This window comes from Martes martes (assembly GCF_963455335.1).
Source record: "Martes martes genome assembly, chromosome: 17".
Taxonomy (NCBI): Eukaryota; Metazoa; Chordata; class Mammalia; order Carnivora; family Mustelidae; genus Martes; species Martes martes.
Genome location: NC_137905.1, coordinates 55,996,059 through 56,065,370, shown reverse-complemented (window position 1 = coordinate 56,065,370; position 69,312 = coordinate 55,996,059). Strand labels below are relative to the sequence as shown.

General features: G+C 54.6%; 3 protein-coding genes and 1 long non-coding RNA gene across 5 annotated transcripts; 1 reads left to right on the top strand and 3 right to left on the bottom strand.

The window, feature by feature from the left end:
* Positions 1–12,317: 12,317 nt before the first annotated feature.
* CACNG7 (calcium voltage-gated channel auxiliary subunit gamma 7) lies at positions 12,318–27,613 on the bottom strand (the record flags this gene model as incomplete). Its single annotated transcript, XM_080828109.1, has 5 exons — positions 12,318–12,575; positions 13,014–13,159; positions 26,226–26,366; positions 26,728–26,814; positions 27,418–27,613. The coding sequence occupies 5 exons, from the start codon at positions 27,611–27,613 to the stop codon at positions 12,318–12,320; spliced, it is 828 nt and encodes a 275-aa protein (XP_080684235.1).
* A 4,454-nt stretch (positions 27,614–32,067) lies between these two features.
* Positions 32,068–49,457, bottom strand: PRKCG (protein kinase C gamma; the record flags this gene model as incomplete). 2 transcript variants are annotated; one of them, XM_080827817.1, is made up of 18 exons in its annotated part: positions 32,068–33,060; positions 33,310–33,450; positions 34,691–34,798; positions 36,365–36,445; positions 37,439–37,577; positions 37,830–37,892; positions 37,976–38,067; positions 38,807–38,995; positions 39,297–39,449; positions 41,058–41,087; positions 41,360–41,447; positions 41,736–41,870; positions 42,576–42,732; positions 43,664–43,795; positions 43,945–44,056; positions 47,414–47,496; positions 48,467–48,498; positions 49,288–49,457. In XM_080827817.1, the coding sequence occupies 18 exons, from the start codon at positions 49,455–49,457 to the stop codon at positions 32,872–32,874; spliced, it is 2,094 nt and encodes a 697-aa protein (XP_080683943.1). In that variant the 3' UTR covers positions 32,068–32,871. The 2 variants fall into 2 exon arrangements, with proteins under 2 accessions (XP_080683943.1, XP_080683944.1); XM_080827818.1 differs by lacking the exon at positions 39,297–39,449.
* A 3,292-nt stretch (positions 49,458–52,749) lies between these two features.
* On the bottom strand, positions 52,750–56,670 carry MYADM (myeloid associated differentiation marker). The gene is made up of 2 exons (XM_080828465.1): positions 56,531–56,670; positions 52,750–55,090 (listed from the first exon to the last, which is right to left on the bottom strand). The coding sequence occupies exon 2, from the start codon at positions 55,086–55,088 to the stop codon at positions 54,120–54,122; it is 969 nt and encodes a 322-aa protein (XP_080684591.1). The 5' UTR covers positions 55,089–55,090; positions 56,531–56,670; the 3' UTR covers positions 52,750–54,119.
* Positions 56,671–57,007: 337 nt separating this feature from the next.
* On the top strand, positions 57,008–66,594 carry LOC308358299. Its single transcript, XR_013968314.1, has 3 exons — positions 57,008–57,199; positions 57,343–57,638; positions 66,412–66,594. It is a non-coding gene; the product is annotated as an uncharacterized lncRNA (long non-coding RNA).
* Positions 66,595–69,312: the final 2,718 nt, after the last annotated feature.

Below are 69,312 nucleotides of genomic sequence, written 5' to 3'. Positions count from 1 at the left end.
CACCCATCCGTACCCCTCACCACCAGCACCAACGCCTCCACTGTCCTAGCAAATCTCTGCTTCCGCCCCGGGGTGAGCCCATGACCCCGAGGTGTACCCCTCCCCCTGCTGGACCCCTCACAATCCAAGATAAGCAGGGGATGGAAACAGGGTGAGCGAGGGAAATTCTCCATCATAAAAAGATTTGAAGATCTTTTCATTTTGTCGATTTGAGGGGCAATCTGTTTGGTTTTAGGGACTCTTCCTTTAGTCCATCTGTCAGCGGTAGCAAAAGAGGAGGGAGCAGGGGACCCCCAATTCTAAAGCTTCCGGATATGAGAGGGGTCGCCAGCCCTTCTCCCTCTGAAGGGGCTGGCTCTTTCCTCCAGAATTAGGGGGGTCACAGAACCTTCCTTCTACACCCGCCCACCTCCGATTAATAAAAAGATCTGTCTCACCTCTGTTAACGATAGGTCAACTCTCCGATGCAGTGGGGAGGGGACGATGAGCCCCCCTGTCTGCACCCCCCCAGAAAAACCCTTGTGGCTCCCACTTCTCACTGCTCCCCTCCCCCAGCAGCGAGGGACCCAGGCGTCCGACCTGGTTGGGGGGTGGAGATGAGGAGGCGTATGGGGATTGAGGGTGTTGAGGTGGGAGGGGAAGCTGAGGGGCAGCTCTGAGCTCGGGCCCCAAGGGAGTGGGGGTCGGGATGAAAAAAAAAAAGGTGAGGAGACAATTTGGTTCTCGTGTCGCTGGGTAAAGTGCGGAGCTGGAGGACGAGAGAGGGAGGGAGGAGGGAGGGGGGAGGGGAGCCGCTGAGGATGGGGGAGCCACAGAGAGGAGGTGGGGGGAGGGAAAGGATTGGGGGGCAGGGTCTGGGTGGCAGAAGGAAGCTGAGGAAAAGGAGAGAGAGAGACCCAGAGAGGGAGGGAGAGAGACAGAGAGAGACAAGGAGAAGCGGAAAGAGAGAAACCCAGAGACTGTGAAACAGAAATGGGGGAGGGAGAAATTTGGGGGAGGCAGCGGCTGGTAGCAGAAGGAAGTTGGAGAGAGACACACACACAGAGAAATATCCAGAGACAGAAGGGGACAGAGACAGAGACACAAAGAGAGAAGCCAAGAGACTGGGGGACAGATGGGGGATGGGGTAAGGGAGAGGATGGGGGGTCAGAATGGGATAACAGAAGGAGAGAAGAGACAGGGACAGAGTCATCCAGAGAGGGGGAGGAGAGACAGATGGGGAGAGACAGACAGAGACTGAGGGTGGGGGGCAGAGAGAAAGGGAGAAAGGGAGAGAGAAATGGGGGGTGGGCGCAAGGTCTTAATAGAGAGAAGGATGCTTTAGACAGAGAAAAAATGGAGAGAGAGAGAGAGAACGGACAAGAGAGTAAATAATATGAGAGATTTAGGGGAGAAGCTCTGAGTGGCAGAGGGTGGCCGAACACGGAAAGGCAGGTGCGGAAGGAAAAAGAGAGACCCACAGAGAGAGAGGAGGAGAGCGTCTGATGGGAGAGACCCCGGGAACAAGACGCAGAGAGACACTGAGGAGGCATCAGAAGGAAGCTGGAGGAAAACAGGAGAGGGGCCAGGCTCCGATGGATGAAGGAGGTCAGAGATCCAGGACACCCGCGCCCCCTCCCCTACCACCTCCCTCGCCCCTGATCCCTACCCCCATCCCCATTTCAAAGCCACCACCCCACCCCCACTAGCCTCCATCTCTCCACAGCATCGCCTGCCGCCGCCACCGCCTCTTCCCGTCGTCATAGCAACAGGATCCAGGCGCCTGGCCAAGGCTGGCAGCAGCGCCGGAAATGAGGGGAGGGCCTTTCCAAAAGGACCCCAGGAGCTGTCCCCTTTCCCCAAATCCAAGGGACAGCTCCACCTCCCCGGGCCTTCCCACCCCCAACAACTGCCAAGGGCAAAGAGCCCCTGAGAACGAAAATCTCTTCTGTTCAAGTTAGGAGGGTAGCAAGCCCTTAGTTCCACTGACATTTCCTTCCCACCCCCCACCCTACCCGCCCCTTGCTCCAGGAGTGAGAGGCCCCCCAAGACAGGAACAGGACTGAGGGGGCAACAGGAGGTGCGAAACTCGGGTGGGAATCAGTCTTAAAGAAATCTGCCTGGGGCTGGACGGGACGGCTCTACAAGTTTGAAGAATAATGATTGTTGGAGTTCCAGAACTAGCCAGTGGGCAAGGGGGTGGGACAACTCGAAGCAGAAAATCTGAGATGAGAGTCAGAAAGTTCGGTCTTGGGTTCAAGTGTCAGAGATGCCTGTAGCCAGTGGGTGACCTTGGGCAAAACATTTCCTCCTTTCTAGACTCAGCGATAACAGGAACAAATGGAGAACGGGGATAGTTGCACACTGCTCTAGACAGACAAATATTTCAAAGACAGCGTCCTCCTGTAAATGCTATTCAAACCCAAAAGCTAGCCGTGACCATACTCTCGGGCTGGGGAGTTTGCATGCTTCGGTGTCTTGTGGAATTCTTACAGAATCCTTGCGATGGGGCACTGAGAGTCCCATATTACAGATGAGCAAACTGAGGCTTGGAGATGTATGGCGAGCTGCCCAAATCGCTCAGGGAATAAGAGGCAGACTTGGAGATGAAGTAGCCTCTTTGTGGGGCTTGACAGGGGCGGACAGCCAGAGGGGAACCTCAGAGCCATTTAACCTGCCAATTTGGGGCCCTCGCCTCCCTTTTGGAGACTGGCAGAAACAGAGAAAACCTATATTCCCCACACATCCAGTCCCCTTCCCCTGGAGGAGCCCTACCCTGTACCCAGCATCTCTCATTTCCACTGGAGTTTCTAGAGGTCAGTTTACTTAATTCTCACCATGGCCCATGGGGGAGAGGAGTTTAGAGAAGCATTCTGACACCCCTTGTTTGGAAGCAAAAAAACACCAGCCTCAAGGGAAGGGGCCTGGAATTCATTCATTTGAGAACTATTTGTTCCGCCTCTGCTCTTTTGCCAGGGAGAGGGACGCAGCTGCGAACAGGCTCGGCCACGGACATAAACTGAGCTCCCGATATTACAGACTCAAAGTCATTTGCAGCCACTGACTCGGTCTCCTGGCTTCTGTCATCAGCCCCCATTTCAAAGACGGGGAGACTGAGACCAAGAGAGGTAAGCACATCACCAAGGTGGCAAGTAGCTACAATCACAACCGAGGTTTCAGATCCCAGAGCCTGTGCTCTTTTCTCGGCTAAAAATAAGCAACAAAAACAGAAACTTTATTATGAAGCTAATAAAACAAGCCAGGGTTTCCAAGCCTCAGAACTAGTGATACTCGTGGGGTAATTCTCAGTCAAGGGGGGCATTCTGCACCAGATGCCAGGAGCAAGGGGTTATTATAAAAAGAAGTCAGTCTGTCCCACCTCAAATCCTGTTCCTTTTTGGAAAAGCCTCTTAAAGTTTTTAGCTGTTTCTTCTCTGACTTGCCTTACCATCCCTAAATAATAATACTCTCCTGGATGTGTCAGCCTTATAAATCATAGATTCTTTTTCTCTGATAGAGATAAGGATTTAACTCATTTTTCCCCTCCCTTCCTCCCCATACACATATTTTTAGTTCTTCTATTGGGTAATTTTGTGGCAATAAGTGACAGACTTTACATTGTGATCGCTTGTTTCAGAGGGCATATATCTGGTTTCTTTCTCTTTTTTTTTAAGATTTTATTTATTTATTTGACACAGAGAGAGAGATCACAAGTAGGCAGAGAGGTAGGCGGTGGGGGGGGAAGCAGGCTCCCCACCGAGCAGAGAACCCCACATGGGGCTTGATCCCAGGACCCTGAGATCATGACCTGAGCCAAAGGCAGAGGCTTAACCCACTGAGCCACCCAGGCACCCCATGTTTGGGGTTTTTTAAAGGATTTTATTTTTATTTTTTTAAAGCATTTTTAAAAGATTTTTATTTAGGGGCAGCTGGGTGGCTCAGTCATTAAGCATCTGCCTTTGGCTTAGGTCGGGATCCTAGAGTACTGGGATGGAGTCCCACATCAGGCTCCCTGCTCAGCAGGAAGCCTGCTTCTCCCTCTCTCACTCCCCTTGCTTGTGTTCCCTCTCTCGCTGTCTCTCTCTCCCAGTGTCAAATAAATAAATAAAATCTTTTATTTTTTTTAAAGATTTTATTTATTTATTTGACAGGCAGAGATCACAAGTAGGCAGAGAGGCAGGCAGAGAGAGAGAGAGAGAGAGAGAGAGGGAGGAGGAAGCAGGCTCCCTGCTGAGCAGAGAACCCGATGCAGGGCTCGATCCCAGGACCCTGGGACCATGACCTGAGCCGAAGATAGACACTTAATCAAATGAGCCACCCAGTGCCACCAAAGATTTTATTTTTTAAAAGTAATCTTTACACCCAATGTGGGGCTCAAACTTGCAACCCTGAGAATAAGAGTCACATGCTCCCCGAAACTGAGACAGCTGGGTGCCCAGGACACATGTTTTCGCATCTCTTGGGCATATACCTAGGAGTGGCATTTCTGGATCCTGTTTACCCTTTTGGGAAATGAGGTAGCATCCCTGGACTTCGCGTTGTAGGATGGATCCATTGGACCCACGGATCAGCCCTTCAGTTCATGGAAGGGCCCTCCAGAAGGAGTGGCACGGGAGGTACGGGCCGGGGCCCCGTCCAGATCTCATTCCTGTATTTGCTGATGAATTCATGTCACATTACCCAGGGTCTCCCATGGGCTGGACCTAGAGATCTAGAGACTGTAGAATCAGAGACAAGTCTGCTAAGCCCCCAGGCTCGAGAAGGTCCTCTACCCTTAACTTCCCCTGTGGTCGGCAGAACTCTAAAATAACCCCCAATGTTCCCCCTGCTCCCAGGCATATACACCCTTTAGAACTGCCTCCCCTTGGGGCGCCTGGGTGGCTCAGTCGTTAAGCGTCTGCCTTCAGCTCAGGTCATGATCTCAGGGTCCCAGGATGGAGCCCCGCATCAGGCTCCCTGCTCAGCGGGAAGCTTGGTTCTCCCTCTCCCACTCCCCCTGCTTGTGTTCCCTCTCTCGCTGTGTCTCTCTCTGTCAAATAAATAAAATCTTTAAAAAAAAGGCCTCCCCTTGAGTATGGGCAAGCTTGTGAATAGAGTGAGGTGTCATTCCCACGAGTAGATTACCTTACCTGGCAAGGTGAGGGGAGGCACATGTAATTAAAGTCCCTAATCACCTGACTCGTAGTTAATCCAAAGGGAGGGTATCCAGGGTGGGCCTAACCTAATCAGGCGATCTCTTTGAAACCGGTCAAGAAACGGCAGAGACTCTGGGCAAGAGTCTCCTGCCCTGCCGTTAGGGAGAGCCACACGCTGCACACCTGAGGATGGCGTCTGCCGGATCCGCCAGCAAGAACACAGGAACAGCGTCCGCCATCCCAGGGCAATGATCTCTATCTCTATCCGAGGGAGCGTGAGAGAGGACCTCTCCCTAACGGAACTTCCCGGGGAGGATGGCGCCCGCCGGCTTCTGGACTGCAGCCTTGGGAAACCGCGAGCAGAGACCCCGTGCGCTGTGCTGGCATCCGGAGCCACGGAAAGTGTGAGCTAACAAACACGTGCTGCCTTAGGCCACGGCGTCTGCGGGCATTTGTTACAGCGGCCAGTAACTGATAGACTCTGGAAATGACATCGCCCGGTGAAGGTCACACAGGGGCTGCTCAGCCAAGGGTGCATCCGTGTCTGCTCTCCATGCCTCCCTCGATTCACCTTTGGCCCCTAAACACTCCCTAACACTCAGAGTGGACCCTTTCCCTCCTCTGTTCAAAATTCTCCTATGGCTCCCTGTTGCCCTCAGGAGAGAATACAAGCTCTTCACCTGTGTCCTTTGCCAGGAGCGCCAGTCTTGTCTTATGCCATCTCCACGGCTGCCTCCTGGAGCCGGAGTGGTTTCCCCGACTCTGCCCAGCTCCTTCACACTCCTGAAGGGCCCTAGTGCGGCCCGAGTGCGGCCCGAGTGCGGCCCCTCACCTGGACCCCTCACCTGGACCCCTTTCCGTCTCTTCCATCTCCTGGGATCTTCTTCCGTCTCCCACATGAAGACTCAACTGCTTCCTCCTCTGGGAAGCCTTCCCTGACCTCCGAAGGCGGCATCCGAGGAAACAGCAGCACTTCCCCCATGCCCTGTGGTGCCCCCATTAGAGCAGGCTGACTACCCGGCATTGTGACCGGCATGTCAGTCTGTCCCCCCAGCACAGTGGGGGCTGGTGCCCCTCACTCTCCTCCAGTGCCTGGTTTTGGTAAAAGGGAAAGCTCATTCTGCAGGTGCTGCACGGACGGACGGACAGATGGACGCAGGAAGGAGTGAAAGACTCGGGGAACAAGGGGATACATATTCTAGGGCCCTCTGGCAGCCAATTACAACCGCCCATCCCTGTCCAACCCCTCTCCCGCCTCATATCCTGAGTGTGCGTTCTCCCAGGTGTTTGAGTGTATCTTGTCAACAACAGCTGGGGCCTTTGTGTTTTCTCAAGAGGAACAGAGTGGTGGTGGCGTGTTTTCCCGCTGTACCAGGAAGAGAAGATCAGCGTTTCTAAAATGTCCTCATTCAGGGTGAAGTGGAAATATTCCAGTGCTGAGGAATCAGGTGGCCTGAGTTCTAATCCTTGCTTTTCCTTGCCTCCCCAAGGGACCCCAGAACCAAATCCCTGTGCTCTGGGCACTTTGTGCTCTTGTCCGTAAAGGGGATGGGGAGGGGGGGGATCTCGCTCCAGATGGGATGTCCTGGGATGATGACTCAAAGTCACACATCCAAGGAATTCTGGCAGGGTTTTGGGGTGTCTGTGAAGCTCTGAACATTGCCTCTGAAATTTTGTAAATGTGGGTACTCTTCTCTGGGGGCTCATAGCTTTCATCCAGTTCCTGCAGGGACCCCTAATCTCCTACAAGTTCAGATTCACTGTCTATTGACAGATTGAATAAAATCTCATTCGTGTCAGTAAAAATAAAAATTTTTTTAAAAAGCAAGGGAGAGTACATGACTGCAAAGTTACTGTCTAACGCAGGTTTCCTCAGCCTGAGCACTAGTCACATGTCGGACCAGATCATTCTTTGTGGTGGCATCAGAGAGCATCCGGTCGGTACCAGTCCCTGGCTGCTACCCACCAAAGGCCGACAGTACCCCCGCAACTGTGACACACCCAAACCTGCCCTCCTGGGGGTGGGGGGTTGGGATCAGTGAGAAGATGAAGGCACTTTTTTCTTTTGGTCCTTCTGCGGCTTAAATTTGAAATTCACGACTAAGCATTTAACGTATAATAAAAATGAGTTTGGGGGCGCTTGGGTGGCTCAGTGGGTTAAGTGACTGCCTTCGGCTCAGGTCATGATCCTGGAGTCCTGGGATGAGTCTGGCATCCAGCTCCCTGCTCAGCGGGGTGCCTGCTTCTCCTTCTGATCTTTCCCCTCTCATGCTTTCTCTCCCTCTCTCTCTTTGAAATAAATAAATAAAATAAAACTAAATTTAAAAAATGAGTTATGACTAAAATAAGTTACCTCCATTCAAGGGACACACACAGCTGTTTAAAAAAATGGGGAGAATCTCTACATTTGAAAAACAGCAGAGATGCTTAACATGTTTGCTCTCAGGACCCCTCTATGGGCTTAAAAATGCCAAGGTGGGGGGCGCCTGGGTGGCTCAGTGGGTTGAGGCCTCTGCCTTCTGCTCAGGTCATGATCTTGGGGTCCTGGGATCGAGCCCCGCGTAGGGCTCTCTGCTCAGCGGGGAGCCTGCTTCCTCCTCTCTCTCTGCCTGCTGCTCTGCCTACTTGTGATCTCCGTCTGTCAAATAAATAAATAAAATCTTTAAAAGAAAATGCCAAGGGACCTCCAAAAGCATTTGTTTCTGCGTGTTATGTCTATGGACACATAACATATTCAAAATTCAAACGGGGGAGACTTAACAACCTGTATTAATTTCAGTAAAATAATAAAATCATTGAATGTTTACCTAGACAACTTATTTTAGTGAAAAATAATCGTATTTTCCCAAGTGCACACAAAAATACAGTGGTATTGGCTTATATTTTTGAGAATCTATACAGTGTTTGGTCTGCCAGAAGAAAGTGGGGTTCGCATATCTCCTTCTGCATTCAATTTATTCTGATAGCACCCGTTGTGTAGATACAAAAAGCCCCCGGACCCTATACACGCATGAGAGACTGAAAGTGACAAAGACAGACCGTACCTCAGTATTCTTGTAAAAGTGGTTTTGACCTCATGGACCCCTCCATCAGGTCTCAGGGAGGCCCCAGGGTCCCTGTGCCACACTTTGAGAACTACTAACATGTGTGGTATTATTCTGTAAATTAACTGAGTGGGTAACATGGTGTAAGAATGGTGATAGTTGGGGCACCTGGCTGGTTCCGTCAGTAGATCGTGTGACTCTCAACCACAGGGTTTGGAGTTCAGGCTGAAGCTGCCTTTTTTTTTTTCCCCAAGATTTTTAAAATTTATTTGACAAACAGAGATCACAAGTAGGCAGAGAGGCAGACGGGGGGGGGGGGGGGCGGGGGGGAGCAGGCTCCCTGCTGAGCAGAGAGCTCCATGCAGGGCTGGATTCCAGGACCCTGGGATTATGACCTGAGCCGGAGGCAGAGGCTTAACCCACTGAGCCACCCAGGCGTCCCAAGCTGGAGCCTTCTTAAAACAAATAAAATGATGATAGGTAAACAGATGGAACCACGTGGCTCAACATACGCAGGGTATACAGCTTAGTGGTTAAATGTGATCAGTTCAGGAAACCCCCACGTTTCAAATCTTAGCTTGACTGTTTATAAGCTGTGGGACCAGGAAAAGGTTACTTCACCTCTCTGCACCTCCAGGATCTCATTTTATAAAAATGGGATGAAAAGAAAAGCACCAGCTTCCCTGGGTTATTGGATGCAAAGTGGCTGGCACATAGGAAGCAGTCAATAAATTATGCAATTAATTTATGCAAACTGTCGTTATTAAGTGTCCTTGAAAAACAATAAGGTAGCATTATATAACTGATACTGAATACTCTTCGTAATACACGGCCGTGTGAAACTGGGAGGGGCAGAACACAACGATAAATGCCATGTCAAAATGACCATGTATGCACTACGTATTCAGGTGTGTGTGGATTTAAACACGCGTGCCTGGGGGCTCCTGGGTGGCTCAGTGGGTTAAGCCTCTGCCTTGGGCTCGGGTCATGATCTCAGGGTCGGATGGAGCCCGGGGGCTCCCTTCTCAGCAGGGAGTCTGCTTGTCCCTCTGCTCCTCCCCCCACTTGTTCCTTCTCATTCTCTGTCTCTCTCTCTCAAATAAATAAATTAATTTACAAATGAATAAAGATAAAGAAATCTTTAATCTTTAAGATCCCATTCCATTTTCAAAAATGTAAAAACAAAGCAACCAAACCAAACAAAAACAAAAACCTTGGTCAGTTATTTTTTTTAAAAAAGAACTTAAACTTTAGGACATTAGGTTAAGTTTTGGACAAAATGAGCAAATATCCAGCAAACATCCAGCACTTGATCCAAAACCGCCCTTTCTGCAGGCAAGACAGACAGCACCAGTCGACCGGGATGGCAGACAGCACCCATCAACCCAACCAATGGGGACATCCCTTCCCAGCGAGCAGACAGATATTCAAAATCCTTCTCCACACCATGCTCCAGGCAGCCAGTAGGAATCGATTCCTCTTGACAAAGGAGGTGAAACCTCTTTGCCAACCCAGATCTCAAGCATGACCTCCAGAAATTCCTGAAACCATTGGAAATGACTCAGAATATTTCCCTCAGGGAATTTGATCCTGCTGAATTGTCTTCTTCCCTGCTAACCCGCCCCCCCCCTCCACTCTCCCTGTTCCAGAGGGATTTGGAGTCCTTCTAGCCCTTCCCCCCTCCTTTTTACAGAAAAAGAAACTGAAGCCCCAGAGATTAAGACTTCTCAAGGTCACAGGATGAGTTTGCATCGAAGTCATGGCGGTGAAATAGAGTGGCTTGAGAGAGGCGGTTCTGGGATCAGACAGGCCTGGGAGAAATTTCTCCCTGGCATCCGACCAGCTGGGTGATCTTATCTCCGGTGTGCGGGTTTCTTCCTCCACAAAATGGGGCTGTTTGCAATGTCTAGTTCCAAGAGGTTTGGGAGAATCCCACGAGCGTGGTCTTGATTGTGGGAGCTCTCCTGACCGCCCCCAAGAGCCTACCTAAGTCCCAACAAGGCAAAGAGCCGAAGGGCTAGGGCTGTTTCCTTTCCAACACACTTCAAGGAGAAGCTTGTTAAACATCCAGGGTGTTTTCAGCCCCTCCGTGGAGCAGGTGAGATCACAGATCTCAGGGCCCACTCGGAAGCCTCAGACAGGGGCTGCGGGGAACATCTCCTGGGATCACGTCGGGGAGGAACGCGTGCATCCCACACTAGGGGCGCAACACATGCAGCCATGGTTTCCCAACAGAACATCGGGAGAGCCCGCTGCTCCCCGTGGGAGCGCGGGGAAGCGGAGGCTTGGGCACCAGATGAACCTGCTTTGAGCTGACCTCCGCCACTTTGAAGCTAGGCGACCCGGGTGGGTCATCTCCCCTCCAGGGCCCTATCTGCAAAATGACTTGAGGGACTTCAACATGGGGGCTTGGGGAGAAAACCCGATGAAGCAATAAATGTAGAAGGCAGGCGGGCAAGGGTAACAGTACCCTAAGCGGTCATGGTGACACCAAGAGTTCATTTTCATTGATCCTGATGGGTGTCGTTTGCTGTCCTACACGCTTTACACGGAGTGAATTATAAAGCGCTGCTGTTAGTAATGAGGATGGTTAAGCAACTTAACAAAGACCAACCTAACCTTGTTCTGCGGGACTCAGAGGCCCCCACCCTGGGGGCAGAGACCAGGACCCAGACCCTGTATCCGATCCCCTCCCCCTCGGCAGGCGGAGACGTGTTTGAAATAAAGTTTATTGAAGTTTCTGTCGGTATTTACATATGATACACGGCAAATAACAGAGCCAGGCCCCCCCATCCCACCCCTTCCCCACCCCCAAGCCCCCCTCCCCCCAGCCTCGTTAAAAATCGCTGCGTAAAGACAGGTTAACTGCTGCGGTCCCCCCTCCCCCCTCCCACCTAAGATGCAAACTAAAAGCCCCCGTCCCTCCCCTGCCCCCCTCCCCCCACCCCGGGGGCCTTTCTGGTTCCGTGTACAACGCTGTGCTACCTCGCCCCCGCCCCCCTAACGGGGGGAAGGGCGAGTGTCTGGTGACCTTCCCCCCAAATCTGTCCAAGGGGGCGGGCGGACCCTTGAAAGAGGCCAGAGTTGGGGGTCTGAGATGGGAAGGGGGACTTCAATGAGGGGGAGCGCCAGAAAATGGAAGACTTCGAGGTTTGGGGGGTTTCGACCCCCGCTACTGCCTCTCCCTCCCCCGACGGGGCCTCGAGGGGGAAGAGGCCGGCACAGGTGTGGAAATGGCACGGAGGAATTCCCTCCACCCTAGGGTCTCCAGCCCTGTCGTGTGGCGTGCGGGGCTAGATGCACCTAGGGGCTTTGGGTGAGCGGAAGGAAGGAGGAAGGGAGACGGAGCTCGAGGAAGAGGAAGAGAAAGAAAAAGAAGCCAAGGGCAGCTGAGAAAGCAAGGAGGTCCTTCCGACGGCGCCCCCCGAAAGGCAGGTGACCTTCAGGAGGCCGAGAAGAGCCCAGCCGGTGAGGAAGAATGGGACCTCCCAGGGGAGCAGAGAACTGAGCCGGCGGGACACCGGGTTGAGCACGCCCCGGCCTCCAGCCTCCCACCCCACCCCGCAGCGGCCGGCGCAGCAAGACGACCGCCCGCTGCACCCGCGGGCCCAGAAGATCCGGAGATGAGATTGGGCGGGGAAACAGAGAAGTCGGGGCCGAGGCGAGAAGAGGCTGGTTGGCGTTCCAGGCGGCTGCCCAACCTACTCTCCAGCCCAGCGCCCCTGCGGCGAGGCGGCAGGCTGCGGGGCTCAGGGTGGGTGGGCACCTGCGCCGCTGCCCGCCCCCCCCCCGCCCGCCCCGCGCCGCGTGCAGTGTGCGGGGCGGGGAAACCCGCCGCCGGGAACTGGAGGGGAGGGGAGGGCCAGAGGGAGGGGGCGGGACCAGGGAGAAAGGGGGGGCCGTCTGCGAGTGGCTGGGACCGAGGAGGTCGAGAGACCCCGAAGGGGGGAGGAGCCCTTGGAACGTAGAAGGGACAAGCACGGCGGCGCGGGGCCACCGAGAAGAGAGCGGGGCTAAAGCGTGCGCAGCATCCTCGGGAGGGGCGGGGTCGTGAAGTCCCGAGGGAGGGAGCGGAGCCCTGGGGCCCGGAGACCCCCAAGGGGGAGGTGGAGGAGGAGGAGGAGGTGGGGAAGGAGGAGGGAGAGCCGAGGGGCGGGCCTCAGCAGGGCGAGGTGGAGATGTGCAGGTGGTCCGGGTACTTGATGGCGGGAGGGTAGTTCTGCGTCATCTGGATGGAGACGTCGCTGGAGAGGTCGGAGGGGCTGCGGCCGCGGCGCCACGCCTCGGGCTGCAGAAACTGGCCCGAGTAGTCGGAGCAGTCGCTGAGGCGCGGGCGGTAGAAGGCCGGGTGCGGGCGGTACATCTCCTCCTCCGCATAGCGCTTGGTGAACAAGTACACGGACATCACGCCGGCCCCCTGTGGCAACGCAGGGTCAGGGTCCCAGAGGCTGGCCCCGAGCTCCCAAGGACCCCAAGACTCCAGACCCACCCCCCAGGCCCTCCTCCCTCAGACCCAGACCCAGGGTCCGGACTCCCAGCCCCCTCCTCCCTCATTCCCTGGAGTCCAAACCCCCAACTCCCTCCTCCCTCAGACCAAGAGTCCAGACCCTCAGACCCTCCTCCCTCAGACCCAGGAGTGAGCCCAGGCCCCCAGCCCCTCCCCCACACCAGGACCCCAGAAGTTGGGAGCTGCCAGACCCCTCCTCCAGGACCCAGGGGTTAGGTCCTCAGTCACCACCTCCCTTTTAAATCCAGAGTCTATACCTCCAGTTTCTTCTTCCTCCTGAACCCAGGAATGAGCCTCCCCCCCCCCCCAGACCCCTCTCCATTCCCGTCTGGGCCCCACAGACATCACCTCTTTGAGTAGGAAGGAGGAAGCAGCGAAGGCAAAAGACCACCCGTAGCGATAGTGGAAATACTGCTCAGAGCTGCTGGGCCTGTTCATGACCTCGTCGTTGATGCTGGAAATGTAGAGAACCAAGCCCACCACCAAGGAGAGGCCTGGGGAGCAGAGGGTGCCCTTGGTATCTTAGCGGAAGGTCCCTCTCTGCAGCCCCAGCCCCTCCCCCATCTCACCACCATCCTCTCCCCTTTCCTCTCTGCTCAGTCCCGAACTAAATCCATTTTTTGAAACCTTTTGTGTGCTGGGCCTTGGCCGGCTGCAGGGATTCCAGAGATGAATGAACTTTCTCTTCCCCTCCCCTAACCTACAGTCCAGGGGTTCACAGTGCCATCGGGGAAGGCAAACATGGACACGGGTGGGTAGTCACGGAAGTGGTGACACGCGCAGTAAGGGGAGTAGTAGCGCAGAGTCCTGTGGGTCCAGGAGAGACACCAACCCACCTAGGGGACGGGCAGGGATGGGGGGGGGGGTGCAGGGGAAGTCAAGGAAAGCTTCCTGGAAGAAGGGCCTTTGCCCAAGTCCTAAAGGATGAGGCCTGGGGAGAAGAGTACACAGTTATACCACTCTAGGCAGAGGAACAGCGCGGCCAAAGGGTTGGAGAGGGAGCACCGAACTGATCCATTCATGTAGCCAAAACACCAGCCCCAGCCGCAAAATATGAAGCCAGACAAAGGGGCAGAGACACGGCCATGGTGGGCCTCAAATGCCAAGCTGCGGAGCTTGGCCTCGATGCCAAGGGCACTAGGGAGCCATGGAAGGTCTGGAGCAGAGGGAGGGCGGGTTCAGATCAGAGTGTTAGAAGAACCCTTGCGGGATGGTTGGTTCTGGGAAGAGACTGGAGAGAGAGACTAGTTGTGACATGCCAGGGGGACGAGGATGAGGCCCGAGTTGAAACTGTGTGGATAATAATAGCCACAACATCAGTAATAATATGAATAAAACAATAGCAACTGCTCATGTAGGTCTTGCCCTGTACCAGGCACTGTTCTCAGTGCTGTGGACGTATCAACGTCTTCAAACCTCCCAGCCGCCCCTCCACGTGGGTATCATTTTTATCAACACTGACAGCCGAGGGAACAGAGGCACACGGAGAAGGTACGGAGGAGATGTCTGCTTCGAGAAATCGTAAGAGGCAACTACCACTTCTCCAAGCCGAACCTCTTTTAAACCGCAGCCATACCAAGTGTGGCTTAAGGAGGTGATCAGGTGTCCTACCCTAAATCAATCCAAGTCGTCCCCAGCGGCATCGTCCCCCAGAATCCGACCAATAAACACTTGTGTGCCCCTCGCAATCTGTATTCCTTCCACTGCCTACAAGAAGGGTCAGCCAACGACCGCCCATGGGCTCCATCCAGCCCACCCCCTGCCTTTGTATGGTCTGCGAGCTAAGAATGGCTTTTCTGTGATTAAACTGTCGGAAAAAAATCAAAAGAAGAGTGGTATTTTGTGGCATGTAGAAAGTGTATGAGTTTCACTTGGCAGTTCCTCCAAGAGTTAAAGATAGAATTACCACATGACCTAGCGATTCCCCTGCTAGGTATCTCCACCCGAGAGAATAGGAAACATATGTTCGCACAAAAACTTTGCATGAATGTTTGTAGCAGCATTCTTCATAATAGCCAAAAAGTGGAAACAACCCAAGTGTCTATCAACTAAATGGATAAACAAAATGTGGGATAGCCGTATAAAGGAATATTATTCAGCCAAAAAAAGGAATGCAATACTGATTTATACTGCCACATGGATGAACTCGGAAAATAAGCTCAAAGAAAGGAGGCAGATACATAGCGTACGATTCCATTTATATGCCATGTCGAAAATAGGCGAATCCGTAGAGAGAGAGAGTGGAATAGTGGTTGCCAAGGAGCGGGGTGGAGGGGAGATTCCCACTGGCTGTCGCTAAAGGGTATGAGGTTTCTTGCTGGGGTGACGAAAATTTTGTGAAGTCAGGCCACGGGGGTGGTCCTACAACCTGGCAAATAGACCACAACCACCAAATTCTGTGAACTTCATGCTTTGTCCATTGTAGTACCTCGGTTTGCAAAGTGTATGGATTCCTCATGTCAGGGTGTGTAAATAAAATGTTACTGGGGGCCCCTGGGGGGCTCAGTCATTAGGCGTCTGTCTTCCTGCCTTTGGCTCAGGTCATGATTTCAGGGTCCTGGGAGGGAGCCCCAAGGTGGGCTCCCTGCTCGGCGGGGAGCCTGCTTCTCCCTCTCTGCCTGCTGCTCCTCCTGCTTGTGCTCACTCACTCTCTCTCCGACAAAAAAAAAAAAAAAAAAAAAAAAGTTTCACAGCATATTCTTTTGATGAGGCCGGGGAATTGGGGAAACAAGCTCTTATGCGTTGCTGGTGGAAATGCAAAATGGCCCAGCCCCAGCGGAAGGGCATCTGGCCACGCCGGCCAAAACCGCACAGGGGTCTGCCCTTCGACTCCGCCATCTAACCCATAGTAATTACCCTGGAGCTATCTGTCCATCCACGCAAAAGGACACAGACGCATGCTAATTCACATCATTACCCGGAACTACAAAACCCTGGGAATGACCTACAAGAACTTACAGAGAGGATTAGTGGGATAGACTGGGAAACATCACGGAGCAGAGGACTGTGTCACTGTGAAATGAGAATGAGCAAGGTCCCTGGGAACTGGAGTGGACTTCAATGATAGTTCCAGACGCTATCACTCAGTTTTTTTTTTAAAAAGTAACGCTCAAAAGAGTATACAGGATGCCAGCTTTTAAGCAAATAAGTAAGTAAAATAAAATACAAATGGGCATCTGCTTATTTTTGCAAAAAGAGACACAGTAAGAAAGCAAACGAATGAGGCTGGTCACCTACAGGAGCTGGAAGGGAAGGAAGGGAGCGGTGCTCCTCCGAGTACATATTTTTGCGTGATTTGGATCCTTGGAAGAATGCTCATCGTTTATACATTTGAAAGCTAAGATCAACAAGGATGGGGACAGAAAGCCTAAGGTTGGATACAAACAAAAATAAATGTAGCTAACTTTATATCAAATGATGATACAACCCCAGGAAGGGGTAAAAGTATTCTAGTAACTCTTGGATACAGTACTTTGATTACATTTCACTCTAAAGACAAAAGATCCACAAAGAAACCTTGAACCTTACTTCTTTCTGGGGGAGCAGCTTAGAGGCAGCAGCCCTTAAGCAGTTGTAGGGCTGAGCACAGTTGCAAATATACTGATATTTAGGGAGCTGGATTCTGGTGCCAAAAAAGGGAAGACACAGATCAGAGTGGCGCAAGATGAAGAAAACCCTGGGTGTCAGTAGCAATGAGCATACTTAGCGCCCGACTTTTGGTCTCTAACAGCATTCCCCACTAAATAAGAAGCAAGGGCTTCCAGAAGAAATCGCTCATTTGAAGCCTGGGGGAGAGGCAGTAAAATTGTACTTGGGCCACAAAGGAAGGAAAAACTCAAAAAATGAGAGGGACAACACGTCAGAAGAGGATGCAGGGACTGGTTTGAAAGGGGATCCCTGATCCAACTAGGAACACGTGGAAGAACAAAAAGAATAATGGAAGTAAGGCCTGTCCTGGGGCACCTGCGTGACTCGATTTTGGCTCAGGTCATGATCCCAGGGTTGTGGAATTGAGCCCCCCCGGGACGGGCCCCAAGCTCAGCGGGGAGTCTGCTTTTCTCCCTCCCTCTGCCCGTCCCACTCAATGTGGATGCTCACGTATGCACCACACTGTCTCCAAAATAAATCAGTAATGGCTCAGTCGGCTAAGTGGCTGCCTCTGGCTCAGGTCATGAGCCCAGAGTCCCGGGGTCAAGCCCCACATTGGGCTCTGTACTCAGCAGGGAGCCTTCTTCTCCCTCTGCCTGTTGCTCCCCCGCTTCTGTGCGTGCTCTCCCTCTCTCTGGCAAATAAATAAATAAAATCTTAGAAAAAGAAAAGAAACGGCATAGAACATGCTGAATTTTTTAAAAATGTGAACCCATACTGACATACTTTTTAAAAATAAATAATAAAACAAAAGAGAAAATTCTTCTCGTTGGTGGTGTACATATAGAAGGAACAGCAGATTCACAAAACACCATTTCACAACCCGACAAGTAATCTTAGGATCCCAGCCAGCATGGTCAGTGGCATTAAATCACGTTAAATCTGTACGCCCGACAGAACCTTCCCCTGGAATATCTATTAATTATAAAGAGTTTTTTTTTAAACTCCCTTTATCATAAAGGAGCCTAACATCCCATCTCAGGCAAGCGACTAAAACTACCGCCACCAGAAGCGGGGCAGACGGACACTGTTCACTCCCGACGCGAGCCTGCCATGACTCCATTTACGTAGGATTCCTGCTGAAAATGTGTAACCCGAATCCATTCCTAAGAAAACCACGGGCATGCTACTAGACGACTGGCTGCTCTCTTAAAAAAAAAAAAAAAAAAAAGCCAACATCAAAGATATTTCTTTTTTAAAAAGGCGCAGGCGCTCCATAAAAGATAAAAGGCCACAAAAGAGACAGGACAAAGACATACAAAGCATGATCCTAGATCGGATACTGAATGAGGGGAAAATGACTCTAAGAGACAAGACTGGGACAATTGGAGAAATTTGAGTATGGACTGTGCTTTAGCTGTAAGATTGGACAAATGTCAAACTTCCTGAATTTGATTATTACACCGTGGCGAGAAGAGGGAATACACTTGTTTTTAGGAGATACTTGCTGAAGTAATTAGGAGTGAGGTGTTTGCAACTTACGTTCCAGTGGTTCATAAACTGATGTCTGTAAATATCTCAGATACGATATATACACTTACAGATATATATATATAGAGAGAGAAAGCAAATATGGCAATATATTAAAATTTGGTCCAGATGAAAGGTATATGAGGGTTCACTGTTTTATTTTTGCAACTTTTCTGTAGGTTTAAAATTTTCCCCCCAAGGCGCCTGGGTGGCTCAGATGGTTGAGCGTCGTCTTCTGCTCGGGTCGTGATCCCAGGGTCCTGGGATCGAGTCCCACATCGGGCTCCCTGTTCAGCGGGGAGTCTGCTTCTCCCTCTCCCTCTACCTCTCCCCCTGCTTGTGCTCTTTCACTCTCTCTCTCTCTCAAATAAATAAATAAAATCTTAAAAAAAAATGTTCCCCCCAAATATCAGTAGAATGGGGGAGGGTTTTACCTTCCCAAGATACCAAAGCATTACCTGGCAAACCACATATTAACTGGAAAGAGGAAAATGTGCCTTATCAATGAACAGCCCCGACGGTCACCACTTTCATCAAGGGTTCCAATTTGATCATGTTTCCATCTGACAGTCTTTGTCACCTGAAGGGCTGGGATAGAAGGGACAGGCACCAGCTCTGCCTCTGTTTGTTTGCCAAACCTGTTTAACCCAAATCTAATAAAGCCTCTAGTCTAGACAGAACTTCCAGGTTACAGAGAACACAAGGAAACAGGAGGAAATCAAATGATGCCTTGGGAAAACAGTCAAACCAACCTACGATGTGAGGCATTCTACATGATGCCCTGGCCTCCAGTCTTCAAAAGGACAGTAACGGGCGCCAAGCTGGTGACACCTGACCGGTGATCATCCTTAACATCTCAGGAAGAGAGCCAACCGGGCATTCTTATGTGTCTGCATGCAGTGCGGTAGGATGTAAACAGCACCCCCTATCTATGAAGTATTTTTGGCCTCCAAAAAAGCACCCCAAAACAGAAACAAAACCCCACAAATCTGGATTGGATCAACAACAGTTTTATAAGAAAACAGAGGGATGATTGAGTACATTACAACACGACCGGAGAGAGAGAGAGAGTACAGTGAGAAAACTCAGGGGTGTGGGCATTCTACAAGACAAACGACCAGATTTCTTCAACAAATAAATGGCAAGGAACCAATAGGGGAGAGACTATTATAGATTAAAAGAGGCTTCTGAGATCTATCAGCTAAATGCACAAGTGGAATTTGAAACCTGATTTGCAACAAACTAACTGTAAAAAAGCATTTATTTATGAGACAAGGAGGGGAAGTTGAGCACTGACTAGGTATTAAATGATATTAAGTAGCTACTCTTAATTGTTTGGGCATAATGGCTATGTTAAATAACAAAGTACTTATTTCTCAGGGATATACTGGAATATTTGTGCATAAAATGATTTAATGGTTGAGTCTGCCTTAAAATAATGTACTGAAGTACAGAAGGGAGATACGGCAGTATGACTAAAAAAAGATTCACCATATGTTGATAACTACTGAAACTGAGGGAAGGATACATGGGATTTCATTTATTTATACTATTCCTTCTATATTTTTGTAATGCAATTCATTTTAGAAGTCAGTGTTGTAAAAAAGAAAATAGTGGGGGAACTAGTCTAGAGTAAAGGAGACATGAACTAAATGCTGTGTGTGAACCAAGACTGAATCCCAGTGGGGGGGGGGGAGCTATAAAAGGCATTCTTTAAACAATGGGACAGTCTGAAAATGGGATAAATTATACTATGGAACTATGGCAAAATTTCTTGGTATGATAATGGCGTTGTAGGAGAAGAATGTCCTTCCTCTTCAGAGATGCATACTACAGTGTTTCTAAATGAACTGTCATGACGCCTGTGACTTATTTTGAAATTACAGTAAAGACCCAATAAAGTATGTGTGGAGAGAAAGAGAGAAAGAGGGAGGGGTGCCTGGGTGGCTCAGTGGGTTAAAGCCTCTGCCTTTGGCTCAGGTCATGATCTCAGGGTCCTGGGATCGAGACCCACATTGGGCTCTCTGCTCAGCGGGGAGCCTGCTTCCTCCTCTCTCTGCCTGCCTCTCTGCCTACTTATGCTCTCTGTCAAATAAATAAATAAAATCTTTTTTAAAAAAGAGAGAGAGAAGGCGGGAGAATATGGCAAAAACATCAGCAAAATGCAGGATTTAGGTGGAGGAAGGTAGGCTAGTGCTCATTGCACTATTCTATCAATTTCAAAATTTTTATTAAAACACTGGAGTGATTGAGATAAAATAATGCCCCCCATCACTCTCTCCACCAGGACACTTGGAACTAGCCTATTATTTCCTCTTGCACCCCTACCCTCTAGCACAAGATCCAACACGTACTAAACACCAGTTGAATGGATAAGTGTACCTGCCAAGCAAGTGGGGCTTCTAGAAAAGATCATTAATTGTTCCCCCTTTTTGAACCCATGCCAAATCCCACCATTCCTTCATTTCCTCTTAGAATTAACCTTTCCTTGCTCTGAACTTCCATAGCACTTTCAATTTCTAGTATTCCATGATTTTGATATTCAAGAAGAGAGGGCCCACAAAGTGTTGCATGGTGGAAAAGCATCTGAGATAGGTCTAGAAAGATGAGCAGGTTTAAAGAAAAGCGATAGCAAAGGAATCCCACAGTCCACACTCACTCAGGTACCCTAGTCCAATGCAGGGGAGTCATCCTGATTTTACTCTCTCTCTCATCCAGCAGAGATGTTCAGTCATCAGGTCAAGTCCATTTTACTTCCTCTATCTCATAAATCAACACCCTTCTTGCAACCACAAGTCTTCTGAACCAGTTAAAACTTACTGTCTATGCTTTTACCGTTACCCCTAAATCCTTGTCCCCCTTCTTTAGATCCTGGTTCTTTCTAAAACTCACACAAACTCAATCCTTCTCTTATCAAAATTCTTCTTTGGGGGGTGCCTGGTGGACTCAGTCAGTTAAGCATCTGCCTTTGGCTTAGGTCATGATCCCAGGATCCTGGAATCCAGCCCCACGTCAGGCTCCCTGCTCAGCTGGGAGACTGCTTCTCCCTCTTCCTCTCCCACTGCCCCTGCTTGTGCCCTCTTGCTCTCTCTGTCAAATAAATAAATAAAACCTTAAAAAAAATTCTTCCTTGACTCCTTATTGACCACAGGAGAAAGGTTTTCATTCTCCTGCCTGACATTCTAGACTCTGTGATCTGATTCCTGCTAACCACCCAAACACACACCTGAAGTTCCATGTTTCACATTATAGTTCTAAGTCACAACCAAGGCGAGTCAGGAGCCAGGGTCGATAAGGAAACAAATATTTCCAAAGAGAAAGAACATTTGCTGTTCTTTGTTGCTTTTGTTTTTGTTTTTAGTAATTGAAAATCACATGAAAACAATTGCAAAAGGTAAGTTTTTCTTGCCATTCTTTCTACTTCTTGAACATTTTATAGTGGCTCTGGTTCTCCAAAAATAATCTTCTTTCCCCCTTTTTCTCCTTTTCTCTTTTCTTCCCTCTTTTCCCCACTCCTTTCTCTGTAATCCAACTCCCACTCCCTCTTCCCCCTCACCCCACCTCTGTCTCAGGACTGCGCAGTAGGCAAGAGTCACCTACATTCCAGGCTGAATAGAAACAGCCCAGCCTTAGAACAATAGGGTTTCAGCACCATGGAGAGCTGCACACTCGTCTACCTGTGTCCCATGCTCTCTGGGGCATTAACAGATGCTGGGACTCCCATCTCCATACAAGGCACTATTCTTTCCTCACTTGAAAAATTCTCCCTCACCCTTTCAGCTTCATCTACTCAGACGTCACCTCCTCTTGGAAGCCCTTCTAAGTCATTCCCCCTGCCCACCACCCGACTGTGCCAAGTGAATGCATCCTCCCCTTTTCCAGAATGCCCTAAGTTGTCCTTATCATACCTCTCTCCTACAAATACTTCAATGTGTACTTTGTAACACCAATTCACCTAGACTCTGCAGACACAAATGAGAGCATGCTTGTAAAGGTCCATATTTTTCAGAGTTTACATTCTAGCAGGAGACGGAAAACATGTAAGATAACGATACTATGAATCAAATACAAAGTGTGCAAAGTGATGGTGTAATGGGGGCAAGGCAACATTACATACTGCGGTCACAGAAAGAAACCCTGAAGAAAGAAATTTTGAGCCCTTTGAGTATCAGGAGGAAGACACTTCCAAGCACAGAGGGCTGATGAGCGTAAAGTCCTCATGTGGGGCTGAGATGAGCGTTTTCAAGGAATAGAAGGAGGCCAGTGTGGCTGAGGTTGTAAGCAATGGAGAGAGTGTTAGTGGGTTAGGAAATGAGGTCAGAGATCTGAGCATTAACTAAATCCTAGAAAACCTTGTAAGCTAGCATGGAGAGTTTTCACACGTGCAGTGGGAACCTAATGAGCATGGAAGGGATTGAAGCAGGTGTGTTGTTTTGATGGACAGGTGGCTGGGGCTGTTCTGTCATCGACTGGATGTGAGCGTTCACCTAGGATTCAGCCACATAGTCAGTGCTCAGTGCAGGGCCACACAATGTAGGATGTCTGTGTGAATGCTTGAGGAGCAAATGAAAGTGTACATGCATAGGACGTGTTGAGGGGCAGAGGTTAGGACAGGCTTTGCATGGGAAACATGCTTCTTCTGACCTGGAAAAAGAGAGTCAATGTCATTCCGGCCTCCTCCCTGCTTCTCTCACCAACCATATCCAGCCAGTCATCTGGTTCCATTGATTCTTCTGTCAATATCCTTTTCTGTCAAAGCCATCCACTTGCTTTTATCTTTCCAGCCCCAGCCCCAGCTACTCTTACCCAGACCACTGCATAAGCTTCCTCCTTGGTTTGCCCATTTCCCATCTCTTTCCTGCTCATCCATCCCTGAAGATGCTTAAATCCCAGGTGTGACCCTGTTCCTCCTCTGCCCCAACCCTCCCACCACTTTCTCCAGAACTGAATGCCAATGCCACCATTTACCAGCCCTTAGGCAACTCCTGTCTCTCTCTCCAAGTCTTGGGAACATGAACTGATTAGACTAGATTATTCTGTTCCCAGATCTAAGATGCAGGTACTGTCATCCTTCCCTTTCCTTTTAAATCTCCTTCATTTTTCGGGTGCCTGCGAGCTCAGTTGGTTAAGGGACTGCCCTCAGCTCAGGTCATGATCCTGGAGTCCCAGGATCGAGTTCCCACATGAGGCTCCCGGCTCAGCAGGGAGTCTGCTTCTCCCTCCGACCCTTCTCCCTCTCAGGCTCTCTCTCTCTCTCTCCCTCTCTCTCCCAAATAAATAAAATCCTGAAAATATAAATAAATCTCCTTCGTTTTTATGATTTTTTTAAAGTAGGCCCCACGCCCAGCATGGAGCCCAATGCAGGGCTGGAACTCATGACACGAGATCAAGACCTGAGCTGAGATCAAGAGTTAGATGCTGAAAAGACTGAGCCATCCAGGTGCCCCCCATTCTTATGATTTTTTAAAATTTCTTATTTCTTATTTACTATCCTATTTTTTTAAGAAGGATTTTTTAAAAAGATTTTATTTATTTATTTGTTAGAGAGAGAGAGCACAGGCAGACAGAGTGGCAGGCAGAGGCAGAGGGAGAAGCAGGCTCCCCGCCGAGCAAGGAGCCGGATGTGGGACTCGATCCCAGGACGCCGGGATCACGACCCGAGCCGAAGGCAGCCGCTTAACCAACTGAGCCACCCAGGCATCCCAACTATCCTATTTTTTAGGTAATCTCTACACCCAATGTCAGGGTCGAACTCATGACCCTGAGATCAAGAGTAGCATGCTCTACTGACTGAGCCAACTAGGCTCCCCATTTTTTGATGACGTTTAATTGTGGTGGGACAGTATAGTGCCACAGGGAAGGCCTGGGTGGGAACCCCGCTCCCACCGTGGAGCAACTTAACTTCTGGGTGCTTCTGCTCCCACCCCTGGAGAATGACAACAACAATGACATCTGCCTTATGCAATAAAGACAAAGACCTCACGTAAAGCACTTAGAGCTTCCCGCAACCATGGCACTCAACCAAGTGTGTATTGTTTGGGTTGCTGCTGTCACTACAACTATGAGTGAACAAATGTACGTTTTTACTGAGCTCGGGGTCAGCCCTTCACATCTGTGAGGAGACCAGGGGTCAGCAAACTACCACGTATCCCAGCACCTGTTTTTGCACAGTTTTCAAACTAAGCATGGTTTTTACATCTGTAAAAGGTACAGGGGGTTGGGGTGGAGGACGGAACGAAGAAGAAGAACATTTCATCGTCATGAAAATTACATGGAATTCAAATTCCAGGGCCCACAGGCATGGTCACTGGGACACAGCCACACCCATCGCTTCACCTCTGCTTCCTTTCATGTTATAATCCTACAGCTCACAAAGCCTGAAATACTTACTATTCGGCCCTACACAGGTTTGCCAAGCCTAGACCAGGGTTTGTCTAGACAACTCCACAAACGAAGGCTCCTTTCCCCCCTCCTTTCTCTGTAATCCAACTCCCATTCCCTCTCCTTCCTCACCTCACTTCTGTCTCAGGACTATGCAGTAGGTAAGAATCACCTACATGCCAGGCTGAATGGAAACAACCAGCCTTAGAAAAATAGGGTTTCAGGACCATGGAGAGCCCATGCAGTTAAGGGGAAGAATTCGCACCCGGGTCTTTCTAGGTTCGCAGTAGCATGAACCGTCAGTCATTACACCTCGGAACCTTGAAAGCGCAAGATGGACTCCTTGAAGTGAGACGCATGGGCCATAGTCTATGACATGAACTCGAGGAAGGGCTTCCAGAAGTAGAGTTCAATCCCCCTAAATTTCTCTATCGTTACATCAGAGGCCTGACATCCAGTCCTGACAGCACCATTGATCCTCAGCATGACCCTGGGAAGTCAGGGCCTGGGGGATCGAGGGAGCGTGAGTGTGGTTTTGGGGACGGGAACACCCTCTGGGCCAATGGCCTCTCCTTCACGGAGCTATGTTGCCCCTTCTGCGAACAGCAAACAATGGGATCTTCCTTCTAGTGTTTTGGGTCGATTGAATTAGAGTCTCCCTGCTTCCTACCCTTGTCCCACTTTCTCTCTCTAGGCCACTATTTTTCCGTATGAAAAATGATGAGACCTTTCTGCTCCGACGCTCTGGGATGGTGATATCGTACGTGTCTTATTTTAGCTCCACACGCCACGATTCAAGTTTACTGGGAGGTTGCACCCTCGTTTCTCTGGAAAAGGTCTCGTCAGGTTAGGCTGGAGGCGCAGGGGAGGTTTAGCTGGCTGAGGACCAGGGACGTTCAACCCTTTGCCAATTCTAGGGAGGGACCCAGGTGCAGGCCCCAAGGGACAGCATGGAAGCCAGCTAGAAGCAGGGTTTGTTCATAAAACGTCAACTGGATGAAAAGGACGTGACCGGAGTTTGATGAAATGATGTTGAATTAATTTGAATGGAGTCAGAATGGACCGGACGGATGAGTTAAGTGTGTTAGGCCCGGGCTGACCTGGCCTGACCTGAGCTGAGAGGGACCGAATTGGACCAGAGAGTGTGTCAGCACACTGGAGGTGGGTGACGCCTGAGAAAGAACTCTGCCCGGGAGCTCAGGACATTCGGCCCCCCCCACCTACTCCCCCCCACCCCTCCAGCTCAGGCTGGTGTCTTGGGCAACTCCCTGCACAACTGTGGGCCTCGGTGCCCCCGTTTTATCAAGTGAGTTCTAATAATAACTCGGCAGCAGAGATGTTATGGGAAGGGTGTGAGATCGCTCACGCACAAGAGCCTCCTCTCTCAAAAGATAAAAGAAAAGACAAAGACTGAAAAGTAGCTAAGGACACGCAAGGTGGCATATTCAGGATGAAGTGTATGGACACAGCTCACACTGAACTGCATAAAGAGGTAATAATAAGGTGGGCTGGGATATGGACAAATGGATGGACACAGGACATAGCCATTCTAGTCACAGGGTAATGGTTGACTCTGAGCGGTGGGTACATGGGAGCTCACTCCAAAATGCTTTCCACTTTTCTGTCCGAAAATTTTTCAAATAAAATGTCGCACAGGAAATAAAGAGCTTTGATGTATGTTAACTGCTAAAATATCAGGAGGGGTGAACGGCAAGTGTGTGAGCCCAGCTCTGTGTCTCTGTGGTCGCACGGCCCTGAGCCAGCGTCTGTTTGTACATCCGCACAATGGGACTGTAAGAGCATTCCCCTCACAGGGCTGTGGGATCAGAACGGAGCCTAATAAGCACCTAATAAATATTCGCTAGAATGGGGTCCCCCCAGCAAGCTGTAAGACGGGTACTGCTATCTCCATTTCACAGAGAAGACAAGTGGGGCTCAGAGAGGTTGGGCAAACCCTCCAGGGTCACACAGCAAAGAAGTGCCTTTCTTAGTGGAAGAGGGACCGCAGGTTCCCAGAACCGAAAACAGTCCCCAGGCCCTAAGTCCTTTCCTTGAGCTCACCGGATAGGATGAAGAAGATGCCAGAAACGAAGGCCAGAATGGTCCTCTGCGGGCGGATGTGGCCGATGTTACTGATGACGAAGGCCGTGAACACTAGGAAGAGACTGACCATGGGGAATGGGGTGGCCGTGCGCACCGTTTCTGAAGGAAGGATAAAAGGAGAGACAAGGGTGAGGGGGGACTGGGGGGGGAGTGACACCTCCCCATTTCCCTGGCCACGCCTCTTGCATGGCCCCGCCCCTTTGTGTAGCTCCTCCCCTTTCCATACTTCATTGCTGACCCTTTAACCCAGGCCACACCCCCTTAAATTGACCCCACCCCTTTCCTGTGGACTCCACCCACTGCCCAGGCCTCCGCTCCTTCCACCTGGCTCCTCCTCCTCATCCAACCACTGCCTTCCTTCAAGCCTCCACTTCCTCCCCTCCACCCCATCCCTTTCCTGGTGCTGCCCTTTCTCCCAGGACTCGCCCCCTTTTTGTCGAGGCCCCCTGCTTCCCCTCACTCAGAATATTCTCCGTGTTTTCCGTCACCAAGTTGATCTCCGGTTCAAGGAAATACTCCGAGGCCACACAGCGACCCTTCTCCCGGCCTGGGGGTGAGAATCAAAAGCAAAGCTTGATGAGGGGCAGGTGGCACAGTGGGGAGACCCCGGGATGGGTATATGAGGCTTGATCCAGGGATTACTGTCTATATTCTTGGGGGGGGGTCACAAAAGGTCTGGGAGCTCCTCTTCTGAGCTTCCCTGGAGACCCATGGATGGAGGACAGGGCTGGAACCCGGGGTCCCAATGAGGAGGGGCTGTGGGCCAGGACATCTGAATCCCTAAAGAGGATTGGCGGGAGGGGGGTTCCGAGGAGGAGGGTTCCAAGGAGGAGGGTCTCTGTGGTCGCCGGAGGGCACGGATTCTTTATTCTGCCCATTCAACACTGGAACTATGCAGGGGACAAGCTCTGATGCTAGACTCTTGCTTCTAAGTGGGGACTCTCCAGGGATTAGGGGCTTGGCATGGGGGCTTTATATCCAGGAAATAAGGGCTAGAAATCAGGTCTCCGGGTAGAAATTTGCCTCCTCAGGAGAGGAAACAGGGTCAGTTTCTGGATTTCTAGAACCCGAGGGATGGAAGTGTGGATAAGGACCCTCGGGTCCCAGGCAAGGCAAGGACAGTGGAATGGAGGACAGGTAGGGTCTGTACCTGCGAAGAAGCAGACCCGCCAGAGGCCGGCATGCAGCGCCATCTTGACCTCCGTGGTCTGGTTCTGCGGCAGCACCGTTCCCTCCTCCATGTACAGCCAGTAATCAGTGCTGACCGCGATGCCCACGAGCAGCAGGCCGCACGCACCGAACACGCTGCTCAGCAGGGTGAGGGCGCGGCTGCTGCAGTGACTCATCCTCAGCGGCGGGGGGCGCCCTGCGGGGCCTGAGACGCGAGAAGAAGTTGCGGCCTTGGAGAGCCCTGCTGGGACTGACTAGAGTCCCCAACTCCGTGCAGCCACCTGGGACACCGACCCCAAGCCAGAGACACCATTTCGTAAACTGAAAACTTCTCAAATCTGACCTCCGTGCCCTAACCCCATGACCCTATTTCTGGATTAGAACCGGTGACATCAACTGTTGACCCTCAACCTCAGGACGGGTCTTCCCAAACCTGACACTTGTGTTCTGGCTCTCGGTCCTGATGAGAGACACCACACCGGATCCCGGACCCCAGGATCAGCCTTCCAACACTAACCTGCAGCCCAGACCCACAGACTGAACCTTAGCTCCAACCATGTGCTGGACCTGGGTCCCAAACTTCATAACTCTGAATAGGAACTCAATTTCCATATTCTCAATGCCAGAAGTACGCCCTCCAACCCTCACCTTGTGCCCTGACCAGAGACCTTTACCCTAGACACCAGACCTCCCCAGAATCCTTAACCTTGAGCCTGGGCTCAAAAACTATTACACCGATCAGGCATTTCAATACTGGAACCAAGCATATTTCCCCAATCCTGTCTCCTGGCACCCTGGCTCCTTTCTTTTGGACTCTGCTAAGTAACTACCAGAAATCCCCCAAGTAGGTCACTAACCAGAACCCTAAGGGTCCTACTGACCAAGGACCTACTAACCAAAACCTGAGCAGAGGTCTAAACCTAGGTTTAAACCCTTGGATTCTCATCTTGACCTTTAATAGTTAAGTCTAACACCAGGACTGTGACCCATGACCTTCTAACTTTGATCCTGTGCCTTGACCTTAATTTGGTACCTCAATCTGAGATCGTGGATCATGACTCAGATCTCAGGTTTCAGAACCTGAATTCCCCCCATCCCAGATCCAGGCAGGGCCTGGAACTTAGGATGCTGGGACTGTCCTGGATCCCGGGACACTGGGACCCTGAGACCTGGAGCCTGGATCTTGGCTAGAGATTCCAGAAAGTCAAAACCATGATCTGGGACCCCCTTCCCCTCCAACTCAGCACTCTAACCAGAGTACCCTAGGCCATCCTTGAAACTAGGGATCAGGGCTCTGAGCCCTAAAATCCCAAATCAGGAAGCCCAGGATCTTCATCCTCCTCATCCTCCTTGGCCATCACAAGATCCCCAAATTCCCTATCAGAGATTTTGGACTCCAACTTCCATGCTAGGACTCCCAATTACAAAACCCTTTTCAACATCTAGCCTGGAACTCTGACCCCTCTAACACCAGGCCCTCAAAACAAGAGATCCCCAGTTCATAGCTGTGGCCTTGCGAATTCCAGTCAAATATCTAGCGATTCTAACCCGGGAGCTCCTAATCTCTTATCTACCACCCTGACACCCCCCCCCAACTTTTCCCTAAACTGCACAATTCCCATTTGCGGGACTCAACTTGGCATCCCCATTCTATCTCATCCTATCTCAGCCAAAGACCATCCCTGAATACCAGTGATCCCCATCATCTTTTCTAACTATGAAGGTTAAGACCCCCAAACACTCCCCAACAATGCAGCCAAGACTTGACACCTGGCTAATCAGAATTCTCAGAGCCTTGAAACTCTACCCCATGCCAGTAAGGATCTTGGAGTCAGACAACTTTCATCACCCCCCCGTCCCTCCCCCACACCTCAGCATCCAGAGCCCCATCCCACCAGGCCCCACCCCCCAGCCTCCTGGAGGAATCAGGGATCCGAGTCTGGCAGAGCTCTGACCAGCTTTTCCTCCCATCCCCCGTCCCAAGGCTTGACCGCCAGCTGCCTCCTGTTCCAGCCCGCTCAGCTCGGAAACAAGCATCGAAAACCCAGTCACCCCGATTGCCTGGTCCCAAGTAGCTGACCTCAGCTCCCCCCGCACCCGCCCCCCCCACGGGGCTCCTTGGACTCCCAGCTGGGACCTTGCCCATTGACACCTTTCTACTTCCCCTTTGAAACCCCCTCCTTCTCCGCTCCGATTCCGTCTCACTCCAAATGGCCCGCCCAGATCGCCTCATTCTCCTCCAGCCCTTCCACCTTTGGGACCCTCCCCCAGGCCTGGAGCCACCTTCTTACCCTTCTTTATCTAATGCAGCCTCTCCTGGATTCAGGGATTCGGATCCCAGGAGTCCCATTCTCCAAGCCCCAAGTCCAAACTCCGTCTCCCTCCAATCTCTTCAGGAACGTATTCCCCGTTTCTGGGGACCCCTTCTCAGACACGTCCTGCTCTCACCGGGCCTGGGCCCTCCCCGCTTCCTCCAGGACCGCCTCCCTCAAGGACCTGGCCGGCACCCTCCTCAGGGCTCACGGTCCCTAAGACTCGGACATGAAGAGGTGCCCCACTCCAGGACCCTAGGACCCCGTCCTCCCGGATTCCCTAGGCCCAATGTTCCCTCACCCCCCCACCGCCTCCCGAACTCGGGCGTCCTGACCGCCAGAATCCCACACCCCGGGGCCACTCAGACCCCTTTTAGCCCCAACCCCCGGCTCCCAGCCACCTCAAGAGGAGCCCCCACTCCTTCCAGGACCCTCCCCTCGCGCTCACCTCGCTCAGGGCTGGGCGCACGCTCCGGGCCGCGGGCCCCGCAGCCGCATGACCGGCCCCGCGGCTTCCCCCGGCCGCCGCCGCCGCCACCGGGGTCGCCGGTGCCCGCGCCCCCCGCCCCCGCCCCGGAGCCCGGCGTCCCGGCCCCCTCCCGGCCTCCCACCCCCCACCCCCCGCGCCCGCGGCCTCACTCGGCGGACGGCGCCGGGAGCTGGGACCCGCGGCCGCTCATTGGCTACTGCGGAGGAGGGGAGGGGCGGGGAGGGAGGGGGAGGCTGCAGGGAGGGAGGGAGATGGGCCTTGAGAATGGGGGAGGCAGGGAGGGAAGGAGAATAGAAACAGAGGCAGAGAGCCCGAGAGGGGCAGGGGCACCCTGAGAGGCAGACAGACAGAGCCGAGGATCTAGACTCCCACCGAGACCTCGAGGCTGAGGAATGCTGAGACTCGCAGGTCTGGCGACTGGGGGAAACACAGAGGGGGCCTGAAAGAGACAGAGAGAGAGAGGGAGAGGCAGAGATCAGGTCTAAGACCCCGCTGTCCTCGGGCTCAGAGCTTCTGGGGCTCTGGAAGTGGACAGGTCAGAGAGAGACAGAGAGACAGAGAGACAGGGAGACGCTCCCAGGCCCTGGGCTGAGAGATGCTGAGACCCAGACACCTTGAGCTAGGGAGAGAGACAGACAGAGAGAGAGACACCCTGAGAAGGAGAGAGAGCAGGGGCAATCCTGGGGCTCCCCTGATAAGGACTGGGGCTCTGGCCAGGCCTGGGGCGGAGCCTGGGGTCTGGGCGGCTGGAGGAGGCGGGAGGGGGCGTCCCGGGCCGGGGTCCCCAGAGCAGCAGGCGGGCGCAGAGCGGAGCCGGGTCCTGCAGCCGCCGCGGAGCCGGGAGCCGGGCCAGCCCCCCCCCCCCCGCCGTGATGTCAGCGGGGCCACTCTTAAAGGGGCAGGCCGCCCGCCGAGGGTCGGAGCGGGGGCTGGGGGCGGCGGGCAGAGCACGGGGGTTACTGCTACGGTGCTGGGGGATCCAAGGGGAGCCCCAGCATCCAATTGGGTTGAGTCCCGGAAACCCAAGAGCCTGCAGAGACGAAGAGATGCCGGGGCTCCCCGAGGGAGCCTGCGAAGCTTTGGGGCTCAGTCCCCTCCAAAAACACAGACACAGACACACCATTCAACTGGCCTGCCCGGGTCCGGGACTACATTTTCCATCAGCCCTGGCGGTGAGGGGCCGCACTGGGCGGGGGGGCGGGGGGGGCAGGGTCCGCCGCGGTGTCTGCTGGGAACTGTAGTCTGTTGGGACTGTTCTTTGCGCGCACACCCCCCCCACCCCCACCCCCGCAACTGGGTCAAGGCTGAGAGGCCCGTCTTCTGGCTCGCCGGCTGACTCTTAAGTTCGCGGGCTCTGCTTGCCTGGTTTCTCTGTCTGGAGTCTCCAGGTCTCTCAGTAGGAGGCCAGACTTTCACCTCCCCTCTCAGGGCTGCGCCCACCCCCGCCCCGGTCTCTGGGTGTCAGTGTGGGTCTGGGAGCTTGTGTATGGCTCTGGGTGAGTAGGTGCATGCCCGTGTCTCTGGGCCGGGGGTCTCTCCCTGACACGCCCCGTGGTCTGTGTGTCCATCTCTACCTCCTCGCGCACGTGCCCACTTGGGTCCTCGCGGCGGCACTCACGCCTCCCGCCACGCCCGGCCTCTGCTCTTTCTCTCCGGCGCTGTGGCTACCTTCTCCCCACTTTCTGGGTCTCTGTGTTTTCCCTCGCTCTCTGCCGCCCCGCCCCCCAGCCTGTGTGTGTGTGTTTCCGTGTACAGTCACCGGCCCACCTCCACACCCCCTCCGTTCTGCGCGCTTAGAAGAAAACATCCAAACACTTCAGCATCAGCATCCCAAATTTATTCTCCGGCAGCTGTGGCCGGGTGGGAGAGCCAAAGAGAAGAGTGGGCGCGGGGAGGAGGAGAGAGTCCCGGAGAGTGGCAGGCACGGGGCGGGGCGGGGGGGAGAGCAGGAGGGAGGAGGGGTTCCGAGCAGGACTGGAGCCATGCACCTGGCAGGCGAGCAGTGATGGGTTTAGGGTGGGGGCGTCTAAAACAAAAGCTGACTGAGAACAGCTAGGGTAAGTATCCTTCACACATCCCGGGAATCCCTAGAGTGTAGAAGAGGAGCACTGGAGCGCGGGGGCACAGCCTCCCACTCACTCCAGAATGGGCTGGGGGAGTTCGGAGGTGGGGGGTCATTCTGGAATCCAAGTCTGGAACAGTCCACCCCTTGAGACTATTTCCCAGAAAGGAAAATAAATAAATAAATAAATAAATAAAAGAAAAAGAAAGGAAGAAGGAAAAGAAGAGAAAAGAAAAAGAAAAACGAGAGGCACAGATTCTACCGAAATGGAGTCTAGAACCCCGCGGAACCGGGAGAGCGGTGGCCGCTCTGGAACCCGGTGGAGCGGAGTCCCGAACACTGAGGTGCGGGAGAATCCAGGGCTCAGCACAGCAGAATCCAGAACGCGGTGCGGCTCTAGAGGCTGTGCGGAGGTTAGAATGCCAGGAGCGCTGGGGAGGGGCGCCTGGCCCCCACGGGGCAGAGGCTAGAATGCCGGGGAGCAGATCTAGAGTGGCGAGGGGGTGAAGGGGGGGGGCTAAGGCCGGCCTGGGAGGGAGCGGTGGGGACACCTAGTGGCGGCAGGAGAGGTTACATGACTGGCACAGGCGGTGGGCTGACGGGGCTGCGGGCGTCGGGGTGCACGAAATCCGGGTTCACGTAGGTGAAGCCTTGGAAGTCGGCCTGGTCGATGCTGGCCAAAACTAGGCGGTCCGGCGGGGTCAGCGCGGGCGCCGCCCGCGTGAAGAATTTGTCGAAGTTCTCGCCGCTGCGTCCACACTGGGGGGAGCACAGGGAGGGGAAGATGAAATTCTCTCCGCCCCTTGGGTGTCCCTCCGGGTCCCCTCCGCCCATCTCCCGTCTCGCTTGGAACCTCTGCACATCCTTCAGGGCCTCTGCACATCCCGTGAGGGCGTCTCCACAGAGGAACCCCCACCCCACTTCCACATACAGGAACTGGAGCTCTTGGGGACCACCCTACCCCCCTCCAACCCGAAGGACCAAGAATGTTCCCGCAAGGTGGCTGACCGGACGGGGTCTGAAGGGAGGCGCGATCTCCAGCCGTTCCAGGCGCTCCCAGTCCATCCAGCGGAAAAAGCCATGAGCACGGATGGCGGGCTCCCCGTCGGGCCCTGAGCCCAGGCGTTTCGCTGGGTGCTTAGTTAGGAACTGTGGGAAACACAGAGACAGACAGACAGACAGAGTCCCAGACAGGGAGGCACAGAGAACAAGCAAGAGAGAAAGACAAAAACAGAAGAACAGAGACACAGTATAGAGACCCAGAGAGAGGAGAGCAGGGGGGACAGAGTGGGGGGGGGAGGAATGGGGGAGAATAAACGAGAATGAGATGGATGAACTCCAAACCCAGAGACCCGGGGACAGATAGAGAAAGAGGAAAATCATGGCATCAAGGTACGAGGGGCAAGAAACCCAGAAAGAGGAAGGGCACAGCCAAGAATCCCCGAAAGAGAAGTTGGAGGGAAAGAGAGAAGGAGAGGAAAAGGGAGAGATGAAGGGAGACAGCGGTCGGAGACCCAGAGCAAAGGGGGAATAGAGAGCCCAAGAGGGGGAGATAGAGACCCAGGGGACCGGCAGAGACCCAGAGAAGGTGGGAGATAAGACGCAGAAAGAGAGGATGGAGATTCAGCAGACGAACCCCCAGAGCGAGGGGAAAAGACACAATATGAAGGCAGAGACTCAGAAAGAGAGGAGGAGAGTTCCAGAAAGAGGACAGAGATTCAGAGCACGGGTGTATGGGAGTTGGGGGTAAGAGGGAAATAGACACCCAGAGAGAGGGGCACAGAGATGCAAGAGGTTGATGGAGATCCCCAGGGACACAGAGAAAAGGTGGAGACACAGGGAGCCCCATCGAACGGAGATGGAGGCAGAGGTAGGAGACAGAAGCCGGAGAGCGACAGTCAGAGAGAATGGAGACAGGAGCCGGAAGCAGAAGGGTGCTAATGCTTGTTGAGAAGCTGCCACGGGCTAGGCTCTTTCTCCCGCACTAACTCCATAACCCTGGGAGAGGAGGCAGGCTCCCGGAGCTTGGGTGGCTCGCCCAAGATCCCACAGGAAGAGATGTGGCAAGAGTTGGGTTCCCCTGACCCACCCGGCTCTGGAGAGGAAGGCCCTGGCCTTTCAGCACTGCCCGCAGTGAGCTGGGGAGTGGGTGCTGCAGAGGGGAGGAGGCTAGAGGCCATCCTTGGACCGGAGGTGACAGCGGGGCAGTCCATCAGTGTTCTAACAACATCTCTGTATGATACAAACTTTTCCAGCGGATGGAAGGGCAGTAACTTCAGGGGTGGGAGCCTTTTTCTAATGAGCACAGAGCCACTGTATGGGAAGCCCAGGATGGTGGTGGTGGGGCACAGGGGTTGTCTGGAGACTCGGGGGGTCAGGGGGCTCTCACCCCCTTGCAGATCGCCACGGCTTCTCGGGAAAGCGACTTGGGGTAAGTGACAGTTTGTTCCATGATGGCCTGAAACAGCTCTTCCTCATCCTCCCCATCAAAAGGGGGCTGAGAAAATAGAGGCATAGAATCAGAGACTTGACAAACTGGCCCTCCCCAGCTTCCACACCCTCATTACCCAGCATGAACACGAACACCCCGTCCAACATCCTAGGGAAAAACTGGACCAAGCAACCACAGATATCTCTCTTTTGTCTTAGACTCTCTGCTTTCCTATCTCAGATGCACCAGCTCTCTGCATCTCCTTGCTGTTCTGTCTTTCTCTGCTATGCAAATCAGCAGGGCATTAATTAGACAATATGTCACTTAAATAGAAGAGATATAAAAAATGCAGGTAAAAAAACTGTAAAAGCATTCTCTGGGTTGAATGAGTTGCTTCCGGTCTTCTGGGATTAGGAAAAGCAAAACCAAGGGAAGGATTCTTTCTTTCTTTCTTTCTTTCTTTCTTTCTTTCTTTCTTTCTTTCTTTCTTTTCTTTTCTTTTTTAAGAGCCTGCAGGAGCAGGGGAGGGAAGGAGGGAGGAGCAGGGAGAGGAGAGAGAGAGAGAGAGAGACCCAAGCAGGCTCCACGCCCAGCATGGAGCCCAACACAGGACTTGATCTCAGGACCCTGAGATCATGATCTGAGCTGAAATCAAGAATCGGATGCTTAACCACATTAGCCACCCGGGCACCTCCCAAGGCAAGGATTCTTCATGTGGGGTCTAGGAAGTCTGTTTATACAACTGAGGGGGTCCATGAGCTTGAACAGGGGAAAAAGTACATCCTTATTTTTTAAAAATCTCTAACTGAAATTTAGCATTCCCGTATAAATGTAGGCAAAAACCACAGTAGTAGTACTTGTGACTTCATCACCAACAGAAATCACAGATATTTTCTTAGCACATTAGATTTGCAGATTTCTCAAAATGTTAGTCATCTCAACTTCAAGATTACTGGTAGACCTTCCTGGTTATTTCCCATCACTGTGAGATAATACCATTTAGTTCATTAACAGGAAATCACATACGTGTCCACATCCCAGTGCTTAATATTTACCTAACTGTATACTTTTAAATTACATTTATTTAGCTAGCTGAACTGTTAAATTAAAATTTTTGTTTTGATAGCCATTTCAATGCGATTGGTTTCCTTTGTAATCCTATTTTTTTTTAAAGATTTTATTTATTTATTTTACAGAGAGAGATCACAAGTAGGCAGAGAGGCAGGCAGAGAGAGATGAGGAAGCAGGCTTCCCGCCGAGCAGAGAGCCCGATGCAGGGCTTGATCCCAGGACCCCAGGACCATGACCCAAGCCGAAGGCAGACGCTTTAACCCACTGAGCCACCCAGGCGCCCCTGTAATCCTATTATTTTATTTCATGTATTTAAACACTTTGTTTTGAGAAGGGGTCCTTGGCGCCAAGAAAGTTTTAAGAACCTCTGGCCTGTGGGGAAATAATGCTTCAGGACCAAGGACAGCACTATCCAGGCGGGACATTCACCGGCTTAGCACCCCTCCTCAGTCCGCAGACATCCCTTCCTAACCTGCTCCTTTGAGATAAAGGCCGTGTGACAGGGGGCATCCCATGCGGTGCTGCCTTTAGCCAAGCCAGCCTCCCCCCGGCTTCCCTTACCTGTCCTGCCAGCATCTCATACAGCAGAACCCCAAAGGACCACCAGTCCACAGACTTCCCATAGGGCTGGTAGGCAATGATCTGGTGAGGAAGGGGAAGGGTGGGCGTCAAGGAATCATGGTTTGGGCTTCGAGAAGCCTAAGACCCCTCTGGCCTTGCCCCCTGGGAACCTAACCCACGTTAAGTGTTTTCGACACAAACTCTCCCCACGCAGAACACTTGGGCCAGAGCTTCATCTTTTCGGACAATTCAGAAACAAAATTTACCTACTTAGAACATTCCTTTGGTCCCCAAAATAAAGACTATCTAAGGACCAAGTCAAAAGTTCCAGCCAGCTAGAATATTTAGGTAAGCAGACCTTCTCCTTAAGGAGAGGGTAACTAAGGGCTAAATTTCAGAGACCAGAGAGTTTTAAATCTGATGTACTTACGATTCATCTAGGAGGCTGTTCCTAGCCCTAAGAATTCCAGCCTCAATAGGTCAGTCAGAAATATGTGTGTGTTTTTCAAAATCTCCACAGGTTCTGAAACCATCAACAACTGATTACCCGGGCCTTAGCGCTGAATCACCCTGAGAGATTAAGAATGGCACCAACTCCTTCCTCAACTGAGAAAAGTCAGGACCCTCTATCTCCTTATACATGGTCAGATCATTAGCTCCAGTCCCTTAACAAAGTCAGAGTACACTCCCCCGATGTGAAATATTCAGAGCACAGCTCAGAGCTCTGGGGGGACGGCCCCCACCCACCCAGAGTACACTGGAAGTTGTCTCCACCCTCTAGAATAGTCTAGAATAGTCCTGTATCAGGTCCCGCTCTCTGAGAATTCTTAGGAGCCGAGAGGGTCCCACTGTTAGCACACTCACCTGCCTGGCCGCCCACATTGCCAGCTCAGAGACCCAGCTCTGCCCACTGGGAATGCAGGGCACACAGGCCCCCCTGTGTCGCGTGCTGCTAGACCCCCCAAGACTCAGGTAAAGACCCCAGGGTCAGGACCCCCACATTCTGAGCGTTAAACAACCAGCCACCCCGGCCGGCAAACTTGGAGGACAGCAAGAGCGGCAGAGGGAGGTTACCTCAGGGGCTATGTAGTCTGGGGTCCCGCAGAAGGTGCGGGTCGTGGTCCCTGGGAAGACGTTCTCCTTACACATGCCAAAGTCAGTGATTTTGATGTGTCCTTCGGCATCCAGCATGACGTTGTCTAGTTTCAGGTCCCTGGGGATGGGAGGTAGGACGGAGAGGAGGTGAGGGAAGGGTGGAGTCCCAGAAGCTGGGGCGGCAAGTGTTTGTGTGTTTTCTTTTAAAGTAAGCTCCCCGCCCAAGGTGGGACTTGAACTCACGACTGACCGCGAGATCACCCGTCGCTCGCTCTACCCACTGGGCAGCCAGGTGCCCCTGGAGCCGCCCGTTGGATCCCCTTCCCTCTTAGGGACCCGCTGGCCTCCAGTGAAAGGCCGGACCGCTCACCGGTAGATGATGCCCTGATTGTGAAGGAAGAAGAGGCCGATGGCGATTTCCGCTGCGTAGAACCTGGAGAAGGGGGCGGGGAGCCAGAGGTCAAAGGCTGGGGCCCTCTTCCCCCCACCCCTCCTCGTCTCTTGGCCAAGACTCACGCGGCATGGGGCTCCTTAAACTTGCCCAGCTGCTGAATGTGGTACATCAAGTCGCCCCCGGTGACATACTCCATCACGAAATACAGGCGATCCTGGGGCGGGCGGGGGGTGTGGCTCAGCGGAGGGGACGCGCGGACCGGAGGTAGGACGCGTCCATTCCCGCCCACTCCAGACAAGCTTGCGTCAGGAACCCAGAGCGGCTGGGCGGCCCGAGGACTCAAGCCTGCCCCCCAGAATCTCCGCCTGGCCCTCCACCTGCCGCCCCCAACGGGCCCCGCCCTCCGCGAATGGAGGCCGAGGCCCGCCATTCCCCGGAAATCCCCGGGGCGCCGCCGCCTCCCCGCGCACCTCCCCGCGCACACGCGACCCCGACCATCTGTTAGGGAACCAGCGGTGTTTCGGCCCCGCTCGCAGTGCGCGATAATGTTTCTCGAAATCCAGGAAGCTGGCTACGTCACCCAGAGCTTTTTGAAGGAGTCGCGCCCTCTCCAGCCTCGGGCGGTTCTCGCTCCCTGCCCCACCCCACGATCTGGAGGGCGCGCCCCGTGTCTGACGAGACCCTCCCTCAGAATCCGATGGGACCACCTCGCTCCGTGGAGCCAGGGGCCGGCGGCCACTCGCAAGCCGTTCTCCGCCCGCACTCTCTGCCCTCCAAACTCCTCGGCTCAGACCGCACCCACCCAAGACCCCGGGGTGCAGGCCACGCCCACCAGGCGCCCAGCCCTCTGGCCACGCCCAGTCAGCGTGCGGAAGGTTCTGGCGTCGCCGTAGTCTCGGAATCCCGGAGCAGAAGTCTGACCTGAGCCAGCCTCTGCGCCCCTCCTTTCTTACCGGGGTCTGGAAGGTGGAGTGCAGCTGGGTGAGAAAGTGGGGCCGGCCCCCCGGGCCTCGGCCCCCCAGGGCCAGCACTCGCTTCTCCACAAGGGTGCAGTCCACGTCGTCGTCCTGGACAATCACGTCTTTCTTCAGGATCTTGATGGCATAGAGCTCATCAGAGCCCCTGCGCTCGGCCAGCATCACCTAGGGACAGAGGTTCAAAAGGCCCAGTCCGTCTTGGGAAGGAACCCAGAGACGCAGATACTTGCATCCCTCCCCTTCAGGGACTCTCTCTCTCTCTCTCAGGGGACCGGGTACCCTGGTTTTGCTGAGCACTCCCTCCTGAAAGCATCCCAGTCTTTATGCCCGACCTCTCAGGGGCACTCGGGGGTCCCATCAAGCCCTCTTTGGCGACTCAGTTGCCTAATGTCCCTCCCCAAAGACCAGGAATCTGATGTCCCCCCAGACATCCTCCCCTTTCCCCCCAGAACCCCAGGAATCCAACCTTCCCAAAACTGCCTTTTCCTAGAACCATGAGGAAGCTGAAGTCAGAGATGTGGAGACGTCCGGGGCTCGTCCCAAAGAAACAGCGCTTGGAGTCGGTGGGACTGGGGGATGGGGAAGGGATGGGAGAGGAAGAGGGACCCATCCGCACGCGCTGTGAGAAAGGGGAGAGATGCGGAGGTAGTCAGACTCCAGATGGGGTTAAGGAGATGCCCCTGAGAGAGACAGCATCCAAGAATGAAAGGGATGGGGAGAGACAGAAAAAGAAAGTTGTCTCTGCCCCCCACCCCACCCCTTGGCATAAGACCTTGCACTGATTTTCCACAGCCTGGAGGGCTGAGCATTAAAAGAACACTTAGACAGATTACTATATGCCATTAGATAAGCTGTTAGCACCCCCCATTTTATTTTTTATTTTTTAAGTACTCTCTACACCCATCGTGGGGCTCAAACTCACAACCTCAAGATCAAGAGTCCCACACTCCACCAACAGAGCCCACCAGGTGCCCCTACCCCACCCCCACTTTGAGAAGAGGAAACTGGCACAGAGATATCAAATAACTTGCCCAACGTCACACAGATTAAAAAGCAGAGCCAGAATTCAAAATCCATGAAAGCCAGAGACTGTCTCCCTCCTTTTTGTGTCTTCAGCATCACCCAGCGCAGAGGGCACTGAATGGATGAAGGGCTTCCAGGACGCGCGTGCATTTCCTATTGTGCAACCTTGAGAGCATACCCAGAGTCCGAATATCTTTACCACCACTGCTTCCAGCTCGTCCCACCCGAGTCTCCACGGGGCCTCCTCCCCGCTTCGCCCTCTGCCTCTATTTCTACTCTCCACACAGAGCCTTGTCCTGTTCAGACGCAAACCACCTCAGGCCACCTTTGATGCTCCCACCCTCCCACACCATCTCACCCAGTTTAAAAGCTACAACCCTTCCAGCGAATGGCAAGTCACACCCCTTCCCTCTCTGATTTAATTTCCTACTTTTCCACACCCTGTCCCCCTTCAGCCCCGCTGTCCTCCTTGCTGTACTACTCCCAGCCTGCTCCTACCACGGGGCCTTTGTGCCTGCTCTTCCCTCTGCCTGGAAGGTTTTCCATCCTTCAGCCTGGAAATCTGGTCTCCCCCTCCTGTGCCTGGAAAATCCTGCACTTCCGGCTGGATTCACCATCCCCCTAGGAAGCTGTCTCTGGCTCTCCCAGGCTGTGCTTCCGGTACTCCCCAGGGCCTGAGGCTACTACCTCCATTATCAAACTCATTCCTTCCTGGTGGATGGCTCTTTATGTAACTTTCTCCTACTTTGAAGTTGGAGCTCCCCAGGGAATGGACTGATTCTACCCCCAGAACAGTTTTTAGCTTCTGTGACACCTCAGGAAATAGGTGTGAGTGAGCGAGAAAACGAAGAGAGAAGGCCGCAGTGATAAACAGAAAAACTCAAGGATCGGTCAGGTGTAGCCTCCTCAGGGGAGTCCCTCCCTGGCCATCCCAACACCCCAGGCTGGCTTGGTGCCTCCTCTAGGCTTCTCCGTGGCCTGGGGCACCTCTGATACAGTACATCATCCTGGAATTTAAGTATCTGTCACTGTGGGACTTGCTTAAGGGTCAGGTTCCCCTTCGGGGTGCTAGGTTTAACTCAGCAAGCACGACACCGGCCACCAAGTCTGTGCCCGGCCACATACCAGGGGAGGGAGACGTGGGAAGAGACAAGCAGACCACAGGAATGAAACTGTCTCCATTCCAGGCCTGAGCTCTACTCACCTCATACAGTTCCAGGGGGTAGTTACAGGCCTGGGGGAGAAGAAAGCCAGAGTCAGAGTCAGGCCCCAGAGAGGTAGGAGGTTGCGCTAATACAGAGGGTGGGGACTCCAAACCCCCAAGCCATGGGAATGGATAAGAACTCCAATTCCCATCATACCCTGGGGCAAGAGTCCCCTGGAAAAGCAGGAGAAGGATCCCCAGGGCCTTTTGGGAATTGTAGTCCCAGGACACCTGGGCACCCAGTTGCTCTTAACTGTGTGTGCGGGGCTGGACTCCCCCTGGGGGAAGTGGGGCCTGAGTACCTCAAATTTCTGGAGGAGGCTGCAGTTGTCAGCGTCAGCCACCGGCACATTGTAATATTCGCCCTCCTCCTGGTTCAGTAACTTGTACCTGACACACAGACAAGAGACCAGAGCGGGGCGGGAGGCAGGGTTGAGGGTTGGGGGGGATGTGCCCGAGGGGGAAAAGAGACACAGAAAGAAAGACACAGAGATGGAGAAAGAGTGAGCTAAGGAGAGAGAGATGGGATGCAGGGAGACGGGCTTTGGGGAGGTGGGGACAGGGGAGGGGGGAGAGAGAAGGGCAGGGAGGCAGGAGGCGGCGGTCCGGAGGAGAGAGACCACACACAGACCTAGACGCAGAGGCCCAGGCACAGCCGCGACCCTGCCTCGCCCTCACCAGCCGTCCACCGGGGCCTTGAGCAGTTCTGAGACCCCGAAAGACATGGCACCCATGAAGTCGTTGCGGGAAGTCCGGTCCCAGTCCCACACCTCCACGCTGAGCCGGCGCTCCACGTCCCCTGGCTTCAGGTTGCTGCGGGAAGGGTGGGGTGGAGTGAGGGTCCAGCTCCCGGCTCCCCGCTCCCCGGCTTCCCGGGCCTTGGTGCTGGAGGAGGACGCAAGTCCTTCTGGGGTGAGCTGGGGTCTACTCCTGCTCCCTAAACCGTCCTGTCATCTCGGACCCTCCCAAAGGCGGTCTTCCCCAGTAGCGGGACCCTGAGTACATTTAGACAGCGCTCAGTCTCTCTCCCTTCTCCCCACATTCTTGGCTCCTTCCCAGCCCCGCGTCCCGTCCTTTCTCTCCGGATCTCTCTCCTGAGTCTCTGTGGCTGCTGCTTCCTCTGGGTCTCTGTCCTTCTGTCCTTCTGTTAATTGGCTTCTCTTTCTCCTCCTGCCACCCACCCACCACCCCTCTGCTTACACCCCACCCCGCTGCATTCTGTCTGTGTGTCTCTTTGGGTTTGTGTCTCTTCTTCAGAACCCTCCATATCTGTCTCACTCTAACGTTGTGGGCTTTGATGGATATTAAATGCACAGATCTTTCTCTCTTGGCTTCTGCAACTCCATCCCTCTCTGTCAGTCACTCCATTCCCTCTCCCACCACCTTTCTCTGCCCTTTTCTTGGGTTCCCTCTACCCTAACACCTCCCACCATCTGCTCTCTGGGGTCTTGTGGGCCACCAAGACCCTCAGATCCTTCTCTACCAGCCCTCACAGCATCCCCTGCACCCGAGGCTCACAACACAAAGGTCTCGTTCCACACAGGGTTTAGTGTGGCTTTCACCGTCCGGGTCTTCTGTTTTGTCAAGTTCCGAGGGTCTGGGATAAGCTTCAGCTTCACATAGGGATCTGACAGACCATTGGGATCCATTGGGATGAGGTTACGGGCCTCGCCAACTGAGAGGAGAAGTGAAGGAGGGTAGACAGGGTTACAGATCCGGGAAGAGGCCCCGAAGTCTCCCCAGTTGGCAATCAAAAATCCAAGCTCTCCACCTTTCTCACAACCCAGGCGTCTTTGGCCTTACCTCTCTAGTATCCAGAAGACAGGGCCTAAAGCCCTCTCCCCCCCCAGGGACCCAGAAACCAGACCCAGAGCCCCCTCCTCCCTGAGGTCCAGGAATGAGAACCCTGGCCTGGGCATATCACCAATAGTAATCCCAAATCTCCCTCCGAATCAGGTTCTCTCTCCTCCCTCCCTCTCAAGGACCTCGATTTAGAGTGGCCATTAAGAGGCACTGAAAGGGGGTGCCTGGGTGGCTCAGTCGGTTGGCCATCTGCCTTCGGGTCATGCCTGGAGTTCCAGCCCCCACATCCGGCTCCCTGCTTAGCAGGGAGTCTGCTTCTCTCTCTCTCTGTCCTTCTCCCTGCTTGTGTGCTCTCTTTCTCATTCTCTCTCAAATAAATAATTTTTTAAAATATTTTATTTATTTGTTTGAGAGAGAAGGAGAGGGGGAAGCAGACTCCCACCAGAGCAGAGAGCTGGATGTGGGCCTCCATCCCAGGACCCTGAGATCATGACCTGAGCGGAAGGCAGATGCCCAACCGACTGAGCCACCCGGGCGCCCTAATAGATAAAATCTTAAACAAACAAACAAAAAGGCGCTGAAAGTTTCAAAAGTCAACTTGGAAGGAGCACTTGGAAGGGACTGGCGTGGCCGGGGCGGTGCTCAGCCTTTGCAGGTGGGGTCAGGAGTGTGGGCGTGACCCGCAGGGGGCGTGGCCCTCCCTGGAGGGTTGGGAGCCCCCCCACCCCACCCCGCAGTTGAACCCCTTGGGCCCTTCCTCCTGGGGTAGAAGGGCGGGACCAGACCCAGGAGCCCGGCTTCACCTGTGACGTGGATCTCATCTGCCGTCGGTGCTCGGATCTCTAGCTGCAGCCGCCCGCGGCGCTCCGTGTGGTCCACCCCACACAGAGAGGGCACGCTGCGCACACAGCGCCGGTGCACGTTCATCTCGCAGCCTGCGGGGACAGAACCGGAGGTAGCGCGCCTGCCCTCCGCCCGACCCCAGACTCCATCCTGCAGCCCTACCCGGAGCAACCCAGACACTGCTCTCTGAAAGGGGCCCCGGAGCGCCGGGTTCCGGCAGGAGCCCCAAGCATAGACTCACAGGAGCATTTCATGCCCTGGTGCACCAGCCCGTAGAGAAGGGAGCCGCAGTGGTCGCAGAAGGTGGGGCTGCTATAGCTGTGCAGACGGAACTTGTGCTTGTTTCGGGGGTCCTGGGGGCAGAGAGGAGACATCAGAGGGGGCCAGGAGCGGCGGTACCCTAGAAGGGGCCGGGAAGTGGGGTGCCCTAGACCCTGGGAGAGAAGCCCTTTGAACTCTGCCTCCTCTGCCTTACGCTCCCAGTCTTCATTCACTCTACCGCATTTATGGAGTGCCTGCTGTGTGCCGGGCACTGTTCTTGGTGCCAGGACCAGCTGTGGACAAACAACGAAAAATTCCTGCCCCCATGGAGTTTACTTTCTAGTGGGGGAGACAGAAAATAAACGCTGAATAAATAAAACAGTGATGGATGGCAGCAGGTGCTGCGGAGGAAAATGAAGCAGGAAAGGGGATTGCCAGGGCCAGGGACTGAGATTTGCAGAGACTGATGAGGGAAGGCTTCACTGACAAGGTGGCATGTGGGCAGAGCCTGAGGGAGGTGGGTCTCCTAACGTTCCATAGTCGCTGCGCTCGCCCCACCTCCCCAAACATGCTCTCCAAGGACGTGTGGGCAACGATGAACTCCAGATGGCTCACTGTCAGCCTCTGTCAAGGTCTGCCCACTGTTGATCTGCCTTCTCTGAGCCCCTTGTGAGATGGACAATACGACCTCTCAGTTAACGAAAGACCAAGTGTAGGGGCGCCAGCCTGGCTCAGTCGATGGAGGATGTGACTCTTGATCTTGAGGGTGTGAGTTCAAATCCCATATTGGGTGTGGAGATTCTTTAAAAAGAAAGGAAGAAAGAAAGGAACGAAGGAAGGAAGGTAGGTAGGTTGAGTGTAAAGTGCATAGCAGGGCCTGGCACGCTCACTGTGCTCAGTACTGTCGTTTGTGCTGCTGTGGTCACTCTCTGAGATTTTATTGCCATGTCTGTAGAGCCCTGGGTTTAAATGAGAGCTGGGCCATTTACCAGCTGTGTGATTTGGGGCAAGATAGTGCCCAGTTTAGAGCCTCAGGGTCCTCTTCTGCCCAGTGGAAATCAAGAGTCCATATCTTGAAGCACTGCCCAATGTCTAGAGTCCAATTAAGCATGAATTTAGGGCACCGACAAAGCATTCCTTCCCCACCCCTGGCAATGTCTGAGTGTTCAGTAGTTTGGTATCTGCCTTTTCCTAGGAATGCATCGTGAGCTAGGGTGAAAATTCAGGATATTCTTGGGCTTTTATTTATTTTTGCAGTTTAGCGGGGATCCTATTTTGAATGACACTTGAGGGGGGTAGGGTGTGATGATCTCTTTCAACGCGGGGCCTCTAAAGATCTTCTGCTGACCCTAACTCAGAGGGTGCCCGCTGCTCTAAGTGCTACACTGTGTCAGTTCTCAGCAGGACGCCGGACTCGCAAGCTCCACCGCTCCACGGAGGTAAGCTGTTCTCATTCTCGAGAAATCACAACCAAAAAGGAGACAGAGCTGCAGCTCTAAGTACACAGACCTGTGTCCCCACTGGACTCTGCCCCCTCCCCAGCTCGGTGCCCCCCCACAACACCACCCGTTGCAGAGTCTCAGCCTTCCTTCCTATAAAATGGGGCCACGAGGCCTCCCTGAAAGGGGCCAAATGGAAATCATGCTCGCCAAGCCCTTCCCACTTCTTTAGCCCTTGATCCATGTGATGGCCAACAAGATCCAAAGCATTAAGAAGAAAAAAAATAAGAGTGAAGTAGAGGAAGACCCCTTCCTCTGTTTCTTCATCAGCGACAGCAACAGTTGTACAAGGATAATAACCCAATATGTCATCTCTCGCCAGGTGCCAGGTACCATCCCAAGCATTTGACTCATTTAGTCCTCAAACAATCCTGTAAGGTAGGTGTGGTCGTCATCCCCATTGTGCAGACGAGAACAAGAGGTACAGAGAAGTAAAGCAACTTTGGGAAGGTCAGAGAACCTCTAAGTGGGGGAACTAGGAGTCAAGCCCATGGCTTCGGCTCAGATGGGGACAGGGACAACACCTCACCTCCTGCTTTGTGCAGACTCATTCCTGGACCGCCTGAAAGACACCTGCTGAGCGTGCACAGTGAGCCCCGGACAATTCAGAAGTTGTGCGGGGAGTGCAGGTGGGCAAGCGAGGCGGCCAATCAGTGACATATTGCGGCTAGTAGATAGTGGTGCTCAATGTATGTGCTATGACATCACATCCTCTACATAAACTTCAATTTTCCTCACCTAACCAGCTGGCAAAATGTCCCATGGACTTCTGGAGAGCTCTCTGTCCCTTTTTCTCTCTCTCTGTCTCAGCTTCTCATTCTGTCCCTTTCTTCATCTGCTAATCATAAAGCGGCTCGAACCCCATGTCAAACCCTGGGCTAGGCCCTCAAGCCTCCCGGCTTCGTTGGACTATCAAAACAAGCCGGGAGAGGTGGGGGTTTATGCTGTCCCAGCCCGTAGCCACTAATCACACGTGGCTATTTAAATTTCCATCAGTTCAAACTAAATGGAATTTAGATTTCCCCGGCTCAGTCCGGGGTAGCCCCTCCCGAGGGCACCTCCAGCTAGCTGGGTGTGGCTGGCGGCTGCCATGCTGGACAGAGGGGAAATGGAGGCTCAGAGAGAAGAGCCCTAAGGCCACACAGAAAGTGAAGGAGGGATCGGGAACGGGCCACAGCGTCGGGTGTTCTTGGAAGTCCACCTGACATCCCCCAGATGGGAAGCAGAGGGAGAGAGAGACAGAGGTGGTGTGGATCCGTGCGCGCGCGCAGGAGGGAATCTGTATGGGCACCTGTGTGGGCTCCTGGGGGTTTTGTGCGTGTGTGTGCACATGCATGTGTGCGTGCGCGTGCACTGCAGGGTCTCCCCGGGCCTCCCTCTTGGCATCTCAGAAACCATTCTCCGTATCTGCCGTCTTCTGCTCTAGCGGGTCTCTCTGGGTGTCTGCAGCTCTGCTTCTCTGAGTCTCTTGTCTCTCTCAGTCCCTGTGGCTCCCTGTGTCCTTCCTCCTGGGTTGCTGTCTCTGTTCCATTCCTCTTTCTCTGTCTCACTGTCTCTGGGTCTCTGTCTTTTTCTGCTTTTCTGAGATTCTCTCTCTGTCTTTCCTCCGTGCCCGCAGCAATGGTTGTCTCTCTCTCTGTCCCTCCACTCTCTGTTTTTTTAATCTCTTGACCCCTGGATGACAGCCCACCCCCTCCAATGCTCATCTTCAGTCCCCTCCCCACTGCCTCTTCTCTGTCCCCCACCTGTGTCCCCAGCCTGTCTCAGCCCCCTCTCATTTCCCCTTTCCAGGCCAAGGGCAGGGAATCTGGGCCAGACTAGCTCCCCCTATCTCTCCAGCCCCCCTCCCCTCCCAGCCTTAAAAATAGCAGGAGAAATTGGGACGGACGCCGAGGGGGTGAGGGCGGGGGCGCGGCCCAAGGAGGAAGAATCAGGTGTCCGGGCACTCACGTCCGTCTGGGGGCCCTTCCCAGCGCCTGGACACTCGAAGGTCACAAATTCGTGGCATCGTCGATGAACCACGAAGCTGCAGACTGAAGGCGAGAATCATAGAGACACAGAGACAGAGAGAGAGCCCAAGGGACAGAAAATCAGAGAGAGAGAGAGACTCCAACAGAAGGAAAACCACAGAGAGGGGGACCCCAAAGTCAAGAGAGTTTAATAGAAAATCAAAGGAGAGACCTCAGCATGGAGTGGGGGAGGGAAACCAGGAGATAGAAATTCAGGGGTTGAACCCAAAGACGGAAACAGAGACACAGAGCATCACAGAGCAGAGAGACCCCGGTGCCTACACACAGCCAGAGGGAGACACAGAGACAGGCCGAGAAAGACCGAGATCCAGGGACACAGAGAGAAAACAGGATCCCATCGACAGACAAGCCCACCGAGGTGAGGCGAGAAAGCAAGGAAAGGGGCAGGCTGCGGAGGGCAGACAGCAATGTGCTCCGACAGCACAGAGAGAGCAGCGCCTTGGGCAGAAGTGAGTCTGGGGGCCGCGGGAGGCCTCCCCCTCCCTGACTCACTCTGTTCTCAGCAGTAGCAGCTGGTGCTTCCGGACTCGCCCCCCTCTCCCGCCCCGCATAACTGCCAGCCCCGCCCGGCCCCCACCCGCCCATTGGTGACCCCACCCGGCCTGCCCCTGCCTAGGACTGTTGGTGTTGTCATGGCGACAACAGCTTGGGGGGGGGGCTCTGACTCCGCATCTCCAGCCCCCCCCTTCGGCTCCCCTTTTCCAAATCTCCCTGTTGCCATGGCAACAGATTCTCCAAATATCTGTCCCCACCTGGAGCCGGCCGAGGGAGGGGCCCCCAGCACCACCTCCGCGGTGGCCCCACCATCAGAGCTCCCTCCGCACAGCAGGCTGTGTCTCTGCCACACCCCCCGCCCCGGGCTCCCCCGCGCCTCTCTGGGGACCAAAGAACACGTGTGTCAAGCCTCCTGGGCTGTGGGGCCCCGGCCTCCACCCTCCTGAGGGCCCCAGGAGTCCAGGTCCCCAGGTCTCACCTTGACACTGCAGGCCCTGTTTTCCAATCCCCCTGCAAGATCAAGGATCCGAGGTCAGTGCAGAAAAGGGTACGGGGCCTCCCACCTCTGCCGCTGCGCTACGCCTCCCTCCCTCCAGAGCAGGACCCCAGCTGCCTCGTGTTCTAGAGCCCAGAAATTCTGGCCCTCAGCCCCTCCTCCCTCAGACCCAGGAGTCCAGGTCCCCAGCCCCCTCCTCCCTCAGACCCTGGAGTCCAGGCCCCCAGCCCCTCCTCCCTCAGACCCTGGAGTCCAGGCCCCCAGCCCCCTCCTCCCTCAGACCCTGGAGTCCAGGCCCCCCAGCCCCTCCTCCCTCAGACCCTGGAGTCCAGATCCCCAGCCCCTCCTCCCTCAGACCCAGGAGTCCAGATCCCCAGCCCCTCCTCCCTCAGACCCAGGAGTCCAGGTCCCCAGCCCCCTCCTCCCTCAGACCCTGGAGTCCAGGCCCCCAGCCCCTCCTCCCTCAGACTGAGGAGTCCAGGCCCCCAGCCCCCTCCTCCCTCAGACCCTGGAGTCCAGATCCCCAGCCCCTCCTCCCTCAGACCCTGGAGTCCAGATCCCCAGCCCCTCCTCCCTCAGACCCTGGAGTCCAGGTCCCCAGCCCCCTCCTCCTTCAGACCCAGGAGTCCAGGCCCCAGGCCCTCCTCCCTCAGACTCAGGGGTCCAGTCCCCAGCCCCTTCCTACCCTAGGACCAGAAGCCAGGGCTGCAGCCCTCTCCTTCTCCATCCCTCAGGGGCCTGGGGTGACATGAGTCTCCATCCCTCCTTCCCTCTTCCCTCAAGCCCCCAGCCCCTTCCCTCACCAGATGAAGTCGGTGCAGTGGCTGCAGAAGGTTGGCTGCTTGAAGAAGCGGGCGGTGAACTTGTGGCTCTTGACTTCGTGGACCACCTTCTGCCTCAGAGCCCCCTTTCTGCAAAACAGGGGCCGGGGTCCCCCCTCTGAATCGCCTCCGCCGGGGCCCAGGCCTGCCATGGCCCCAGGAACGTAGCAGGGACCAGGATCCTGCCTTTCTGGGGAAACAGGTGGAAAGGCGAGGAGCCGGAGACTCGGGAGAGCACTGAGCCACGGGGAGACTGCGAGGAGGAAAGGAGAGGGGCGAGGCACCTCCAGGCGCGGAGCGCAGGGCAGGGAGCGGCACCCCGGGGCGCGCCGGCTCCGCCAGGGGGAGCGGGCGGGCAGGGCGGAGAGCCCAGGGCAGGGGCGCCGAGGAGCCGGAGGCAAGGGCGGCGGCGGCGGCGGGAGCTCCGGCTCAGGCACCTGCTGAAATGTGGGAGCCCCGGCTGGGGGGAGGCGTTGCCATGACGACCGAGGGGCGGGGTTTCAGCTTAAAGGCGTCCCCCCCTCCCTGAGACTCAGGACAAACGCCCTGCCCCCGACACACACGTGCGCACACCCACTCTGGGGGCTGGCTGGAGGGAGGGGGCATCCTCTGAGCAGGGCCCTGCCTCCACCTCCATCTGTCGCCCCGGCCGGGCGTCCTCCCCACGTGGGACCTCGGTGGGTCCCGTGAGCCCGCTGAGACTGCGCTCGGATCCCTGGGTTTCCGACGGTGTCACTCTGCTTCATTACACAAACTTTGTACTCAGGGCTGGGGACCCAGTGGTGGACGCGGAGACCTGCTGTCTCTGGTGCTCTTCAAGTCTTGATTTCTCTCTGGGCGTGGGTGAATTTGTATGTCCGTGTCTCCCTCTGGGGTTGTCCCTGGCTCTCAGTCTCTGTCCCTGTCCAGTGTCCCCACCTCCCTGTCCCGTGTCTCTGTCCCTGTCCAGTGTTCCCAGCTCCCTGTCCTGTGTCCCTGTCCCAGTGTTCCTGCCTCCCTGTGCCGTGTCTCTGTCCCTGTCCAGTGTTGCTGGCTCCCTGCCCTGTGTCCCTGTCCGAATGTCCCCACCTCCCTGTCCCGTGTCTCCGTCCCTGTCCAGTGCTGCTGGCTCCCTGTCCTGTGTCCCTGTCCCAGTGTTCCCGCCTCCCTGTCCCGTGTCTCTGTCCCTGTCCAGTGTTGCTGGCTCCCTGTCCTGTGTCCCTGTCCCAATGTCCCCACCTCCCTGTCCCGTGTCTCTGTCCCTGTCCAGTGTTCCTGGCTCCCTGTGCCATGTCTCTGTCCCTGTCCCTTGCCTCTATTTCTCTGTTTTGTTTTGTTTTGCTCTGTGTCTCCCTCTATGCCCGTGGCCATCCTGTGACGCTCTTGGGGTCCTGGCGTCGCTCTGTCTGTGGCGTCTGTCTCACTGGGAATCAGTGTCCCTGGCCTCTCGGCGGCGGAGGTCTCATACATCCCGCCTCCCTCCCTCCCTCTCCGGCCTCTCTTTGTTTGCCTCCGGGCTCTCTCTCGGTCGCTCTCCGTCGGGCTGGGACTGTGGGCCTCCGTGTCCCCTCCCTCTGTGCCTTCCTCTCTGAGAGCCAGTCTCTGTGCCCCCCACCCCTCCGCCCTCCTCCTCCCCGGCTGTGTCCGCGAACCTCCCCGTGCTGGTCGCTCTCTCTGACCCACTCCCTGGCTCCGCCAGCCGCTCCCTCCGTCGCCGGGGGTCTCCGAAGGTCCGAGCTCGTCGGCCCCCATCTTGATCCGTCTCCCACCCTCTCTGGCTAGGAACCTCTCCCCGTGCCTGGGGGTCTCCCCGGCCCTCCCTGACCCTGTAAAACCCTGCGCATCGCCGGCCCTCCGCACGCCGGCCCTGTGGGGCTCCTGCGCCGGCACGGTCGCTCCGCCCGCGCCCCTGCCCCTCCCCGCCCGCGCCCCTGCCCCTCCCCGCCCGCGCCCCTGCCCCTGCCCCTCTCCGCCCGGCCCTCCCCCGACGCGCGAACGCTACGGGTTCCCCGCGCCCGGGCCCCCTCTGTTGCCAAGGGCAACCACGGCCCGCCCCGGGCCGCGGCGTGCGGTGCATCCTGGGACTTGGAGTCTGAGCCTGCCGACCACCTGCTGCGGCGACGCGGCCGGGAACTTCCTCTCCCGGCGAGCCCCGCGAGGGGGGGCGGGGCGCCGCGGCGGCGCCTGGGGACCCGGCCCGCCGCTCCTTCTCTGGGAATTCTGGAGGTCCCGGGCCGGCTTCCCGAAGCCGAGGGGGAGGTGAGGGAATCAGGCTCTTCTCCACACCCCTCGGAAGTGGGTGCTCTTGCCTGCCAGCCACCTCCAGGCGTCCGGCCCGCCCCAGGGCAAGGATGTGGCGCGGGGCGGCCCTGGCAACGGACCTGAGGATCCCACCGTGCCCTGCTTGGCTGCTCCTCCCGCATCACCAACACATCACCCCCGGGTCCTAGAGCTGTTCTCTCTGGTCCCTTCCAGAAGGGGTTCAGGCATGGGGTGGGGAGGCGGGGCGAGGCGCCCTTGCAGGAGGCAGGCATTGGTGTGGGTCAGGATTCCGGGGTGGACGCTGCAGAGCTCCAAAGAAGGCCTCTCCTCGAAAGGGAGTGCGTCTGTTCCCGGTGGCCCTTCCTTCTCTTCGGGGGACCCTCCCTGGACGTAGCGCTTGCCGACTGCTCTTGCGGGTCTAAGTGCAGAAGATGGGTTGCTTGATCCTGGGATTTTTGCGGATTTATGTTTATGTATTTGTGATTCTCCTCAGGCAACAGGGCCTTCTGTAGGACAGACTCATTGTAAGAGTAATTCGTTTGCTCTTTATCGAGGTCTTCTGTGGACCGGTGTGTCGGGGAGCTTAGAACTGAGGGTGAGGTGGAGACGGTGGGAGCTCAGGCAAGGCCGGGTCCTCAAGGCCGAGGAGCTCGGGTATCACCTGTAGGCAGATACAGGATTGGAGCAAGGTGGGGGGGGGCAGGGTCAGAGGTTAGAAGCATCCCCCTGGGCCAGAGCGGGCAGGAGGTGGGCTAGTCAAGAAGGAGCCTGGGGTACTAGCTCAGGACAAAATGATACCTGAGCTGGGTCAGGAGCTAGCAGAGGGGACAGTTGAGGAAGGCTAGACAGTGTCCGGTGAGCGACAGATAGAGTGGATGGGAAGAACCAGAGCCTGGGTTCGCAGGCAGGGGAGCCTATCACTGAGGTGCGGAACCTGAGGAGTTGATTTTGGGGAAAAAAAATGTTGCACTCAGATGGGGACACTGTTTCTGGAGTTGCTCATGGGATTCCAAGGAGGGGCCAATCTCATTCATTTCAATCCTAACCAGTTCTCCTGGCTTTGGGAGATCCAAAGGCCAAAGCTGTCTTGGTCTGGTCCCAGGCCCCCTCTCCCTCCAGACCCAAGAATCCGGACCTTGCCCTCTCTCCTGGAGCCCTCCCCAGCAATAAAGCAAGCACAGTTTTTCTTTTATCTTTATATTGATGTAAAAAAAAACAAAAAAACAAAACACGGATGTGGGAGTGAGGGAATGGACAAGTCTTCCCTCTGTAGTTGATGGCAGGGACTGATGGGAACCAGAAGCTCCAGGGAATTAAAAAAAAATAAAAAATATATATTTATACATTTATATATATGACGTTGCGCATGTGAGTCCCAGAGAAGCAGGAAGCAGCTACAGGAAGCAACTAGCATGCAGAAACACACACACACACGTGTGTGTGTGTGCGCACGCGCGCGTGCACACCACACTTGAACAAGCAATTCCTCTATGGCGGTGGCACCCCCCACCTACCCAACCCACCCACCCCCAGGAAAAACACATTGAAAAGAAACTTCCCTTTTAGAAGAGGGCCACCCAGGACGTTTTGCCCTTGTGACCAGAAAAGGAAAACCAACCAACCAACCAACCCAGGTTCACACTGCCTGCCTTTAAGGTGGGCAGGTGGCCAACCTTTTCTCCCAGCAAAGGCAGTATATGCTGTTTTTAACACTGAGATGGGAGGGCCATATCCCTGCCCCCCTCCCACTAACACTTAGACAGTCGTCCTTAAGACCATATGGCTCTTTGCTGGCCACCACTTTTTCGATAACCCAGAGAGCAGTTGGGATGGAAGGCTCCCACCCTTTACTTCCTGTAAGATGGCCTCCAGGCAGTGGGATGTTAGTAAGCCTGGCCAAAGTTCTGGAGCCAATCTCAGGCGAGGCTGGGGGCCAGGCAGGGCCCACGGATCTGGGGCCTGTGCTTGAAGCCTCATGCCCACTGGAGATCATTGGCCTCCAGAGATGAAAGGGGACATGCACTGTACGCACCCCCTCCACTGGGAGAAAGGGAGCCCCATTCTCTAGCTGCCCACCCCACCCCCCACAAACACACACGTACACACCAACTAAGGCACAGCCAGGGCGGGCAGGCATGCTTTGGCAAAGAGGCCCCTGGGGGAACCAGGGAGGGAACAGCCGCAGGAGAGGGGAGTGGGACACGGAGCTCAGCACCTTCGGAAGTGGGGGGCAGTGGGGTGGAGGCAGAGAGAGAGAAGTCTCAGAGCTCCCAAGGAAACTGGAAGAAAGAAACTGGGAAAGAGGCAGCCGGGACAGAACTGGGAGGAAAGAAGAGGTGAAAACAGAAAGAGGCAAACAAGCAAAACAGGATGTGGCAACCCAACAAAACAGGAAGGAAAGGCGAGAGCAAGAGGAGAGAGGCAGGAAGCTAAAGGAACGGAGAAGAGCAGGACGGATGGGGAAGGAAATGGGAGAGGCAGGAGAGAGGCAGCCAGGAAGAAGAGAGGAGGACTTGGGAAAAGAAACCTCGGCCGACAAGAGGGACTTGAGAGTGCCGGTCATGGTCAGAGCCTCAGACCCTGACGAACACCAGGCGGGCCGAATACACCAGATCGGCCAGGTAAGCCAGCAGGTTGATGGCCGTGAGGATGGCCACGGCCAGTCGGCGGTCCCAGTCGCACACGTAGTAGGCGTGCCGGTTGCTGCAGCCCACGTCCGAATAGCGGCGGGGGTGGCCTCCGTGCCTCTCGCTGAACTGGTAGAGCGGCCAGAGCACGATAGCCGTGGCATACAGAAGGACGGAAAGCAGCGCCAGTCCCGACAGGAAACTGGGGAAGGAGATGGGCAGAATGTTGGTGCAGTCGCCCAGGTTCAGCAGGATGGCGACGGCCGCCAGGATGAAGCAGATGGAGTACACAGCCACGCACCACTCCAGGGCTGGCTTGTCCTGGTACAGGGAGGGGCCGCCGATGAAGGCGAAGATGACGCAGGCCACAAAGGTCTCCAGCACCTTGAGCAGGCCTGGCACGGTGGCCATGTAGCCGGTGATCTCGCCGGGGCGGGCCCGGGTCCAGGCCACTTCGGTGGCGTAAGCCACGCAAGCGATGCAGGAGAAGGTGGTGGCAGCGATGGCGTGGTCCCGGGAGCGGCCGTGGGACAGGAACTGGACGTAGGTGGTGGGGTAGATGATGGAGGCCGACAGGCAGAAGAGGGCGGCGTAGCAGGCGTAGGTGATGGGGAAGTTTCTCCAGGACAGGGGGAAGCGGGCCTGGAGCCCGCATAACTCGACTATGAGGATGATGAGGGTCACAGAGAAGCAGAAGCACCAAGTGAACATGGACCAGTTACCCATGGCCCCTGTCCAGGCACCCACGCTGGCCACCAGGGAGAAGGCCACACAGGTGGACAGCAGCTGGAGCAGGCGGAGGAGGCCCAGGGGCTGAGTCAGTGCCCGAGGGGACCCCACAATGGTTGGGGAGCCCAGGCCTGAGGATGATGACGTGGTGGTCGTGATGGTCGTGCGGGTCACCGTCACCGGCATGGCTGGGACGAAGGGAGAGGAAGTGTCCTAAGAAGGTTCCAAATGTGGGAATCCAGGCCCTTGGCCTTTCCTCCCCCCAGGGGGACAAAGTAACCTGGAGGCTAGCTGGGGGACACCCAGGGTGCAGGCTTTTCAAAGTGGGACAGTTGTGGGCCTATGGGGATCAGCTGGTCACCCAGGTCCCAGACCCCTCCCCACTCTGGACTTGGATTCCCCACCTCCCACCTCCCCTGTCGGAACCCAGGAGTCTAGGCTGCCTCTCTCCTCTCTCTGCAACCCTACGATTGTAAAACCATCTATCCGCCCCCCCCCCCCCCCCCGAGCTGCCCTCAGTCCCCCAGGGATCAGCCACCCAGCCACTCAGGACTCTGTTCTAAAACATCCCAACCATGCGTCAGAATAAGAGGCCCTGCTTTGTGCGCTCTACCCCCTCCCTCTGGGTACCCAGGACTCAGCACCCCTGCTCCCACGCCCACCTGCCTTCCTTCACCCAACAGGCATTTCCAGCCTCCAGACATCCAAGAGTCCAACCTCCACGTGGGAACCCTCTCAGGGACCCACATGTGATCAGAGCTCCTGAACTCCCAGCCTGTCTCTGGAACTGGGGCTCAGCTCTCGGGAACATGCCCTCTCAGGTCCACCCTCTACCAGAGAGATCAAGGGTCTATGACCTCCGTCGCAATCCCACCTGGGATGGGGGGCTGGAGTACTACCCCCAAGGACACTGAGCTTCCTTCTGCCTATGCCCCTCCCCCACATGGAGTCCAATCTCCAAGTTCCCTAACTTCCAAGAAACTCAAGCACCCCGGATTCTTGACTGTCCGGTGCCCCAGCCCCTTCCACTGAAATCTCCAGGCCTCTCACGTCTGGTTACAGAGCTTCAGACCTGAGCACTCTGGGCCCTGGACCTTGAGTTCACCAGACACCTGCGGTCTAGAAAATCAGCTTCTTGTTTCTGTCCCTCCAGAACCTACAACTTCTATCTCCTTGTCCTGGAGACCCTCAGGGAGACAGGGCCCAGCATCTAGGGGACCGGGTGTCCAAATCCTCCCTCAGGCCTCTGACATCTACCCTCTCGCCCACCACCCCTAAAAAGCTCAGAAGGCTTCTCTCAGCGGCAGGAAAATAAAACTTCCTCCTTCCAGGGGCAGGCACAGGAGGGCCTGTAGGACAGTAGAACAGGTTCTACCTTGCCCAGCTGTCCCTGCAGGAGGCCCCGAGGACATTTCCGGGACACACTGTTTTCCCAGGTAAACAGGTGTCTGGGTCTCTTTCCTTGGAAACCCCCCTCCAAGGTCCTTCTCTCGGAATCTCAGAGTCCAGGCCCCAGATGCTCCTCCCTCCGACACAGAGTCTAGGTGGGAAGCTCTCTCCTCGCTCAGACCCAGGAGTCCGGGCCCCCAGCCCCTCTCCCCTCCGACCCGGCGTCCAGGCGCACTCACCTGCGGTCTCTGCCGAGAACCCCGACGGCTAAAGATCCGGCTCTGGAGGTGGATTAAGTCCGACACCTGGAAAAGGCTGGTCAGAACACAGGAGGGAGGGGGAGAGAGAGAGTCAGCGCCCAGCTCCCTCCGGCTCCGCCCCGCCGGGACCCAGGCTACCCGCCCGCCCGCCGCTGGGGCTCGCCCCGAACGCGCAGCCAGACTCCGCAGGCCGGGCGCCCTCCCAGCCAGGGCGGGGATCTGGCCGCGAGCCGGGAGAGGTCCCGGGGGTGACCCCGGGGAGCCCCAACCCCTTCTTCCTCCCCAGTAGTCAAACTGCGGGGGCGGGAATGGAGGGAAGCCGGAGAAAGTGCACGCCCGCGGGCCGGCGGGGGGCGTGAGTGATCTTAACCCGGCCGCAGCCCAGGAAAGCCTTGGGGCGGACGGGCGGGAGGGCCCTGGGCGGTGGCTGCGGGGGCGGGCGGCCAGGCCCCGCGCGGCGTCTCCGGGCCTTATAAGGGCTTCAAGTCAGCCCAGCCATCTGGAATGTGGCGGGGACCGCGGCGGAGGGAGGCGGGGCGGTGCCCCCCGCCGGCCTCCGGGAGGGCCCGCCCCACTCGTGGATCTTGGTAGAGGAAGGTCCACCTAGGACGTGAGGCCCGAAGCCTGAATTTCTGGGTCCTTCAAAATGTGAGTTCTGGGTCCCCAGAGCCGGGGCTGGGAGCCTGGACCCAAGAGGGTCTGTGAGAGACCATTGGCTGGGAAGTCGGACCCCTGGGATTTGTCTAGCTGACCCCCCCCCTCCCGCTCCCGCCCCCGCCCCGCCCCGCCAGCCCCTTGAAGCCGGAACTGCGGTGTTGGAATCCAGGCCAGAGATTGGCAGCCACACCTCCCACCACCCCTCGGAAGTCAGGTCTGTGGGTAGGGGCTGGGCTTCCCGGGCCACCTGGGAGGTGCTACCCGGGGCTCGGCCGCCTCCTGCTCCCCCGACACGCCCTCCGAAGACCCGTTAGGAGGAAGTCAGGACCGGCCTACACTCTGGCGTTCTAGAAAGCGGGTACTGCCGGGTCCCAAGCAGGCAAGGAGGAAGAGCGCGGGCCACAACTCCAGAAGTGCCCCAAGGAAGGAGGTGGGTAGCGCAGGGACCGCGCGGAGGGGAGGGGTCCGTCGCCTTCCGCCCGGCGGCCGCCGCCTGAGGTCAGAACTCAGGAATGCACCGCCGGAGACGGCCGGAGAGAGAGGAAACACCCCTTCGGCTTCTCCGGGCTGCTTCGGGACTCCCCGGCCACGCCCATCCCCTCTCGCCACCTCCACGCCAAACACCACACCCCGTCGCTCAAACTGAGAATCGCGTCCCTAAACCCTAGCCTGCTCCACTCTCAGCAACCCAAGGACGCTGACCTCAGCCTTGGCTTCTCTCTGGCTTAGGACACCAGCTTCCCAGTCCTCGCTTTTTGGCGTTTGGGGCCCAAAGTTCGAATTCTGTCCCCAGAATGGAGGGGTGGGGAGCGTGGAAGGCCATCCTCTTTCCCAAACCCAAACTTCCAATTCCAACCTCCTCCCCTCCTGAAGACCTTCTTGTACTAGATATCAGCCCCCTTCAGCCAGGGCACATAGGGGTCCCCATCCCTCTCAGACCCAGGAGTCCAGACACCCAGGTCCCTCCTCCATCAGACCAAGGAGTCCAGACACCCAAGTCCCTCTTCCATCAGACCCGGGAGTCTAGGCCCCAGCCCCTCCTCCCTCAGACCCTGGAGTCAGGCCCCCAGCCCCTCCTCCCTCAGACCCAGGAGTCAGGGCCTCCCGTTCCCCTCCTCTTTCCTACGGATGACCTGTATGAGTGCAGGTCTCAAGCCCTGTCGTCTCCAGAACCCGAGTCCTGATCCATGCCCCAGTCTGCCTAGAGACTCAGACACTCGGGACCCCAGCCCCTTCCTCCCTGAACACCCAGGAATCCTGACCGCAGCTTCCGCGCCGGGGGGGTCCCCGCAGCCTCACCTCTCAGGCAGCGGCAGCAGCTGCAGACTGTAAGGGTTTGCTTACTGGGTGGGGTTGGCGGGCTGGGGCGGGGGCGGGGCCGGGGGCGGGGGCGGGGCCGGGGACCTGGCGGGAGCGCGGGTTTCGGGCTGAGAAAGGGGCTCCCGGAACCGGGGGGATATCCCAGCCCCACCCCTCGAGGCGGGGCCAAGAAAAGACCACGCCCCTCGCCGCGTGAAATGGACCGAGACGCCCCAGCCAAGCCCGTGGTGGGGGTGGAGGGCTGAGGTCACTGTTGCCGTGGTGACAAAACAGGAAGACACAACAGCTGGCGGTGTGGGGGCTCCTGGGGGCTGCCCTCCCCGACTCGGCCTTAGCGCGGTCTCCAGGCGCGGCCCGGGAAGGCCGTTGCCATGGCAACCCGCCTGTTTAGCGTCTGTTTAGGACGGAGCCCCCAGCCCAGGTCCCCACGCCAGTCTCACCTCCCTCCGCTCTCCCTCTCCCTTCCGGCCCCCTCCCACCCCGTCTGCTCCAGCCCCGCTCCTCCAGGACGGATGGAATCTTGGACATCTGGGTGGCGGCGGGCTGGGAGACCAGGCCTCTCAGTTTAATGGGATCTGTGGAGTACGGTCTCTGTCTCCTGGGTCCCTGAAAGGCGAATGCGTTGAGGCTGCCGATCCCTAGGGTTTGAGGGGCTTCTGGGCTGAGGTCCCCGACTCCTGGGTCCCCAAATCCTCATTTATACTGGGGCTCGCGGTGTTAGGGATCGGTGGGCGGGACTCCTGGGTCCCAGATGTCACGGTCGATGGGGGCAGGGGAAGGGCTGCTGATAGCAAGACGCCTGCATCTAGGGCGGTGGGAGTGGGACGCACGGCCTCCCAGGTTCCAAAGGACGCCTAGGCTGGGGGCCCAGCTTCTTGGAGCAAAAAGCAACGGCAGCTCCGACTCCCGGGTCTTCATCTGCTCCGCGGGGGTTGCGAGCCCAGTCCCCCGGGTCTGGAACCGAGGGGTATTTTTGGCCTGCATTCCTGGCTCCCGGATTGAGGGAGGGGCTCGGGAGCTCCTGGAGGACCGGGCTGGGGGGCAGGGGGCGTCAGGTTCCCGGTTTCGGCAAAAAGGGAGGGGCCGAGTCGCGGGTCTGCCCGAGGCCCAGAACAGGGAGGGGCTGCGGGGTCCTTTCTTAGTGCGGCTCTGGGGCCCTGAAACGGAGTGACGGAATCGGGAAGCGAGCTGAAGCCGAAGGTCGGGATGCCTGCCCGGGGTAGGGGCGGGGACCGGGACGCCTGGGTCCCTCCCCGCTCGCCCTGCTCACTCACCGCGCTCTGCAGTCGTCCCCGGCGCGGCCTGGCTCGCGGCTGCCTCTGGGCGGGGCCTGGCGGCGGCGGCGCGGCGGCTCCACCTCGCCGAGCTAACGGGGCGCTGCTGCCGCTGGGTGCCTTCCAGAAGGGCAGGGAGGCAGCCACGCGAGTCGCGGCGGGGCGCGGTGGTCGGACGGGGTCCGGGAGCCTGTCGGGCAGACTGCGTGCCCTGCGGAGGTGGGAGGGGCGGCGGGGGCGTCAGGAAGCGGTGAGCGCGGCGGTATGGGGGGGGGGTGAGGAGCGTGCCTGCCCACTTCTGTGCCCCCGCAAAGGGGATAGGCACAGACCCTCCTTGTCATTCTGTGCTCTGCTCAGGGGAAGGGGTCTCCGTGCCCCAGGCATCTGGCCCTGCCGGAGGAGTCAGGACCCGGTGCGAGCTGCCACTCAGCACACCTCCGGGTTCCACTCACCCACCTCCTTGCCCGCCCCCCGGTGCAGAGGCGTCTCTCCCTCCTCCCTGCCCCTATCAGTCACCCTTTGCCTGACCCCATAGCCGCACTCCTCAGATACCGCAAATAGTCCAGGGGCGGCCTCCAGTCCCACAATTTTACTATGTTGTGCTCTGTGGGGGAAGTGTTTTCCTTTAGGCACGAAAACCCCAAAACAGCAGAGTTCGGGGTGGCAGGAAGAGGAAACAAACATTGAAAGAATGAGTCACCGGGTGTGATCTTAAGAAGTGATACCTTAGGGCTCCTGGATGGTATAATTTGGCACCATGCATGTGCCCCTGGTTCCGAGTGTTTGTCCATCCTGTAGCCCCCCCCCCACACACACACCAAGGACGTTGTCTCCCATCTGGCATTGTGATGCTTTCCCAAACGGGCTGTACCTCTGTTTTGTGAAGCTCACTTTGGGGTGATGGGGTACATGGGCTGCCCACCGACTTCCTAATAAACGGGGTTCCTTGATCAGAAGCAATACGGTGTGGGTCAACGTGGCGGTGAATAGGGCCATTCAGTGGGTGCACAGATGCTGCTGTTGGCAGGAGTGAGTAAGGCAAAGAAAGCAAATAACAACCCAGATTTAATTATTCCAGGGAGGAAAACGTCATTGCTCAATTCATGATGGAAAGAGCCCTACATAATTCTCAGGTGACCAGGTATTTAGCTGGTCTCCCTAGGGAACCTACCACGTAGGGGACTCAGCACTGGTCAAGAAAGCACTTTACAGGGGCGCCTGGGTGGCTCAGTGGGTTAAGCCTCTGCCTTCGGCTCAGGTCATGATCCCAGGGTCCTGGAATTGCGCCCCGCATCGAGCTCTCTGCTCAGCAGGGACTCTGCTTCCCCTCTCTCTCTGCCTACTTGTGATCTCTCTCTGTCAAATAAATAAATAAAATCTTAAAAAAAAAAAAAAAGGAAAGAAAGCACTTTACTTAGTATTCCTGATTTATTACAAAGGATACAACTCGAGAGAACAGCCAAGGAGACTCGTAGGGCAACATATGGGAGGAGAGATGCTGAGCCTCCATATAGACATACCACCTCCCAGCTCCCTGATGCCTTTACCACCCTGGAAGGTCTCTGAGCCCCACTGTTTAGGAATTTTATGGAAGTTCCGTTACCTGGGATGGTCAGTTAAATCATCGGCTTTCCACAATCAAGTTCCATCTCCCCCAGGGAGGCCGGGGGTGGGGCTGAAAATTCCAACCTCCCAATCACAGGCTTGGTTTCTCAGGCAGTCAGCCCCATCCTGAGCTGCCTAAGGGCTCACCTAGACTCATCTCATTAGCATAAACTCAGGTATGATTGAAAGGGGCTTATATTGCACAGAGGATTCTCCTCTCCCCCTACCACTCAGGATTTGCAAGGGTCTTAGGGAGCCCGGTTGTATCAGTATCACACGGATCTTTCCCTACATACTCCAGGTCCAGTCTGAAACTTGCAGTCATTCGTCAACAAATACAGGTGCCTCCTGTGTGAGCACAAAGCAGCCTGAGGAACGCCTCCTCCCGTGGAGATTTTATCTCATTTGTTAGTAGTGAAGTTAGCTTCATCCAGATGGGATGTTCCCACTGTCCTCAGACTGCCTGATTCTCAGGAACCTCCTTGAGGCGACAGGCTCCCCGATTTTCAGGGTGTTTATCTCCCACGCTCTGGCATGTGTGTGTCTTAGCGAGACATTGCAGTGTACCTGTCTGCTCCTTCCTGCTCTACAGGTCTTATCAGCATTGCGTCATATATGCGGTTATCTCAAAGAATAGTCAGAGAATTAGTGTGACCCCTGGGGAAGGTGTGACCTGTGGTCGTTTCCTGGGGCTATACCACAATCCTGGTGACTCAGGAGGCAGAAACTTATTCTCTTGTGGTCCTGGAGGCCAGAAGTCTGAAATCGAATTATCAACAGGGCCTCACTCTGGAGGCTTTTCTTCTCTTCAGTCTGTCTCAAATATCCCCCCAACCCCCCACCTCCGGTTTTAGGATATTAGGTCGTTTACCACTGGGTTTTCTTTCCTTTCCTTTTTTTTTTTTTTTTTCTCTGCAAGATCCCTAAGTTCATCACATCAGCAAAGACCCTTTTCCCAAGTAAGACACCATTTATAGGTTCCAGAAATTTGGATGTAGACGTATCTCTGGGGCTAAACCTACACCATCCCTAGTGAAAGCAAATGGCTTCGGGTTCCTTTTTCTACTGTGAGAGAGAGGAATGGATTCGCCATTCTGGATGCCAGGGGCTGGGTTGATTTCATCCAGCAGGGAGCTCGCACCTGGAATGGTCGCTACGGTTGGGGTTACCCTGCTGGTGTCCAGTGTTTCCAGTAGTGAACCTCATGGAAGTGGGGAAGAATTAGGGTCCTGTGTGTCCAGATCTCAGTTTTCCCCAGGGAGGTTGGGTTTCTTGAGATGATGGAAACCCATGACCTGGGCACCATCTAGGAGGGAGACTCCTAGACACTGGCTCTCTCGGTCACCACCACCCTGCTCCAGCTCCTCCCTTCTCAAGTTCTCAGAAACCCTTGCTCTAAGTCCTCTAGAAGTGTTCCACAATCAGCAAATCAAATTCCCCTATCAAAGCAACTTCAACAGCAACTTCAGCAACTTCTCCTCCTCCTCCTCCCACCACCTCCTCCTCCTCTTCCTCCTCCTCCTTCTCCTTCATCCTCTTCTTCTTTCCCTCCTCCTTTTTTTCCCCTGCACCCAACATGGGGCTTGAACTCATAACTTTGAGATTGAGAGTCACATATTCTACCACTGAGGCCGCCAGGCACCCCAAAGCAACAACTTTAAGTGTTCTTTTGCCTTCAGTGAAACAAACACACCCCTGGGGCACCTGGGTGGCTCAGTTGGTTAAGCGTCTGCCTTTGGCTCCGGTCATGATCTTGGGATCCCAGGATGGAGCCCCACATGGAGCTCCCTGCTCAGCCGGGGACTGCTTCTCCCTCTCCCTCTGCCCTTCCTCCTGCCCACCCCACTGCTGGTGCGCTCTCTCTCTCTCTCCCAATAAGTAAAATAAATAAAATCTTAAAAGACAGAAAGAAATACCCCCTAGCGTGTTCTTTGGACATACCACCTTTTTGTCACCTCCTGGTCGCTTGCCCTCCTTTTCCACATGGTTTCCTGACATTCTCTAAAGAGCTTCCCAACTGAGGTGCCAAGAGCAGGTCACAGGTGGGCTGGGGGACATTGATTTCCTCAGCCTTCAGAGTGCCTGTTTGCCTCTGTCTGTGGCAGGCTTATCTGTTTACCTCAATGAGCTGTAAAAATATCATCGTGTTTCCGTTTGCCCCCTGATGGGAGGGTGTTGATGGTGCTCCCCACTCTGTTTGCTCAGCTTTGCACACCCCTTGGACCTCAACCACTCCTCCTCCCACTTGCTTTCTCAGCGGCGCCCACCGTGATCTTTTCTTAGCTTGATAGGAACCCGCATCTTGCCCCCCATCTCTTTCCTTTGGATGTGATTCCAGGGCCCATCATTTCAATAACACTTTTGCCATGTCAGGCATCTAACACTCCTTTGCGCTTCTGTCTTTGCTTCGTTTTATTTGTTAAGATTGATTGATTGATTGATTGATTGATTTTAGAGGGTGGGGAGGGGCAGAGGGAGAGAGAGAGAATCTTGAGCAGACTCCCCACTGAGTTCAGAGCCCCATGTGGGGCTCGATCTCACCACCCTGAGATCATGACCTGAGCTAAAACCAAGAGTTGGACACTTAACTGACTGAGCCACCTAAGCGCCCCTTCCCTTCTGTCTTTGTAAGGCCCAAACGCCAGGTTTTTTGTTTCGCCAGGTTTTTTGTTTCTCCAGGTTTGTCCCTAGGCAACTGAGCCTCAGTGAAGAAAGGCACCTTACAGGGCAGAACGGTTCCACTGTGAGTAAGTGATGGCTGAACTCCATGAGCTCTCAACATGGCCCTCAGTCCCACTGCTGTCACCCAGTCAACTCGTTCTCATTTCCATGGTGACAAGTGCACTATTTTTATCCTCTTCAATCTCCGACACACTTTCCGCCTCCAGCCCCTCCCCCCCATTCTCAGCCTATGACCTGCCTCCTTTATATGAGAGATGTTAGAAGCCATCGGCTGGGAATCCCTCAGACTCCTAAAACCACAGAGCTGACTGTTTCCATCCCAGTCCTTCCTAGCTTTGTGATTTTTAAATACATCCTTCGTCTCACATCCTTGCTGTCGCTGTCGCTATTCTGCCTCTTTTTGGATAGTCAGTATCTCCCACTCAAAGAATCTTTCACTGACTTTTCAAGAAATGATAGTTCTTTTTAATTGTGGTAAAAATGCATGTAGCATAACGTTTACCATTTATTTATTTATTTAAAGATTTTTATTTATTATTTGACAGAGAGAGACACAGTGAGAGGGATTACAAGCAGGGGGAGTGGGAGAGGGAGAAGCAGGCTTCCTGCTGAGCAGGGAGCCTGATGTGGGGCTCGATCCCAGGACCCTTGGGATCATGACCTAAGCTGAAGGCAGACGCTTAATGACTGAGCCACCCAGGCGTGCCTAACGTTTACCTTTTATTTATTTATTTTTAAAATATTTTTTTAATTGATTTGACAGAGATCACAAATGGGCAGAGAGGCAGGCAGAGAGAGAGGAGGAAGCAGGCTCCCCATGGAGCAGAGAGCCCGATGTGGGGCTCGATCCCAGAACCCTGGGATCATGACCTGAGCCGAAGGCAGAGGCTTTAACCCACTGAGCCACCCAGGTGCCCCTAACATTTACGTTTTAAACCATCTTTAAGTGTATAGTTCAGTGGCCTTAGGTAAAGCCACGCTGTGACCACGTGAAGACACAGGCAAAAGATGGCGGTCTACAAGCCATGGAGAGGAACCTCTGGAAAAAACCAGCCCAGACAACACGTTGATCTGGGGTTTCTAACTTGCACAACTGTGAGAAAGTAAATGTCTGCTTGCTTCTGTAAATTCTGTAAATCTCTGTATTACGCTGTCCACGGTACTTTCTTATGGACCCCCTCAGCGAACTAATATGGTTTCCCACCACTCTGAACAATTTTTTGTTTCCAATTTTTAACTTTCTGATCTCTCAGGGAACTGATGCTCTTGGTATTTCCTTCCAACCTGAAACTGTCCTCGGGGACTTCGTAGCACATCATTCTCCTGGTTTTCCTTTTGCTTCTTTGGGCTCCTTCTGTGGCTTCTTTGCAAGCTTATGCTCCTTTGAGTCCCTCAAAACTCTTCCCAAGCTCCCGCTCTTCTCATGACCCACTCTTGCTAGGGGATCCCGTACACACCAGACTTCGGGTGTCACCAGTGGGTACACAAGCCGTGTAGAACAGAAGACACTAGTTCAGCAGAGGCAGAAGGCAAAGGCTCACACAGGGGCTGACCAGTAACAACAACAATGGGAGCCGTGTGTGCAATTTTAAGTTTTCTGGTAGCCACATTAAAATGAAATAGAAGGAAAGCATTAATTTTAAGAACATATTTTATATAATCCAGTCCATCTGAAATTTCAGCATATGATGCTAGTCACGTTTCCAGTGTTCAATAGCCTCATGTGGCCAATGGCTGCCATAGGAGACAATGCAGACCCAGGCAAGATAATGATGCATTTCTCTCTCTTCTAGAAGTCCAAGAGTTAGCAATCCAGGGTTGATATGATACCTCCACCGTCTCAAGGAACCGTTCTCCCTTGTTGCTCTGTCCTCTTCAATAAGGGCTCCTGTGTGGGACGCAGCATGTGATCCAATCATACCACTGTGTTGGCATTGCCCCCAGCAGGAAGAGGGGAAGGGGAGAGGTTGGCATGCTTCCTTCTTTTCGAGGGAGTAATCCTAAAATTGCACACATGCCATTGTCCAGAACTTCGCTGCATGACCATGCTGAGCTGTAATGGAGACTGGGGGGATCTAGTCTTCATTTGGGGAGATATATGTCTAGATAAACCTTCTATTACAAGGAAGGAAATTGGGGAAAACCGCTGGATAGGAATAGACCGCGACTCATAGGATTAGACCACAACCCAGATCTTTCCTCCGCGCTCCAAATGTATGTATTGGAGTGCTCGCTGTGCCTCCATTTGGATGACACCAAAGTCCAAACTCAAAATATCTACAGCAAACAGATGACGTTTCCTCCAAACCTTGTCGTTCCCAGGGCAGCACACACCGCCAGGAAGCAGAAGCCAGAATGCGAGGGCGTCACTGATTGTCTCAGCTCCCACATCCAGGACACCAGGGCCTGCTGTATTTGCTTCCCCTATTCCCTCTTGGACTCATCAATTTCTCTACATCTCGGTACTAGTCACACATTGCTGGATAATAAATTTCTCCAGAACTCAAAAACTTTGTTTTGTTTGGTTTTTATAGTTGTTGTTTTAACAGCGAGAGAGTAGAGAAGGGCAGAGGGAGAGGAGAGAGGGAAGCTTAAACAGACTGCACACCCAGCACGCTGCCAGACTCAGGGCTCCAGCCCAGGACCCTGAGACCGTGACCTGGAACCGAAACCAAGAGTCGGGCGCTTCACGGACGGAGCCACCCAAGCGCCCCCAAACTCAGTGTTTTAAAGGAAAGAAATTTAGACACCTGCTACAACACAGATCACAAAAGGACAAATCCAGAGCGATTCCACCTGTATGAGTCCCCTCCAGTAGTCAAATGTATGGATACAGAAAGTGGAGTCGTAGTTACCGGGGGCTAGAGGCCGGGAGGAGTGGGAGCTCGTGTGTAAGGGATACAGAGTTTCAGTCTGGGATGTTAAGAAGTTCTGGGAATGTGGAGTGGTGAAGGCTGCACGACCACGAGAATGCAGAGGCTCCCGGCTGGCTCAGCCGGAAGAGGGTGCGACTCTCGATCTCAGGGTCATGAGTTTGAGCCCCCGTTGGGTGTAGAAATTACTTAAATAAACTAAAAAAAAAAAAAAAAGACTTGCTTATGAAACCACATGCTTGAGTGAGTGTGGTGTTGGCACAAAGCGAGATGAAGAGGACAATGGAACAGACTGGAGCATTCAGAATAGAACAGAAGAAAATGGAAAAAAGGGAGCACTCTGAACCTCTCTCCCCACCCTTTTTTAAAAAGGAACATTTGAGTATTGCAGTGCGATTTGTAAGAAATCTATATTTAGTCCCTCCGATGACCAAATACGTATTTCTCCCATCATCCACCGTTTCCGGATCACAGCTCCTGAATCCCTTGGGATTTCCCGTGATTAGGATGATAAATGCAGCTTTTGTTAAGTTAAGGAGGTGATTTTTGGATGCCATCCAAGGGCGGGCGCTGGTGGCCCGGGCGACCCACCGTGTGATTGTGTGATCGGAGGGCTGGAACTCTCACTCCCCCTGACCTCAGGGGAGAGGAGAGGCTGCAGGTGGAACCAACCATTGGCCAACGAGCTGGTCAATCATGTCTCCGTAATGAAGCCTGCAGGAGCCCCTAGAGGGCTGGTTGGCTTCAGAGAGAGCTCCTGGGTTGCTGAGCGAGGGGCGTCCTGGGAGGGTGGCGGTCCAGAGAGTGGCACAGAAGCCCTACGCCCTTTCCCCACAGCTGGCCCTATGCATGTCTTCCATCTAGCTACCGGTAAATATCCTTTATCATATCCTTTGAACCTAAGTGTTCCCCTGAGTTCTGTGAGCTGTTCTAGCAATTTCGAAGAACCTAAGGGGGCACCTGGATGGCTCAGTTAAGCATCTGCCTTTGGCTCAGGTCTTGATCTCAGGGACCTGGGATCGAGCCTGCATTGGACGGGAGCCTGTGTCTCCCTCTTCCACTCCCCCTGGTTGGATTCCCTCTCTCAATGTCTCTCTCTGTCAAATAAATAAAATCTCTAAAAAAAAAAAAAAAGATTTCTCAGTAAGACCTAGCTATTGGCCATGATAAAGATGCTGGCCTATACTCCCTTCAAAATTCAGGGGCTATTTTGCATTTCTTTAAAAAAATACTTATTTATTTGAGAGAGAGAGTACAAGCCGGGGGAGGGGGGGCAGGGAGAGCAAAGGGAGAAGGAGAAGCAAATCCCCCCTGAGCAGGGAGCCCGATTCGAGGACCCTGGGATCATGGCTGAGCGGGAGGCAGACCCTTAACCCACTGAGCCACCCGGGCACCCCACTGTTTTGCATTTAGAACACATCTCAAACCGGATGCTAAGTTTTAAGGGAAGTGCTTCCTCTGTAGGTAGAATTCATAAAACAGCTGAAAAAGTAAATCCCTATGCCCAAGTTGTCCAAACATACTTCCAAGTTATCTAACCGAATCAAGTATCAGCCTTTAGCTTAAATTAAACATCAGTAAAATGTTAAATCCAGTTCTGTAGCCCCACGGGCCACGGGTCAAGACACTCTGTGAGGCTCTCGGATTGGGAAGCTCATCCTTACAACGTCACTGCTCAGAGTGGAACTCTCCATTTTTTTTTGGAGTGTGCCAACCTAAACCAGCAAACGGATTCCAGCAGCATTTTAAAAAATAATATATTGTGTCCAAGTGGAGTTTACTCTCAAAACACAGTAGATAATGGCTAAATGTAGAAATGGCTCATGTTCAGAGACTGTTAATGAGAGGTTTCACGCTCACAGAGCAGGTAGGAAGAAAATCGTATGATGATCCCATCTATGCAAAGAGTATTTAGCAAAACTGAATATCTGTTAGTGCTTAAAAAAAAAAAAAAAAAAAAAACACCCAAACACCGAATAAGTAGGAAGTTGCAGTTGCCAGAGCTCTTAGACATCTGTGGCCCTCCAAGGCTGCTGTGCTGTGAAGGGGTTTTCCTGGTCCCTGGTATCAGGGTGCGAGTCTACAGCCCCTATAAACGCTATAGACAATGCCAGATATTTTGGGGGCTTCCCAGTATCTAGGCCCCCACTCTATTTTGGATGTAGTTCCCCACCGTGGGTACTATGGTAGGGGCTGGTGTCTGATTTTTTAGGAAGCCTAGGGAACCAGACCTGCCTGCCTCCTATCCCTGGGAGGTAGGTAGGGGTCATGAAATGCTTCCTCCTGGGACTCTGATTAGGTGGGAAAGAGGCTAGGATGTGGGGAAATTCAGAGTGCAGGGGGAAGTGGG

Excerpts from the sequence above, each read along its gene's own strand:
- MYADM (XM_080828465.1), bottom strand. The coding sequence starts at position 55,088 with ATGCCGGTGACGGTGACCCGCACGACCATCACGACCACCACGTCATCA.